At 43.9% G+C, this 59,457-nt stretch overlaps 1 protein-coding gene across 2 annotated transcripts; it reads left to right on the top strand.

The window, feature by feature from the left end:
- Positions 1 to 19,502: 19,502 nt before the first annotated feature.
- B4GALT4 (beta-1,4-galactosyltransferase 4) lies at positions 19,503 to 48,385 on the top strand. 2 transcript variants are annotated; one of them, XM_055431994.2, is made up of 7 exons: positions 19,503 to 19,655; positions 29,175 to 29,570; positions 32,909 to 33,141; positions 35,423 to 35,610; positions 41,373 to 41,495; positions 45,610 to 45,714; positions 47,467 to 48,385. In XM_055431994.2, the coding sequence occupies exons 2-7, from the start codon at positions 29,318 to 29,320 to the stop codon at positions 47,597 to 47,599; spliced, it is 1,035 nt and encodes a 344-aa protein (XP_055287969.2). In that variant the 5' UTR covers positions 19,503 to 19,655; positions 29,175 to 29,317; the 3' UTR covers positions 47,600 to 48,385. The 2 variants fall into 2 exon arrangements, with proteins under 2 accessions (XP_055287969.2, XP_055288028.2); XM_055432053.2 differs by lacking the exon at positions 19,503 to 19,655 and adding an exon at positions 19,667 to 19,880.
- Positions 48,386 to 59,457: the final 11,072 nt, after the last annotated feature.

Raw genomic sequence — 59,457 nt, 5'->3', positions numbered from 1 at the left:
TAGTTGCAGGTGTACGGCAAAGTGATTCAGTTATACATATATCTATTCTTTTTCAAATTATTTTCCCATTTAGGTTATTACAGAATACTGAGTAGAGTTCCCCATGCTATAGAGTAGATCCTTGTTGATTATTTCATATAGAGTAGTGGCCTTCGTTTCTAAGTCTGAATTTGACTCCATTTGGATGGAGGTGTCTGTTTAGAGTGTCCCAGAGGGACAGATGTCTGGGTGGGGAGGCGTTGCTGGAAGCGGCAGTCCCTGGAGGCCTGGCTGGATTTGCCCTGAGAACCTAGCAGTAGGTTCTGCGATCCCTCATAGCACCTGGGTTTAGGGTCGCTTTTCTGCTCCGCTCTGTTCCTTGGGAGTTCCGCAACAGACTGAACAGAGACTTTGGGAAGGAAAAACTAGACTCCTCGTGGAATTCGGGAGCCCTCAGGAGAGGCGGTGACTTGGCTATCTGGCTGATTTCATCTGTCTTGGGGTCTTGTTTGCTTTCACTGCCTCTCATTCTGCCTCTGCTTCCCGCTTTGCTCTGTTCCGCACCCCTTTGGGAACACTGCTTTCTTTCAGTAGAAGGAGCAGAGATGTGGTTCCAGCTCCATCCGTCTCCCCCAGGGTCTCTGACTACTGAAACAAGTGATTTTCTTAGGTGGGTGGGGATCTGTCTCCGCCCCGTGCATTGTGTTCCCGAGTTTCCTGTGCATTGCCTGTAAGCCTTTACCAATCTGCCAGGAGCCTTTTAACACAAAAGGGAGGAGATGGGGGAAGGGAGTACTGAGGAAAAACATCCCTATAAATAGCCCTGTTGAACAAAACTGTTTTCCCCATACACAGTTGTTGTCAGGCCCCCGACGCCCCATGGTCTCCCTCCACACTCTCCTCCCTGTCCATTCCAGCCTTCCTCAACACGCCCGGTGCTCCTACTCAGTCATCTCTGGATGAGCATGTTCCAGAGGCACAGGAGAGAAGCTTTGGATCCCCCACAGGCCCCTCACAGCTTTGCGTGCCTGGGCTGTGGGCTGGGGCTGGCCCAGACTGGACAAATTGCTTCACCTCTCTGAGCCTCAGTTCCTCCACCTGTTAAATCAAGGGGATAATCACCTTGTAGGGTTGTTGTGAGGATTAAATAAGGTAAGGAAATAGCCTTGAACTTGGCCTTTGTCTAGGCCGGTGCACAATACACAAAGGAGAGTGATTTTTTGAAAAAAATTGAGGTATAGTCGACAATATTGTGTTATTTCAGGTGTACATATTATTCACGTGGGTGCATACGTGTTAAGTCTCCGTTAGCAGGGTTGATCTCCCTTAAGATTCATTGGTTTGATCTCCTTGCTGTTCAAGGGACTTGCAGGAGTCTTCTCCAACACCACAGTTCAAAAGCATCAGTCCTTTGGTGCTCAGCCTTCTTTATGGTGCAACTCTAACATCCATACATGACCACAGGAAAAACCATCAGTTCAGTTCAGTTCAGTCGCTCAGTCGTGTACGACTCTTTGCGACCCCGTGAATCACAGCACGACAGGCCTTAAACAGACCTTAGTCAGCAGAGTAATGTCTTTGCTTTTGAATATGCTGTCTAGGTTGGTCATAGCTTTTCTTCCAAGGAGCAAACTTCTTTTAATTTCATGGCTGCAGTCACCATCTGCAGTGATTTTGGAGCTCAAGAAAATAAGGTCTGTTACTGTTTCCATTGTTTCCCCATCTATTTGCCATCAAGTGATGGGACCGGATGCCATGATCTTCATTTTTTGAATGCTGGGTTAAGCCAGCTTTTTCACTTTCCTCTTTCATCAAGAGGCTCTTTAGTTCCTCTTCACTTTCTGCCATAAGGGTGGTGTCATCTGGGTATTATTAATATTTCTCCCAGCAATCTTGATTCCAGCTTGTGCTTCATCCAGCTGGGCATTTCCCATCATGTACTCTGTATATAAGTTAAATAAAACAGGGTAACAATATACAGCCTCGATGTACTCCTTTCCCAATTTGGAACCAGTCTGTTGTTCCATGTCCAGTTCTAACTATTACTTCTTCATCTGCATACATGTTTTTCAGGACACAGGTAAGGTGGTCTGGTATTCCCATCTCTTGAAGAATTTTCAACAGTTTGTTATGATCCACACAGTCAGAAGTAGATGTTTTTCTGGAATTCTCTTGCTTTTTCTATGATCCAGCAGATGTTGACAATCTGATCTCTGGTTCCTCTGCCTTTTCTAAATCCAGCTTGAACATCTGGAAGTTCTTGGTTCACATACTGTTGAAGCCTAGCTTGGAGAATTTTGAGCACTACTTTGCTAGTGTGTGAAATGAGTGCCAACCAAGGTCCATCTAGTCAAGGCTATGGTTTTTCCAGTGGTCATGTATGGATATGAGAGTTGGACTGTGAAAAAAACTGATCGCCGAAGAATTGATGCCTTTGAACTGTGGTGCTGGAGAAGACTCTTGAGAGTCCTTTGGAATGCAAGGAGATCCAACCAGTCCATTCTAAAGGAGATCAATCCTGGGTGTTCATTGGAAGGACTGATGCTAAAGCTGAAACTCCAGTACTTTGGCCACCTCATGTAAAGAGTTGACTCACTGGAAAAGACTCTGATGCTGGGAGGGATTGGGGGCAGGAGGAGAAGGGGATGACAGAGAATGAGATGGCTGGATGGCATCACCGACTCAATGTACATGAGTTTGGGTGAACTCCGGTAGTTGGTGATGGACAGGGAGGCCTGGCGTGCTGTGATTCATGGGGTTGCAAAGAGTCGGACACAACTGAGCAACTGAACTGAACTGAACTGAAATGAGCGCAATTGTGAGGTAGTTTGAACAATCTTTGGCATTGCCTTTCTTTGGGATTGGAATGAAAACTGACCTTTTCCAGTCCAGTCCTTTTCCACTCCTGAGTTTTCCAAATTTCCTGTCCCCTTGTCCCATATAAAACACAATTATCCTGAGAAACCTGTATGAGGGTCAATAAGCCAGACAGAACTCTGTATGGAACAACTGATTGGCTCAGGATTGAGAAAGGAGTACAACAGGGCAGTCTGCTGTCCCCTGTTTGTTTAACCTATACGCTGAGCACATCATGAGAAAAGCCAGGCTGGATGAGTTACAAGCTGGAATCAAGATAGGCAGGAGAAACATCAACAGCCTCAGATATGTGGATGATACCACTCTAATGGCAGAAAGTGAAGAGGAACTAAAGAGCCTCTTGATGTGGGTGAAGAAGAGTGAAAGAGCCGGCTTAAAACTAAATATTAAAAAACTAAGATCATGGTATCCGGCCCCATTACTTCACAGCAAATGGAAAGGGAAAAGGTGGAAGTAGAGACAGATTTCCTCTTTTTGGGCTCTAAAATCACTGGGGATGGTGACTGCAGCCATGAAATCAGAAGATGTTTGTTTCTTGGTGGGAAAGCTATCACAAACCTAGACAGTATGTTGAAAAGCAGAGACATTACTCTGCCAACAAAGGTCCATATAGTTAAGACTATGGTCTTCCCAGTTGTCACGTACGGTTGTGAGAGCTGGACTGTAAAGAAGGTAGAACACCAAAGCATTGATGCCTTTGAACTGTGGTGCTAGAGAAGGCTCCTGCAAGTCTCTTGGACAGCAAGGAGATCAAACCAATCTTAAGGGAGATCAACCCTGAATATTCACTGGAAGGACTGATGCTGAAGCTGAAGCTCCAGTATTTTGGTCATCTGATGCAAACTGCCGACTAATTGGAAAAAATCCCTGGTGCTGGGAAAGATTGAGGGTAGAAGGGGAAGAGGGTGCAGAGGATGAGATGCCTGGATGACATCACTGATGCAATGGACATGAACTTGGGCAAACTTCAGGAGATGGTGAGGGACAGGGAGGCCTGGTGTGTTGCAGTCCGTGGGGTTGCAGAGTCGGACATGACTGGGCAACCGAACAACAACAAGTTTATTTATTTTCATATATTCATTTAATATCTTAGCATTGATTTGAGTTCCCACATGGTTTGAGATGATTTACTTTACATTTAAATATTTAGAACCTGGAAACATTTTCAGAAAAGGTAAGATAGCCTCTCGTTAAATAGCTTTCTAATACTGAAGATATATTGCCCTTAGAGGGGAATTGGGGAAGCGGTTTTGATTGTGCTCACAATTTTCTTACATTTTCAGTGTCCCCAGAGCTGTTTTTCCTCCTATCTTGAAAGCAAATATGCAGAAATTAGTTTGAGGACAGGAATTATCATTAGGTTACAGATACAAGTTACCTCAACATATAATTGTATCCCTCAATTTGTAAGCATTTTTAAGTTCGACAATATATTCCTATTGTTTTTCATTATACCTTTTGGAAATGTTTCCAATGTTGTGAAGGTTGGTGGTGGTGAGGAAATGGTACCAGTTTGTAATAAGAATTACATTTGAAAAATATTGTATATATTTCAGGGAACATTCTGCTTTTCTCAGTCCTCGATACACAATTATTTAATTCTCCATGTTGATCCTAAAAGAACCTAGTGAAATGCACACAAATCTCATTTAATCGTGTACTACTTTTCAAAGTAAGATTGTGTGTGTGTATCTGTCTATCTCCCAGTAAGTTAATTTCATGGCAAGTCCTTTCAGATTTTGTGGGACCTGATTATTTAAAGCAGCTGCAGGTTTCTGTTCTTAATTCTGTGTATTTTGAACTTTTAAAATTGAATATCTGTTTTGTGGTGTCTTAAAACCTTTCAGATTATCATGCACATACCTGGATTTATTCTTAAAATATCCTCCCTAAACCCCTACATTTCCCAGACAGTCCTGATTTCAAGCATTCTGCCCCTTTGTCAAGCACCATGTCAAAGAATGTGTACTGATCTTTGCTTTATAATCTATGGCCAGTGTTATAGGTTGAATTGTGTCCCCCCAGATTCGTATGTTGAAGTTCTAACTCCAGTATCTCAGAACTTGAACTTCCTTTGGAAGTAGAGTGGTTGTGATGCAATAAATTAAGATGTGATCAAATTGGAGTAGAATGGGCCCTTCATCCAAGATGAAGGATATCCTTAGACAAGGGGAAAATCTGAACACAGACATGCACACAGAGCTAATGCCACGTGAAGATAAAGGCAGAGATTGGAGTGATGCTTCTACATACCAAGGAACACCAAGTGTTGGCCAGAAATGACCAGGAACTCTGGCGGAGGCATGGAACAAATTCTTCCTCACAGCCCTTAGAAGAAACCAACCAGGCCAACACCTTGATCTTGACTTTTAGCCTCCAGGACTGTGAGATAATACATTTCTGGTGTTTAAGCCACCCAATTTGTAGTACTTTGTTACAGCTGCATTAGGAAACTAATATAGCCAATATAGAAGAGAGGCAGAGCTAGGCAGTCCTGCACTGGAAACTGTTACTGTAATGATCAGAGTGGTAAGAGTCTAAGTGAACTCAGAAATCTCTTGGTGAAAATATCTGTATAAATTTAGCTGGCACTAATGTTGTGTGTGTTTAGTTGCTAAGTCATGTCCGACTCTTTTGCGACCCCGTGGTCTTTAACCCGCAAGGTTCCTCTGTCCATGGAATTCTCCAGGCAAGAATACTGGAGTGGGTTGCCATTTCCTTCTCCAGGGGATCTTCCTGACCCAGGGATCAAGCCCACATCTCCTGCATTGCAGGCAGATTCTTTATCACTGAGTCCATACTTTTATACAATGAATGCTCACTTCAACCGAGGAGTTCCAATGGAGGTTAAGAAGAATAGTTACAAAAATAGACAAGATTACACCTGATCGTAGAGGATGGGTGGGATATGGGAGATGGGGAGGGAGGCTCCTCTTTGCATATGTTGTGAAGCATATTGAAGGGGTACCAGAGAAGCGCAGCTGTGTGAGGCCACCGTGACTGTGGGGTTACTGTGATGGTGCTATGGCCTTATAAGTGGGCTGCTCTGGCTCCTCGCTCTTCCATCCCTTCCAACCCCTCAACAAGGGGATGGAATTACCTTCCTGAAGGCTGGAAGTTTTAAGAGTCTGTGACGTCAATTTACACTCAACTTTTACTCATTATTCAGCCAGTCAAATATACTGAGTGCTCTCTCCATGCCAGATACTGGGTTTGATGCTGAGGACACAAAGTTGAAAAGACGCCACGCACGCCTTCACGGACCACTCACCTAGTGGCAAGAGAGCCAGGCACGCTGGCAACTGCAGTACCGTGAGATAGATGTTGCTATGGGAGCCCTGAAGTCACAGTGCCCCGACTCTCTTAAAGGAGGTGATTCTGGTGGAGGCTTGAGGAGTGACTATTGCTCCTGCAGATAGTAGGGGAGAGGAATTTTCAGGATCACAGGATAGCATTTCCAGAGACACAGACTTGTGTGGGACCAGGACTTGTGCAGTGAGTGGAAAGCATCACATGGTCGGGTGTGGGAGAGAGCTGGGCTAGTCCGGAATTGATTCTGCAGTGGGAAGTCGCTAAAGAACTTGGAGCAAGGCAGTATCAGCCAAGCCTGGCAGAGATGTGGGGGTCAAGACAGGGACAGAGGGGTGTGGCAAACTAGTGGGAGGGACATCAAAGCATTCTTCCTTGCCTACTCGGTCACCCTACAGCGAGATGGAGATGCATCCTGGTTAATACCTAGTTTCTGCAGTTAAACCCCATGGGGTCAGATCCTGGCCTCATCACTTGCTTTAGTCCCACAGTTAGTTCATCCTGAATCTAAATGTGAAACCAGATGATCTAGGAAGGGAATTTAATTTATCTGCATTAATAGAACATCTTGCATGAAAAATAAGTCACAGTAGATTCTAGAAACTGAGAATCTATAAGTTTAGCCTCTATCCCTGGGAATTGTTTGTAAGAACATCATCATAAAGTTAATTTGCATGCTCCTTAAATCGTATATTGTATTGAAGCCTTAGAGGAATTTGGCTTGAATTATTAAAACGCCCAGAAGGGATATCCTAGTAACCGTTAATATCTGAGATGTAGGTTTGCCATCTAGTGGGCATTAATACTTTGGCCACCTCATGCGACGAGTTGACTCACTGGAAAAGACTCTGATGCTGGGAGGGATTGAGGGCGGGAGGAGAAGGGAACGACAGAGAATGAGATGGCTGGATGGCATCACCGACTCTGTGGACGTGAGTTTGAGTGAACTCTGGGAGTTGATGATGGACAGGGAGGCCTGGAGTGCTGTGATTCATGGGGTCGCAAAGAGTCGGACACGACTGAGCGACTGAACTGAACTGATACATTAAAGATTGAAGGCAAAAGAAGGGGGAGGCAGAGGATGAGATGGATAGATAAGCACTTCTGACTCAACGGACATGCATTTGAGCAACCTCCAGGAGATAGTGGAGGACAGATGAGGCTGGCATGCTGTAGTCCATGGGGTGACAAAGAGCTGGACCTGCATACAGGTTTCTCAAGAGATGGGTCAGGTGGCATGGTATTCCCATCTCTTTCAGAATGTTTCACAGTCTATTGTGATCCACACAGTCAAAGGCTTTGGCGATGCTGTGAAAGTGCTGCACTCAATATGCCAGCAAATTTGAAAAACTTGGCAGTGGCCACAGGACTGGATAAGGTCAGTCTTCATTCCATTCCCAAAGAAAGGCAATGCCAAAGAATGCTCGAACTATCACACAATTGCACTCATCTCACACACTGGTAAAGTTATGCTCAAAATTCTCCAAGCCAGGCTTCAACAGTATGTGAACCATGAACTTCCAGATGTTCAAGCAGGTTTTAGAAAAGGCAGAGGAACCAGAGATCAAATTCCCAAATCCGCTGGATCATGGAAAAAGCAAGAGAGTTCCAGAAAAACATTTATTTCTGCTTTATTGACTATGCCAAAGCCTTTGACTGTGTGGATCACAATAAACTGTGGAAAATTCTTCAAGAGATGGAAATACCAGACCACCTGACCCACCTCTTGAGAAATGTATAGGTCAGGAAGCAACAGTTAGAACTGGACATGGAAAAACAGACTGTTTCCAAATAGGAAAAGGAGTATGTCAAGGCTGTATATTGTCACCCTGCTTATTTAACTTATATGCAGAGTACATCATGAGAAATGCTGGACTGGATGAAGCACAAGCTGGAATCAAAATTGCTTGGAGAAATATCGATAACCTCAGATATGCAGATGACACCATCCTTATGGCAAAAAGTGAAGAGGAACTAAAGAGCCTCTTGATGAAAGGGAAAGAGGAGAATGAAAAAGTTGGCTTAAAACTCAACATTCAGAAAACAAAGATCATGGCATCTGGTCCCATCACTTCATGGGAAATAGATGGGGAAACAGTGGAAACAGTGACTGACTTTATTTTATGGGGCTCCGAAATCACTGCAGATGGTGATTGCAGCCAGGAAATTAAAAGACACTTGCTCCTTGGAGGGAAAGTTAAGACCAACCTAGACAGCATATTAAAAAGGATATGTCACTTTGCCGACAAAGGTCCGTCTAGTCAAAGCTATGGTTTTTCCTGAGGTCGTGTATGGATGGGAGAGTTAGACTATAAAGAAAGCTTGAGTGCAGAAGAATTAATGCTTTTGAAGTGTGATGTTGGAGAAGAGTCTTGAGAATCCCTTGGACTGCAAGGAGTTCCAACCAGTCCATCCTAAAGGAAATTAGTCCTGAGTGTTCTTTGGAAAGACTGATGTTGAAGCTGAAAGTCCAATACTTTGGCCACCTGAATGTGAAGAGCTGACTTATTTGAAAAGATCCTGTTGCTGGGAAAGATTGAAGGCAGGAGGAGAAGGGGATGACAGAGGATGAGATGGTTGGATGGCATCACCAACTCAATGGACATGAGTTTAAGCAAGCCCTGGGAGTTGGTGATGGACAGGAAGGCCTGGTGTGCTGCAGTTAATGAGTTGCAAAGAGTTGGACATGACTGAGCAACTGAACTGAACTGACTGATGCATTATTTCTAATCTTTTGCAGAATTAGTATTATGTCTTCTAACTAGTAAATCTGGCCCTTGGCTTTTCTATGTGGGAAGGCTTTTAAGTACTCTTTCAATATTTTTAGGGGCTTCCCTGTTGGCTCAGATATTAAAGAATTCACCTGCAATGCAGGGAGACCTGGGTTCAATCCCTGGGTCACAAACGGTACCCCATGGAGAAGGGAAAGGCTACCCACTCCACTATTATTGCCTAGAGAATTCCATGGCCAGAGGAGCCTGACGAATTACAGTCATTAGGGTAGCAACGAGTTGGACACAACTAAGTGACTAACACTTTTTCTTTTTCACTTCCATTAACAGATACAGAGTTTTTTATGTCATCTATTTCTTCTGTGGCATTTGTCTATTTTACCTAAGTTGTGAAATTTATCGGCATAAAGTTATTTATAAAAATTTACTTTTATCCTTTTAATACCTATAGTATACATAGTGATGTCACATCTCTAATTCCTCATATTGAGAATTTTTGTGTCTTTTTTCTTTTTTCTGACTAGCCCAGCTAGAGTTTAATCTCTTTTGTTTATCTCAAATAACCAGCCTTTGCTTAGATTCTCTGTATTGTTTTCTTCTTTTTTAGTTCATTGATTTCTGCCTTGATCTTTTTTAATTTTTCTCTTGCTTACTTTGTACTTTATTTGCTCTTCCTTTTCTAGTTTTGTAAAGTAGAAACTGAGATTATTGATCTGAGACATTTCTTCACTTCTAATATAGACATTTAGTGCTTAAGTTTTCACTTATAGATCCTATATATTGTATTTTCATTTCCATTCAGTTTAAAATGCTTTTCAATTTCTTTTTTGATTTCTTCTTTGATGCCCCCCTTATTTAGAAGTGTGTTGTTTAGTTTTCAAATACTTGGGGATTTTCCAAGGATCTTTTCATTATTGCTTTCTAGTTTAATTCCTCTTTGGTCAGAGAACATATTTTGTGTGTCTTGAATCCTATTGAATTTTCTCTTCTGGTTTTAGGGCCCAGAATAGTGCTTTGTATACTTGAGAAAAATGCATATTATCCAATTGTTGGGTAGAGTGTTCTATAAATGTTGATCAGGTCAAGTAGTTAATAGTGTTGTTCAAATCATCTATATTCTTACTGATTTACTGAAGAACTGGTCTAGCAAATATTGAGAGAAGAGTGTTGCAATCTCTGGCTATAATTGTACAGTTCTATCATTTTCTACTTAATGTATTTTGAAGCACTATATTAGGTTCTTAAATGTTTAGGATTGTTATTTCCTCTTGATGAATTGACCCCCTTATCCTTTTTTTTTTCTTTTGACCACATCACAGCACAGCATGTGGGATCTTAGTTCCTGGCCAGGAATCAAACCTGTGCCCCCTGCGTTGGAAGTATGGAGTCTTAACCACTGGACCATCAGGGAAGTCCCAACTCCTTTATCCTTATAATGATAAAGTAACCTTATTTCCCCTGTTACCATTCTTTTCTCTGAAATTTATTTTGTCTGATTCAAAAGTAGCTGCTCTTGTTTTCTTTTGACTAGTGTTAACTTGGGGTATCTCTTTCTGTCTTTTAACTTATTTATTGGTTTATATTTAAAAATATGCATGCATACTAGGTCACTTCAGTCATGTCCAACTCTTGGCAATTCTATGGACTGTAGCCTGCCAGGCTCCTCTGTCCATGGGATTCTCCCAGCAAGTATACTGGAGTGGGTCGCCATGTCCTTCTTCAGGGGATCTTCCTGACTGGGATCAAACCCAGGTCTCTTACTTCCCTTGCATTGGCGGGCAGGTTCTTTACCACTAGCACCACCTAGGAAGCCCATATTTAAATATAAAGATATATAAAACTGCCTACAGTTTATATTTAAAGATAAAGTATATTTGTAGGCAGTCCTATGTTTGTAGACAGCTAACAGTAGTCTTTTTGTTTTAATCCAACTTGACCATTTCTACTTTTTACTCAAGGTGTTTACGCCATTTACACTTAATGTGATTATTAATGTTAGATTGTTAGTGTAGATTACTGCAGCTAGATTACTATTTACCCCATCCGTTATTTTTTTCCCTTTTCATGGTTTTTACCTTCTTTTGGACTAATTAAGTTTCTTTTTTATTTTGATTTTATCTCCTTTGTTGCTTTATTAGTTATAATTATTTTGTTATTTTAGTGGTCACTTAAGTATTTATAGGTTTTCCTGATAGATCAATTGGTAAAGAATCCACCTAAAATGCAGGAGACCCTGGTTCAAGTCCTGGGTTGGGAAGATCTACTGGAGAAAGGAAAGGCTACCCACTTCAGTATTCTTAGGCTTTCCTTGTGCTTCAGCTGGTAAAGAATCCACCTGCAATGAGGGAGACCTGGGTTTGATCCCTGGGTTGGGAAGATCCCCTGGGGAAGGGAACGGCTACCCACTCCAGTATTCTGGCCTGGAGAAGTCCATGGACTGAAGAGTCCATGGGGTGGCGAAGAGTCAGACATGACTGAGTGACTTTCACTTTCACTTTCACTAAGGGTTTGCAGTATGCATACTTATCTCTTAGAGTCTACCTTAAAGTAATATTATCCCACTTCACGTGTAATCTAAGAATCTTACAAAAGTATAGTTCATTCATCCCCTTCTGGTCTAGATGCTATTGTTGTCATGTATTTATTTTACTTTTAATCTCTACAAGTTCAGTTTAGATTTTTCTCTGTATCTTCCATCTCTCTAACTTTTTGAATATATGGAATACAATATAATAAGTGTCTTAATGTTCTTCTGTGTTAATTCTAACACCTGTGTCAGTTTTGAGTTTCTTTTGACTAATTATCCTGCCTTCCATCAGTTGTGTATCTTCATGTCTTTGTAAACCTGGAGATTTTTGTTTGGATGCCAAGCACTGTGAATTCTACCTTATTCAGCGCTGGGTATTTTTATAGCTCTAGATATCTTGAACTTGTTCTAGGAGAGACACATGACTTGGATAGAGTTTTGTCCTTTTGGTTTTGTTTTTACTATATAATAGGCAGGTCTGGAGCAGTGCTCATTGTAGAGCTACTTCTTTATTGCTGAGCAAAACTTCCCTGAGTACTCTACCCAATACCTTGTGAATTATGAGTTTTTCCAGTCTGGCTGGTGGAAATAGGCACTATTCTCAACCCAGTGTGAGTGATTAGAATTGTTCCTGCTAATCGTTACAAGATGGTTCTTTCCCTGGCTTAGGACAGTTTTCCTACATCAGCCCACTGATCATGAACACTTGAGGGGGATTCTTTGCAGACCTCCAGTATTCTGTTTCTGTGCTTCGTTTCTCTTTGGATTTCTGTCCTGTGAAATGAAGCTGCTTTGATTTTCTTGGACTCTACAGTCTATCTCCTCAACTCAGGGAGTCTCCTAGGCTCTCTCTTAGCTTTTCTTTCCCTCTTTGATGCTTGGAAACTCTCTCAGGGTAGTAAACTGGGGCAATTGTGGGGCTCATTTTGTTCATTTCCTGCCTCTCAGAGATGACTGTCCTTTGTTGCCTCTTAAAGAGTATCTTAAAAACTGTGGTTTATGTATTTTGTCTGTTTCTTTCTTTTTTTTTAATTGATGCTTCAGGTGGTATAGAAATCTGGTTCCTGTTACTTCTTGTTGACTAGAAGGGAAAGTCTAGTCCTTGATTTTTCCACTATGAGATTTAATCTTTTCTTTTTTATTTCAACTTAAAAAAAATTCAAGGCTTAGAAACGCTGTAAACATTATTCAAGGAACATCTGTGCACACTTTGTCTAGATTGATCAATTGTTAACATTTTGCCACACTTATGCCCCCCTCTTTTTCTCTGTCACTCTCTCACATACACAAGTTTTAACTGAGTCGTTTGAGAGAAACTGAACACATCATGATACGTCATCATTAAATAATTTTAAAGAATAAAATCACTGTCCTGGAGAAAAGAGAGTCCTCTTACATTGTTGGTGGGAGTGTAAGTTAGTGCAATCACCATGGAAAACAGTATGGAGGGTCCTCAAAAAACTAAAAATAGAGTTGCCATATGATCCAGCAACCCCATTCCTGGTCATACATCCAGTCAAGACTATTTAAAAAAGATATATGCGCCCCTATATTCATAGCAGTACTATTCATAAAGTACGCCAGGCCTCCCTGTCCATCACCAACTCCTGGAGTTCACTCAAACTCATGTCCATCGATTCGGTGATGCCATCCAGCCATCTCATTCTCTGTCGTCCCCGTCTCCTCCCACCCCCAATCCCTCCCAGCATCAGAGTCTTTTCCAGTGTGTCAACTCTTTGCATGAGGTGGCCAAAGTATTGGAGTTTCAGCTTTAGCATCAGTCCTTCCAATGAACACCCAGGATTGATCTCCTTTAGAATGGACTGGCTGGATTTCCTTGCAGTCCAAGGGACTCTCAAGAGTCTTCTCCAGCACCACAGTTCAAAAGCATCAATTCTTCAGCGATCAGCTTTCTTCACAGTCCAACTCTCACATCCATACATGACCACAGGAAAAACCATAGCCTTGACTAGACAGACCTTTGCAAGTAATGTCTCTGCTTTTTAATATGCTATCTAGGTTGGTCATAACTTTCCTTCCAAGGAGCAAGCGTCTTTTAATTTCATGGCTGCAATCAGCATCTGCAGTGATTTTGGAGCCCAAAAAATAAAGTCTGACACTGTTTCCCCTGTTTCCCCATCTATTTCCCATGAAGTGATGGGACCAGATGCCATGATCTTTGTTTTCTGAATGTTGAGCTTCAAGCCAACCTTTTCACTCTCCTCTTTCACTTTCAAGAGGCTTCTTAGTTCCTCTTCATCATGGGGTCGCAGAGTCGGACACGAGTGAGTGACTGAACTGAACTGAAGACATAGAAGCAACCTAAGTGTCCACTGACAGATGATTAGATAAGGGAGATATGGTATGTATGTACAATGGAATAATGCTTAGCCATATAAAAGAATGAAATAATACATTTGCAGCAATATGAATTGACCTAGAGATTATCATACTAAAGTGAAGTAAGTCAGAAAGAAACAGACAAATACCATATGATATCACTTAGATGTGGAATCTAAAATGTGGCACAAATGAACTTATCTATGAAACAGAAACAGACTCACAGACATAGAGAACCAATATGTGGTTGCCAAGGGAGAGGGAGGGATTGGGAGTTTGGGATTAGAAGATGCAAGCTATTATATACAGAATGGATAAATAATACGGTCCTACTGTTCATTGGAGGGAATGATGCTAAAGCTGAAACTGCAATACTTTGGCCACCTCATGCGACGGGTTGACTCACTGGAAAAGACTCTGATGCTGGGAAAGGTTGGGTGCGGGAGGAAAAGGGGACGACCGAGAATGGGATGGCTGGATGGCATCACCGACTCTGTGGACATGGGTTTGAGTGTACTCCGGGAGTTGGTGATGGACAGGGAGGCCTGGCGTGCTGTGATTCATGGGGTCGCGGAGAGTCGGACACGACTGAGCGACTGAACTGAACTGAACTGAACTGTGTAAGAGAAAAATATTCAATATCCTGTGATAAACCATAATAGAAAAGAGTATGAAAAAGGATATATATATGTATATAATTGATTTACAATGTATTAATTTCTGCTGTACAGCAAAGTGATTGCCAGAAATTAATATATTGTAAATCAACTATACTTCAATAAAACAAATTTAAAAAAGAATAAACTCATTCTCTTATGTAATCACAATAGCCTTTTCCTCCTCCTGGGGAATCTCCCTGACCCAGGGATCAAACCCACATCTCCACATGGCAGACGGATTCTTTACCAATTGTGCCACCTGGGAAGCCCGTAACCACAATATAAGGATCAAATGCAAGGAATTTAACATTGATAGAACATTATCATATAATATATAGTCTGCTTTGATTATCTATTAGTTTGTAACAAATGAACCCAAAACTTAGAGGCTGAAAATAACAATGTATTAACTATTATATCTTGTGATTCTGTGGGTCAGGAATTCAGATATGGCAGAGTGGGGAGGGCTCATTTTTGCTTTATAATGTTTAAGCCTCAGCTGGAGGTGACCCTGAGTGGTTGGTGGCTTCTTCACATGGCTAGTGTGGGCTTCCTCATAGCATGGTAGCATCAGGGTAGCCAGGCTACTTCCATGGTGGTTCAGGGTTCCACTAAAAAGTGATTCTAGTAGTCATGTATGGATGTGAGAGTTGGACTATAAAGAAAGCTGAGCGCTGAAGAATGGATACTTTTGAACTGTGGTATTGGAGAAGACTCTTAAGAGTCCCTTGGACTGTGAGGAGATCAAACCAGTCCATCCTAAAGGAAATCAGTCCTGAATATTTATTGGAAGGACTGATGTTGAAGCTGTAACTCCAATACATTGGCCACCTGATGCAAAGAACTGACTCATTGGAAAAGACCCTGATGCCGGGAAAGAATGAAGGCAGGAGGAGAAGGGGATGACAGAGGATGAGATGGTTGGATGGCATGGACAAACTCGATTGACACGCGTTTGAGTAAACTTGAGGAGTTGGTGATGGACAGGGAGGCCTGGCGTGCTGCAGTCCATGGGATCGCAGAGTCAGACATGACTGAGCGAATGATCTGACTGAGAGATCGCCAATAATACAATTAGTGTCATACATAAGGTGATGCTTGAGGACACAATATCATTTTTTAATTTGTTTCTTTTTGGTGGAAACAATTTTTTTTAAAATTTTAAATTGAAGGATAATTGCTTTACAGAATTTTGTGGTTTTCTATCATACATCAACAAGAGTCAGCCATAGGTATACCCATGTCCCCTCCCTCATGATCGTGGAAACCATTTTTTAACACCATTTAAAAATTCATTCATTCATTTTTGGTTGTACTGGCTCCTTATTGCGGTGCTTGGCCTCTTTGTTGCTGGGTGAAGACTTTCTCTGGTTTCTGTGAGCGGGGACTACTCTAGTAGTGGCTCTTGTTGTGGAGCTTGGGCTCTAGGGCACTTGGGCTTAAGTAGTTGTGGCTCATGGGCTTAGTTGCCACATGGCACGTGGGACCTTAGTTCCCAGACCAGGGACTGTACTCGTGTGTCCTGCATTGGCAGACGAATTCTTTACCACTGAGTCATAGGAAACAATCAGACAAACCCAAATTAAAGACTATTCTATAAGACAACTGGCCTGTAAACTTCAAATATGTCAAGGTCATGAAAGACAAGGACAGATGAGAAACTCTTTCAGATTAATGGAGAATGTATTAGTCAGCTTGAGTTGCTAATATAAATATTAATACCACAGACTGTGTGGATTAACCAACCGAAATGGATTTTCTCACAATTCTGGAAGTTGGGAGTCCAAGATGAAGGTGTTAACAGGTTGGTTTCTTCTGAAGCCTCTCTCCTTGACTTGCAGGCTGCCACCTTCCACCTGTGTTCTCACATGGTCATCTCCCACCTGTGCTGGCTCTGTCCTCATCTCTTCTTTATAAAGACATGGGTCATGTTGGATTATGACCTACCCTAAAAACCCCATGTTAACTTAAGTACCTCTTTAAAGGCCCAGTTTCCAAACAGAGTCACATTCTGAGGTACTGGAAGTCAGGGCTTCCACATCTGATTTCAGGAGATTCAATGCTGTCCATAACAGAGGCTAAGGAGATTTCTTTATATGTGGTCTTAGATTGGGAAAAAATTGTTTCAAGGTATATTATTGAGACAACTGGACATGAGTATGTACAGCATGACAAACAGCATTAAAAACAGCTTCAAATTCTTTGACGGTCCTCTTACTGAGGATTGGGGCTATATTGCCCATGCTTTTAAATCTGGACTGGCCTATAACTGCTCTGTCTCAGAGGAGAGAGCCAAAGTAGAAGCAGAAATTGCCTTTAAAAGGCTGGACTCAGAACTGACATAGCTTCACTTCCTTTTTTTCAATCTACCAAGCTTAATATACTCATTTCCAGTTGTCTCAGTAATATATCTTGTAACAAAAAAAAATTTTTTTCCAATCCGGGAATTTAGATGTCAAATCTAACATTCCTCATCTATCCGTGTCTTTCATGACATTTTTTTAAGTGTACAGGTCAGTTGTTTTGTAGCACATCCTTTAATTTGGGCTTGTCTGACTGCTTCTTCATGATTAAATTCCAGTGATGCATTTTTGGCAGGAATACAATAATGGTGATTTTATGTCCTCAGAGCATCACTCATGTGTGATGTTGTTTTGAACTATTGCTAAAATTAATTTGGAGTACTAGGTTAAGGTAGTGTCTGGCAGATTTCTCCAATGAGTACTATCTTCTCTTTGTAATTGGTAAGTAACCCTAGGGATATTGTTTTTTCCTTAAAAATTTAAAAAAGAACTTTCCTGTATCCTGTTTCAGACAATTCCAGTATCTGATGTCCTTGGGGGATCAGGCGGGTCTTAATCTTTTGGGTATTCTTGCTAACTGTTCTTACATGCGGCTTCCAGTGCTTAGGCTTTTTTTTAAATTTATGAACTTGAATTTGAGTCCTATAGGACTAAATTGAGGATGCATCCTCTAAAGTGTGCTTCCATGGCTCAGTGCACAAAGAACTCCTCAGTGCTCTTCTGAAGCCTTGGCTTGACAAGGAAGGCACAGGTTTGGCTCTTCTCATTTGGATCCCAAATCAGTGTCAGCAGAGACTTTCAATTGCTTCAGTCATGTCTGACTCTTTGCCACTCTTTGGATTGTAGCCCACCAGGCCCCTCTGTCCATGGGATTCTCCAGGCAAGATTCAGTTTGGTTCAGTTCAGTTCAATCACTCAGTCATGTCTGACTCTTTGCGACCCCACGGACTGCACCACGCCAGGCCTCCCTGTCCATCACCAACTCCCAGAGCTTGCTCGGATTCATGTCCATTGAGTCAGTGATGCCATCTAACTGTCTCATCTTCTGTCGTCCCCTTCTCCTCCTGCCTTCATTCTTTCCCAGAATCAGGGTCTTTTCCAATGAGTCAGTTCTTTGCATCAGGTGGCCAAAGTATTGGAGTTTCAGCTTAGCATCAGTCCTTCCAAAGAACACTCAGGACTGATCTCCTTTAGGATGGACTGGTTGGAACTCCTTGCAGTTCAAGGGACTCTCAAGAGTATTCTCCAACATCACACTTCAAAAGCATCAAATCTTCTGTGCTCAGCTTTCTTTATAGCCCAACTCTCACATCCATACATGACCTCAGGAAAAACCATAGCTTTGACTAGATGGACCTTTGTCGGCAAAGTGATGTCTACGCTTTTTAATATGCTGTCTAGGTTCGTCATAGCTTTTCTTCCAAGGAACAAGTGTCTTAATTTCATGGCTGCAGTCACCATCCGCAGTGATTTCGGAGCCCCCAAAAATAAAGTCATTATTTCCACTGTTTTCCCATCTATTTGCCATGAAGTGATGGGACCAGATGCAATGATCTTAGTTTTCTGAATGTTGAGTTTTAAGCCAACTTTTTCACTCTCCTCTTTTACTTTCATCAAGAGGCTCTTTAGTTCTTTTTCACTTTCTGCCATAAGGGTGGTGGTATCTGCATATCTGAGGTTATTGATATTTCTCCCGGCAATCTTGATTCCAGCTTGTGCTTCATCCAGCCCAGTGTTTCTCATGATGTACTCTGCACATAAGTTAAATAAGCAGGGTGACAATATACAGTCTTGACATACTCCTTTTGTTATTTGGAACCAGTTTGTTGTTCCGTGTCCAGTTCTAACTGTTGCTTCCCGACCTGCATACAGATTTCTCAAGAGGCAGGTCAGGTGGTCTGGTATTCCCATCTCCTGGAGTGGATTGCCATGCCTTCCTCCAGGGGATTTTCCCGACCCAGGCATTTCTTTTGTCTGTGGCATTGGCGGTTGAGTTCTTCACCACCAGTGCCACCTGGGAAGCCTGTTCCTTTTGGGGTGGGGTGGTTCTTGGAGACATCTACTTCGCCATCAATAGAAGGGTGACTTGGAGCATCTAGTCTGCCATCTTGCCTGCCTAAGCAGAACCCACTTTAATGATTTTCCACTCTAATCTTTAGTATAAATATGGTTCTGCTTGGCTTTTTGTAATGATATCTTTGAAGAAATTTGGTTTTCTCACAACTTGTTAATATTCTCAATAATCCTGTGAAATGAGGAAGTCAGTTGCCTTGGTACGTTGTGCAGCTGGGGTGGTGCTAGTGTTAAAGAACACGACTGCCAATGCAGGAGATTAAAGAAACACGGGTTCTACCCCTGGATCAGGAAGATCCCCTGGAGAAGGAAATGGCAACCCACTCCAGTATTCTTGCCTGGAGAATCCCATGAACAGGGGAGCCTAGGGGGCTACAGTCCATAGGGTCGCAAGGAGTCGGGCTTAACACAGGGTGATGTAAGGTAAATTTATTAACTTGTAAAACCTCAGTTTTCTCCTCCGGAAAATGGACGAGTTCCTATCGCCTTCCCAAAGCTTTGTGAATATTTACGAGGATGTAATTTGGGAGGTGCCCAGACCCTGGCGCTGTACTGGCACAGGACTTCATTAAGATCGCCCAAAGAACACGCGGTCCTTGTCCCTCCAGCTCCGCCTTCGGCCGCCGCGGGGAGCGGGGCGGGGAGGAGGCCGAGGGTGGGGGGTGGAGCGCTGGCGTCCGTCTGGCCCGCCCAGCGGAGGACCGCGCGGAGCCGCCGGGGCCGGCGTAGCGACTCCCGGCGCGGGCGGGGCGGGGCAGGCCGGCGGAGCCTCCTCCTGGCGGCGGGGGCGGTCCCCGCCGCCGCTGCTCCGCGTCTCGGCTTTCTGCGGGCGGTGCTCGTCGCCGCGGCGTCTGGGGTGAGTTGGTGGGGCCTCCGCCTCGCCGGTGCCCGGGACGCAAGGTTTCACGCGGAAGGCGCCGGGCGCCGGGCGGGCATCGCCGGGCGGCAGGGCGGGCCGGTCCCAGGGCTGCGGCTAGGCGCGCGCGGGCCGGGCCTTGCAGGGCCGTCCTGCTTCCTCCCCGGCGGCGGGGCCGGGCGGGGGGCCTGCGGAGGCCGAGCCCGGCGGGAGGCTCCAGCTCAGGTGAGGGCACCACTGCGGCGCTCCCTCCTGGATGGCCGGGCGAGGTGCTGCCGGGTAGGAATCCAGGGGTCCTCCCGGAGGCCCCGCGTCACGGTTCTGGGGTCGCCCCCAGCACCCCTGTCCGTGCGGGCAGCATCAGGTGAAGATGCCCCTTCCTCCTGGGAGCTCTCTGTCCCCAGGGTTTCTGCTGGGAAACCCACCCGCTGCTCTCAGCCTGCGGCCTGCAGGGAGGGGCCGGCCAGTGGTGAGGATCGACTGGATGGTAACGTGCATCAGCTCTCTACGCTTAGTCTGGCTCTGCGTCCATCCACTGTCTGTTGATCCAAAGCCCATGAGGATGGGGACTGAGGAAGGGCCCTTGGGTTGGTGGCCTCGGGAGAGCAGTTGTCAATAGCGTAGGCGTGTGCCGGGTTGCACGGTGTTCAAGAGTGGGTGAGCGATGGGGACGTGGGGGCGCCCGGGGCACAGCCGTTGGGTGATGAAAGGGAGCAGGAAGAACACAGTCCTTTGAAGGCTGGGGATGTTGTTTGTTTGTTTAATTTCTAAATTTCTGTTAAAAAAGAAAAATAACATTGAGGATGCGAGAAAGTCAAGGAATCTCAGAGATGACTAAGATTCAGGGTCCAGGCTGGGAAAGTGGGCTTATAAAAGGAGCGGAGGGCTGTGCTAGGCACCCGGGCTGAACAGGGGACCTGGAGTGCTGGATTATCACTCTGGGGAAGGAGATAATGCTTAATAGGACCATAGTTTTCCTTTTGGAATTTTATCTTCTAGAGTCAGATTGGCCTTTAAAACCTATGAAAGTGCAAAATTTTCATGTGTCTGTTTGTGTTTTAGGGGAGAAAAACTTTTCTTCTTGCCCTCTTCTAGGTTCTTTGATTAATTAAATTGGATTGACATACAACAAATTAACAGGAGAAAACCAAATTTAATTTCATGCCAGTGGGATCCCTTAAAAATATGAGGCTCAAAGAAGTAACCAAAGCAGGCAGCCTTTATATCTTTTAGACCAAGAAACACCACATATGTGAAGAATTGTTAAGACAAAGAAGTTTGGGTTTGGGGTAGTAAATTAATGAAAAAGTATTAAAGTTTGTTGTACTGAGCTCTCCACCTTGCATTCTTATCTCTGATAATAAGGATGCCTGATCCTGGTGCCCTCCTGGTTTAGAAAAGGCACCTTTCACAGGGGATTTATTTCTGCTTTTAGGGGAAGAAAAAAGGGTAAAGTATCCTTACACTGGCTGTTAAGTAACTTTAATTCAAAATAATCAGTATGTCAAAGTGGCCTATTTTGGTGTGGCATATTTTGCTTCCCTTCAGTGTGAATTTTTAATCTGATTAAAAACATCTGTTAAAGAGCAGTACTGAACTGTTTGACTACACAATGTTGCAGGGGGCAATAAAACTAACAGTATATTTTAGGTGCCACTTGATAGAGTAAGCTTTTGGTATCTAGTTTAAATTGAGCTGTTAATAATGTGTGTTTTTTCCAGAAATGCATGCAAGACTTGAGAACTGTTTCTTTGAAGATCTTTTAATTCAAAGCAAGTCAGTGGTGGTTTTCTTCTCTCTCTCTTTTTTTTAAAAGCCATCGATGAACAACGGTTTCTCAAACCCAAAATATTGATTACCTGGCCCCACCTTGGGCCTTGGAAATAAAGATCTTTTGGGGATGGAGGCTAGGAATAGGAATTTCAAAGAGAGACCATAAAGTTCTCTAGCATGGGAAATTATTGACCCCTTCTGAAATTTTTTAAGATTTGGGCTCACCGAGGCCTCTTTAGAACAGATTTCCCTACCAGTTATGTTAATAAATTGCTACTAAATTTAGATAAATTATAATCCCTGTCTATTGTGTCATCTCTAAATTTTAATATATTTTAAAAGAAAACTATATAGTCTTCAGAAAAAAAAAAACTTTGTTTCTGATTATAACCCTGTTTTTTAAAATATAGATTGTGAAGAAATATTTCTCTAATCTATTATTAAGAGACAGTCACCAGTAATTCTTTCTGGTGTTTTATATATAAAAGGCATGTACACCACACACACATAGCATAATGTGGATTGTATTCTACGTACATTTTTCTGTTCTGTTCTTTTTCTTTTTTCTCTTAGCTATCATAAGTATTTTCCTGTGTAGTTAAATTTTTAAGTGCCATTTTAAGGAAAGCATGTGTGCCATCATTTGTAGGTATTGTAATTAATTCAGTCAGCTTCCCTGGTGGCTCAGATGATAAAGAATCTGCCTGCAATGCTGGAGACTCAGGTTTGATCCCTGGGTTGATAAGATTCCCTGGAAAAGGAAATGGCAACCTACTTTAGTATCCTTGCCTGGAAAATCCCATGGACCGAGGAGTCTAATGGGCGATAGTCTGCAGAGTCGGACACTACCGAGCAAATCTCTCTCTGTCTGTTGTCCCTATTGTTAGCATTTTTATTCTTTTGAATTTTTGGTTGTTTTAAGTAATGTTGGTTTGAGTATCATGGTTTACCTGTCTGATTATTTCTTAGAATAATTTTCTAAATGATGGAGTTGAAAGCTATTCAAATGCACTTTAAACATCTTCTTTCCACATGTCTTCTTACTGCTTTGCCTCACCAGAAGGAAAATGGAATGTTTCTGAATATCTATTGCATTACAGGTCCAATCTCTTACCTCATTGGCCCTCAGACTTTAATACGCATAAGAATCACCTGGGGAGCTTGTTAAAAATTTATTTTCCTGAGTCCCAGGCCCAGGTGTTATAATCCATTAGCTCTGGAGCAGGGCCCAGGAATCTGCAATCTTAACATATTTCCCTCTGCATTTGATATAGGCACTCTTGAAATCACACTTTGAAAAATGTTTTTAAAAATAAATGGCAAAACAGACTCAGCTTTAGGTCACTTGCCCAGTGACATTCATGCATCTGGTAACCAGATTTGAATTAGCTTTTGTGGCTTCAAAACCCTTGTTTTTTCCATTACCTCAGACCTTCTTCAGCCGCTCATTGATGTGCTTCTAATAATGGCAGAAAGGGAACTTCAGCTGACCCCACTGTAGCAGTCTCTGGGATAACTGAGAATGACACGCAAATACACACTGAGCCTCCATTAAAATCCCCCATTGGAAATTCTTATGAATTCTTTCATGCTGCATAACATAGACTAAACCAAACAATTTCAGTCCTTTCTCGGTTGAATTTATTTCCTGTTTCCTGACTGTTTCATGCCAACCCTTGTAAAATAATTGACGCTGGACCATCAGGCCCCTCTTGCCCAGGAGGCAGGGACACTGCTCTGGTGTGCTCCGTGGGATCAGGGAGGAAGTGGCAGGCTAAACAGCATCTCCTCCTAGAGTCAGAAAAGAGAGATACTGCTTTTGAAAAGTCAGTGGTAGAAGAGCAAAAGGTGGTGGGCATGACTAAGAGAAATGTCATTTATTAGAGATAGGGCCTCTATCCTTAGAAAAGCATTGGTGTTAGTAAACCAAAGGGAGCTAGCATGGGGGTGAGCCTTTTTCAATTTTAAAAATCTTCCCTAAATAGAATTTTATGCCCAGTTAATTTTCCCCCTTCTTTTTTAATCTTTATTTTTTCTCCTTTTATACTATGTCATATTTATTTTCGTAGTAGTTGGGGAATATTGTGTGTCCTTATGTATTTCAACTAGTGTATCCTAGAAAGTCATTCATTATTTACCAAATTTAGCACCTATTATGTGTCAGGTCAGTGTGAGGCACTAGGAATACAAAGAAATAGTGATTCTCCTTGAGAATTAAGTTAACCTTACTGCTGTATGTTGACTTGGATTATACACAGCCTTTGACTTTTTAGCTTTAGTTGTAATTAATTTTCAGTTCAGTTCAGTCGCTCAGTCGTGTCCGATTCTCTGCGACCCCATGAATCACAGCACGCCAGGCCTCCCTGTCCATCACCAACTCCCGGAGTTCACTCAAACTCATGTCCATCGAGTCGGTGATGCCATACAGCCATCTCATTCTCTGTCGTCCACTTGTCCTCCTGCCCCCAATCCCTCCCAGCCTCAGTCTTTTCCAGTGAGTCAACTCTTCTCATGAGGTGGCCAAAGTACTGGAGTTTCAGCTTTAGCATCAGTCCTTCCAATGAACACCCAGGATTGATCTCCTTTAGAATGGACTGGTTGGATCTCCTTGCAGTCCAAGGGACTCTCAAGAGTCTTCTCCAACACCACAGATCAAAAGCATCAATTCTTCAGCAATCAGCTTTCTTCACAGTCCAACTCTCACATCCATACATGACCACGGGAAAAACCATAGCCTTGACTAGACGGACCTTTGTTGGCACAGTAATGTCTCTGCTTTTTAATATACTGTCTAGGTTGGTCATAACTTTCCTTCCAAGGAGTAAGCGTCTTTTGATTTCATGGCTGCAATCAGCATCTGCAGTGATTTTGGAGCCCCCCAAAATAAAGTCTGACACTGTTTCCACTGTTTTCCCATCTATTTCCCATGAAGTGATGGGACCAGATGCCATGATCTTTGTTTTCTGAATGTTGAGCTTCAAGCCAACCTTTTCACTATGGAGTGACACTTGATGTCTTCCCCTGGTCTCCCATGGTGCTATAAAAATGTGTGCATGTGGAGATTCTCTAAGAATGATAATGATACTTAGCATTTATGCCGATTTGCCCTTTGTTATAGCTTGTCTTCTGTGCTAGATTTTTTTTTTTTAATGGAAAATTTCAAGCCTTCAAAAAAGTAGGGTGAAAAAGAAAATGAAACTCTCAGGTACATGTCACCTTACTCAATACTTTTCAATATTTTTCCAGACTTATTTCATCTGTTTCCCCATTTTCAGGGTTGGGGTGGCATATTTGAAAACAAATTAAAGACATTAAAATCCAAGGAAAGGTTGGAAATAAACTGAATACAAGGACTATATCTGAATTCCTTTGGTGCCTAGCACTGTGCCTGAAAATAGCAGGTGCTCAGAAAAGACTGGTTAAATTGAGAGGAGAAAGACCAAAATTATGAGAACATCATCATTTTGAGCTAACTCTAGGGCAGACCTAAGAAGGAAAAGGGTGGTGAGACTTGCCCTAAAATAACTTCTTTCACATTACCTGAATTTGTTCTCTATAACTATGATCCTCCTGTCACTTTAAGATAGCCTTAATTGAAAGAGAAAACTCATTTTAGGGAGAGTTCAGGGACTGTCCTTTATTTAAATATTTTTACAGGTAACTCCAATCTGATGTCATTTTCCCAAACACCAACCAGGAATGACTTGCCCTAAAAAGGACTTTCTTTAAAAAAATAATTTTTTTTAAAAAATTGTAAAAGTAGTATATACTCATTGAAATAAAATAGGAAATACCAGAAATAGAAAATAAAATTATTCAATATGGATTTCAATATGTAATTCCAGAGATAACATTATCTTGATTCAGTTCAGTTCAGTCGCTCAGTCGTGTCCGACTCTTGAGACCCCATGAATCACAGCACGCCAGGCCTCCCTGTCCATCACCAACTCCCTGAGTTCACTCAAACTCATGTCCATCGAGACGGTGATGCCATCCAGCCATCTCATTCTCTGTTGTCCCCTTGTCCTCCCACCCCCAATCCCTCCCAGCATCAGAGTCTTTTCCAGTGAGTCAACTCTTCTCATGAGGTGGCCAAAGTATTGGAGTTTCAGCTTTAGCATCAGTCCTTCCAATGAACACCCAGGACTGATCTCCTTTAGAATGGACTGGTTGGATCTCCTTGCAGTCCAAGGGACTCTCAAGAGTTTTCTCTAACACCACAGTTCCAAAGCATCAATTCTTCAGCAATCAGCTTTCTTCACAGTCCAACTGTCACATCCATACATGACCACGGGAAAAACCATAGCCTTGACTAGACGGACCTTGGTTGGCAAAGTGATGTCTCTGCTTTTTAATATGCTATCTAGGTTGGTCATAACTTTCTTTCCAAGGAGTAAGCGTCTTTTAATTTCCTGTCTGCAATCAGCATCCACAGTGATTTTGGAGCCTAAAAAATAACACTGTTTCCCCATCTATTTCCCATGATGGACCAGATGCCATGATCTTCATTTTCTGAATGTTGAGCTTCAAGCCAACCTTTTCGCATTCTGATAAAATTTGAGTGTGACTCACATTGATAGTCAGAGTCAGTAACTATTTATTCTGTCTGTGAGAATGTGCTAGGTGTGACCGATGCATCATCTCATTAAATTCTTACAGCAGTGTTGTAAGATAAGTTAATTTTTTTATTATTGTTTTGTAACTGAGGAAATGGAAATGTGGTAAGAGTATTTGCCTTCGATCACTTAGCTGATAAGCAGGCTGAGCAGATCTCTATTGAAACACTGTTCCTGTATAAGCATAGCATCTCTTAGAAAAACAATGTTCCCTGACTAAGTTTTCCAGGATTGAGATTTTATCAAAAACGATTGCCAGTCCTAGCATTCAAGCCTCCTGCAGTTAAGTCTGTGAGAGAGTCTGGCTCCAGGAACCTGCAAACTTACTGTTACCTGGAGGGAAGGAAACAGACCTCCAGGAAACCATTTCAAAGACAGTCCCAAAGAAAGGGACAGGAGGAGAGAGGTAGAAGGCTGCATATTTCAAGGGCTTGTGCTGGGCACACCCAGCTACCAAGGGGAGGAAAGAGAGAGCAATATCCATGTGAAGGATGGGGCAGAAGCCCAGGCTTTGGAGCTGAACATGTGGGCTCATACCCCAGCTCCACCACTTACTATTAATAGTTGTAATACTGGCAACTTTTGTAATCTCTAAACCTTTGTTTTCTCCTCTATAAAATGAAGAGACTAATAATTCTAAACTCACAAAGTTGAGAAATAAGTAAGTTAATATAAGTGATTGAACTTCCAGTACATTGCACAGAGTAAATGCACAAGTGAATCACTCGTCTTTTTAACAATTGATCTTCTAATGAGTTATTACTGCCTTCAGCATTTACTTGTGATGCATTCACAAGACCCTAAGCACAGGCCATACTGTTTAATTGCTTCCTGGGTCAGATCTTCTCTTTTGCGATTTGACCCAGGAATGTAACCTCCATTTATAACATTGTGTCTAGAGAGGAATGCTTCCTAGGTTTCCCTCAAACTCATCTAGGCTAAAATTTTGGAATAGCTGGGAAAGATTGGGGGCGGGAGGAGAAGGGGACGACAGAGAGTGAGATGGCTGGATGGCATCACTAACTCTGTGGACATGAGTTTGCGTGAACTCCGGGAGTTGGTGATGGACAGGGAGGCCTGGCGTGCTGTGATTCATGGGATCGCAAAGAGTCGGACACGACTGAGCAACTGAACTGAACCCTTTAATAAGGAGAAGGAAATGGCAACCCACTCCAGTATTCTTGCCTGGAAAATCCCATGGATGGAAGAGCCTGGTAGGCTACAGTCCATGGGGTCACAAAGAGTTGGACACGACTGAGTGACTTCACTTCAATTCACTTCACCCTTTAATAAAGTATGAGGCTGTCTTGAGAGTTGCTGGGATTGTTTTATTTTTCACAGTAAATTACCACATCCCCACATCTCATTTAAAAAATAAAATTTGTTTTCATTACAAAAGGACAAAAGTATGTTATACTTTTCCAAAAATGAAAGAAGAAAAGGAAAAAAAAGCACCCCTGGCTAATCCCATATTCCTAATAGAATCATTGCTAGCTTTTGGTTCTATTTCTTTCTAGAGTTCTCTTATTTTTATCACTAGTGGTAATCATATGTACAGATAGACTTTATTTTCTGTTTTTCTTTTTATTACTTAAGATTTAATCATACATGTTTTTGTGTTATTTTGGCAGGGAATATAGTTTGGTCTCTATTCTCTCCATTTTATCGCGGGTATGTTTGCTGTGGAGATTATCAGCATCCTGGCTTTAGCATTTTCCACACTCTTACGATGACACATTTAGAATTTGAGAAGAGACGTGGTTTTGGTAATGCAGAGAAGATGTGGGGCCTTGCCAAGTAGCTTTCATCACCTTAGTTTAGTTACCGTGGTCCAGGAGGACCCTCAACTATGTGGCCTCAGAAACTGAATTTTTGTTGGTAGCTAAGAGCATAGCCATCTCTCATACTGTCCTAGTACATGCAACTGAAGTATGAAATGAGGATGGCAGTTTCACACTGACAGAACTGTAGCACAGCAGGGTGGTGATTCTGGCAGCCCGGTGGTCATCCTGTAGGTCATCCCTCGTCTGGAGCCATTAATGTAAATAATAGAACACATCAGTGACAGCCGCCACTTAGTGGGTGCTTCAGGTGGTACTAGTGGTGAAGAACTCGCCTGCCAGTGCAGGAGATGTAAGAGATGCAGGTCTGGTCCCTGAGTCGGGAAGATACCCTGGAGGAGGGCATGCCTACCCACTCCAGTGTTCTTGCCTGGAGAATCCAATGAACAGAGCCTCGTGGACTTCAGTCCATGGGGTTGCAAAGAGTTGGACACGACTGAAGCGACAGTGTGTAAGCATGCACTGTGCATCAGGAGGTGGGCTACCACTTTTTGTATTAATGTGTTAGGTCATCTAGTCCCTCAGTAACCTCTCCAGGAAGGTACAGTTTCTATCCCCATTTTACAGGTAAGGAGACCAAGGCCCAGTGAAGTGATGGGTATGAGGTTTCATACTTTCTGTCTAAACCCAAACCCCAGATCTGAAACACTGTGCTGTAGTCTGTTACTCTTGCAGATTCTTGCCTCCTGTGTTGGCATCCTTTTGTGTCCTCTGCCCTCTTCCCCACCTATTGGGGTGTGCCTTGGGCCTTATCGTGGCTATAACATTTATAACTGAAAAACCCTTGATTTTTCATCTCTGTTTCAAGAAACAAGTTTTTCCAGCTCTTCACAGAGAAGAGCTTTGTCTTGTCCCTTATTTTCTCTTTGAGTCAAAATACGCCCTGGAACAAGAGTTCACCTTCTCTTAAAGCGGTGCCAAGAAGAGACAGCCAAGGAAGAGAGAACCATCAGGGCTGAACTTGGGGCTGTGCCAGCTCAGAACCGAGGAGGCAGTGATCGGCTCTCCTCTGCCTTCTCCACCTTTGTGACGTCTGGAAATGGCTTTTCTTCTGGCGTGAATGACAGCTGGGGTGATAACCTAGAGAGAGAACTCCTGTGATGTATAGATGGCTGGAACCTTCTACCTCCAAAGTTTCTGGTTTTCCGATCGTTAAGTTCTCACTGGAGAACTCACATTACTGTTACAGCCAAGATCTGTTAGGGACAGGTTTTCAGTGTGTGCTGGTGAGTATTATTTCAGGTTAGGATTTCCCTCTGAAACAGCCTGTCTTTGTGATTGCCTTTCAGGGACTGTTGGAGCAGAACATCCAAACAAAAACAGGCATCGCACAGTCAGTTGTCACCAAGTTTGCAGATTGGAATAGCTGAACTTGAAGCTTCCTGCCTGCAGTGGAGGCCGGGAGATACCTATTGCTCACATAATCAAAGACATGAACTTCAACGTGACTTTCCACCTTTCCTACAAATTCCGATTGCTGTTACTTTTTACCTTATGCCTGACAGTGGTTGGGTGGGCCACCAGTAACTACTTTGTGGGTGCTATTCAAGAGATTCCTAAAGCAAAGGATCTCGTGGCTAGTTTGAGCAAGGGTGTCATTTTAGGGAAGAAAGGAACTGGGACGGATGAAGCATTTGTGGAAAAAGCAAGACTTGACAACTGCCCTTCTGTGTCTCCACACCTCAGTAAGTATTTGTTTTTCCTTTTCTACAAGTAGTGCATACACTTTTTATTTAAATACAACAAATGTACAGAAAAGTACAAACAGCAGAAGTGTACATTCAAGATTCACAAAATGAACATACCTGTGGAACCAGGACATAAATTAAGAAATGGACTCTTCCCCCAACCCCAGAAGCTCCCATGCTTCTTTTGGCCACTACCCTTACTCCAAGTTTGCAACACCAGCCATTAGATTTTTCCTGTTTTTGAAACTTTGCGTAATTGGAAACAGAGTATGTACTCTGAAGAGTACATATGCTGTGTACTCTTTTATGTCTGGCTTCTGTTGCTCACCATTTTTGTGAGCTGTATTCATATTGTGGACATATTTATTATATGAATAGCCCCAGTTTGATCATCCAGCCGCAGAAATCTCAGCAGGCATGTCAGTAGGCACGTGTGATGAGCTGGGGGTCAGTTGCCCTGGGCTGGTGGCTCTGCTCCGTGTGTTTCTCATCCTCCCAGATCAGCAGGCTAACCTGCACATATTCTCCTTGCATCCACAGAACACGGGTGGAGAAATGCCAGCACATCCAAGCCTCCACTCGTGTCACATCTGTTAGCATCCCCTTGGCCCTAAGTATGGAGTCAAGGGACAGGATAGTACTTTCTCAGTGTTGTCTTAGTTTATTTCTTAAATATGTTGTATGTGTTGATTCTCCTCTAATGCCTTGCCTTTCACTTTAAATGAGCAGTAAGTTGGTCTTAGGAAGCACATTAATTAGGAAAACCTCCACAGCAACATTCTGTCTAGCCCACAAAGGTTCTATCAGACCTCTCTAGAACATCGAAGACCTTGTAGTTCTCCAGATCATCCTCGGAGTGTCTTTCCAGAATGCCTTTCCTCAGCCCACGTGGGTCTGGCAGATTCGTGTTTAGTCATCAGATGTGTGGTTTAGATCACTTCTCTCGCAGAGAGTTTCCTGGGACTGTCCCAGAGTTAATCTCAGGCTCCCCGTGTGGCTGCCTTTGTTTCTCTTGTGTTGGTCAGTGACTTGTCTCATGTCTGACTTTCTTTCCCAGGAGACTGTGTGCAGGCAGGATGAAGGCAGGGTGGTCCTTTCTAGCTCTGTGAAGTTCAGAGCTCCCCCCTGGTTTTTCAGAGATGGCTCTCTGCATACACCCACTTAGCACTCCAGGGGCCAGTCCCGGGCTCTTCAGAGGCTCCTTGCACTTACTTATACACAACCAGTAGAGCCTTTTCTTGAGTGACTCGCAGACTCATACTGTGCTCATCCTGGCTTGCTGCTTCCCTTTGCTCAGTCAGGGAAAAGCCAAAACGTTTTTCCTGATTGTTTGAGGGAAATCATTCTGCTCACAAATTTCACACGTTGAGATGGGAAAATGAGTTACTGAAACACAGATCTGACTGCATCATGCCCCTTGTTCAAAATCCTCTCAACATACTTAAGCAGCAAATACACTCATGGAAACAGAAGGGCAGTGATGTAATAATGCGTATGGATCCAGAGGGTGATGCAGTAGTAGTGAATCAGGATAGACCATTAGTGACCCAGGGAGGGACAGAACTTGAGAAAATATCATGGGGGCGCTAAGGGAGCATGCTCGAGCAAGGGGAACCAGGTACTCAAGATTAGGTGCATTAAAAGTTGTGACCGTGAGAGTGTGAGCAGGGGACTGTTTTTCACCGAACCCGTTGCTTGGTGTTCTCTCAGGGGCCAGGAACTGAGACGTGGTCCAGTTAGCCCAGATGATGGGATTTATGAACAGGCTACGTAGGAAAACATCGCAGCGGCCGTCCATCTCATCATCTCCTAGCAGCTCTGGTAGCTTGCTTTTCCTTATAACTCCTTTTCTTACTGTTTGTTTTTAGGGCATTACTGCCTGCTGACCCTGTCTCATATGCAGACCCTTCTGCAAAGGGTCTTGGAGGTCAGTTATTTTCTCTAGGTGGCTGGAAGCAGTTGGTGCTATTGTCTTTTGGCCATGTCATAGACACCGGAGCCTGGTTTGAGCAGCCATGGCCAGCGCAGAGGATGGTCACGTGGAGCAAGGCACAGTGACATACGGAGGAAAAGCGGGCGACTGCTTTGCTCAGAAGAGGATAGTGCAGTTGGAAGCATCTTGAGATTTTATACTGACCAGGATATGAGGAGTTTTAAAATGTGTGGCTCTGTTCCCTAACCAGAGCTCTGCCTCCTCCCTTACCAGTCGGTATTTCCTGTTCATTCAGATCTGAGGGGAGGGTCAGTGGCTTCAGCTGTATCTTTCAAGCCTTGTGTGAGATTGGTTACCGTGAATGGTCTTGGGTTTCATCCAGTCAGGCTGTGTCCAGACTTGCTGAGCAAATGCCCCACTGGGGGTGTCTGCCGTGTGAAACAAGGGGAGGGTTCTTACGGTGTTTCACGTACCTGTTATTGTTGAGTTAGGGAGGGAGGCTAGTTTCTGTTTCCTTTCACTGTTTGACCTTCAGGGAGTTAGTATAGCTCTCAAGAGCTCAGGGAAGGACTTTAGGGAAAAAGGTCTTGTCCATGAGCTTGATTCCATGGAATGCTTTTAATTTTTAAAAAATTCTTTTTGGCTGTGCTGGGTCTTTGTTGCTGCATGCAGGTTTTCTCTAGTTGCAGCAAGCGGGGACCTACTCTCTAGTTGCAGTGTGAGGGCTTCTCATTGTGATGGCTTCTCCTGTTGCAGAACATGGGCTCTAGGTGCATGGGCTTCAGTAGTTGTAGCCTCCGGGCTTAGTTGCCTCTGTGGAATCTTCCCAATCTAGTTATCGAAGCCCTGCATTGGCAAGTGGACTCTTAACCACCAGACCACCAGGGAAGTCCTGGAATGCCCTTGACTTTTAGGAGACTTCACCCTCCTTTGGAATTATTTCTGATGACAACCAAAAAGTTGAATTTGTTTATTCATTCATGTATTCATTCATTCTGTGGGTGAGGCTTTCTGTTCCCCCCGCCCCCTTTGGAATTTTGAGAAGGAAAAGAGGTTAGAGCAAATTTGAAGTTATTTAGTCTGCCTCTGATCTCTGCTCTTCACCAGGGTCATAAGGACAGGGTATATTTCCTAGTACGGATGAATCTTAGAACCAGAACTGGTTACTCTGCCACAGGGCACTGCTTTTGTATGTCATTTGCTTTTTTTTTTGCAGCCAGTAACCTGAGTCATAGATTCTGTGGTTCTGTGGTTTATATTTCGTGACCAAAGGAGGCTTTACAATAGTGCTCATGGTGTGCCAGGCAATGTTCAAAGTGTGTGGCATGTACTAGCTCCTGCAAGCCTATCAACACGTGATAAGCTTGGCCCTGTTAGTTCCTGTGTCCTGTGTTTATTGTAGAAGGCCAGACCAAGCTCGTGTTCAAGCCAAATCTCACTCTGGAGGAAGTCCAGGCAAAGAACCCCAAGGTGCACAGAGGCCGGTATCGCCCTGAGGAGTGCAGGGCTTTGCAGCGGGTTGCCATCCTCATCCCTCACCGGCAAAGGGAGAAGCACCTGCTGTACCTGCTGGAACACCTTCACCCCTTCCTGCAGAGGCAGCAGCTGGACTACGGCATCTACGTCATCCACCAGGTGAGTCTGGGGGGTGGACAAGGCCTCTGCCCTCCAGACTCCCCTCTCCTTGTGGCTCTTTGCCTGTCTTGGGTAAAAGAGCATCTAACCATCATCAAAGGTGAGGTCTCTTAACTCATTTATCTGTGAAAGGAGTAAAGGGGTTTCTTGTCCCAGAGTTTGGAATAATGGGATAAGTGCTGGGAAATTTTACTGGTTCTTTAGTGAACCTCTGGAGGTAGCCCGTTTTCTTTTGTGAGCCCTTCCATGTTAGCCAGTGGCTGCCCTGAGAAATTCCCCTGCTTTGACCTTACGTTGCCTTCTGTGTGTGCTCTGCATTACACGATGAGATGTTGGAACCGTGCTTTACTGTTGAGCTTGGCTGTTTGATGGGGATCTGGACAGAGGAGTTGACTTCTATGTGCTAATCACCATGGAATTCTATAACTCTCTCTACCTTTCTGCCTTTAACTTTGCCACTATCTATTACATAAAACATTATGTTTAGTTTTCACCTTTTTGATTCAGTTTTGTGACTTCCAGAAGCATGAATTAGTAGGAACACAGTAAGTATAAGTGTAGGCTGCTTTTGAAGAGTTTTGCTCTAAATAGAGCAGGTGATTTAAGATGCCTCTATTTGGTTTTAACATATATTGAAAGAAAAATAAGGCATCAACTTAAATATCTTTTTTATGGCTATCTTTTCAAAATTATCCTGGGCCATCCAAATAATTCCCCCTCAAATCCTTACAAATGCTATGAAGGCAAGTGCTCAGTTGTGTCTGACTCTTTGTGACCCCATGGACTGTAGCCCACCAGGCTCCTCTGTCCCTGGAATTTTCCAGGTAAGAATACTGGAGTGGGTTGCCATTTCTTCCTCCATTGAATACAAGGAAAATAATTTACTACATGCCTAATATCAGTTATAACTGGTAACAATTGTCTTAGGAAAACTTTTGACAAATCAAAAGATGTTATTCTGCACTATATACATTGTAATAATCTGGGGCTCTTATAAATAGATGTACATATATATATATATAAAACATCTATGCCCATTTTGTGAGGATTTGAAAAAAATTAACTGTTATACTGGTTTGTTATTATTTTTGTTTTTAACACTGTTAATCATTCAGAGTTCTTACTCAAGACAGTAGCCCCCAGCATATTATATTTTTATGAGTAGAAAAATATGTCTGCTTTATGTTATTCTTTTCAGGGAAGTACTGTGGTGAGTTTTGAGAATTGCCTGTACTTTTGTTATGATAAACTGTTTACTGAACTGGAATCTATTCTTAAGGAATTTGATTCAAATGGCCATGAAAAAATTACTAGTGTAAATTTTTTTTTTTGATACTATAGCTTTCATTATGTTACTGGTTGATTTATGTTCTTTTCTTACCTGGAAATGAATCCCCTCTGTCAGGCCACTGCAAGGATTAGCATCTGCCATTAACTGTTAAAACAGGATTCTTTCACAATGAGTCCATGAGACTTTTAAGTAGCTTAAGAATATTAGCAGTAAACCTCTCTATTTATAGATCAAGATTTATTTTCCTTTTTTTTTTGTGGACCTCACTGTGTGGCATGTGGGATCTTAATTCTGTAACCAGGGATTGAACCCAACCTCCCTGCAGTGGAAGCTCAGAGTTTTAACCATCAGATCAGCAGAGAAGTCCCTCGGTTAAGATTTTTTGATCCTTTTTGGCCAGCTATATTTTGGGGAGCTTAGTGTAGATTTGTTACATGGGGTATGATTGGGATTAGCTGAGAGTTGAACAGTGAAGCAGTGATACTACTTGTCATGACTAGTATATAAGAAAGGTGTTTTAGTTTTACATGGAATAAATAAAGGTATGTTTAAAGATTTTTTGAGTTTCTTTATTAATAAAAACTTTAAAAAACTATGTTTTTTTGAAAAATTGTTATAAAACACACATAACATAAAATAGACCATCTTAACATTTTTATTGTACAGTTCAGTAGTGTTAAGTATATTCATATTATTGTGCAACTGATCTCAACTAATCTTTTTTCCTGCAAACTGAAACTCTAAACCCATTAAACAACAGTCTTTCATTTTAAGGTGCTTTTAGTTATGGAACATAAGTATGTATGAAGCATAAAGAAAAACACAAAGGGTCTGTTATTGTTAATTCAATCTACTGTGTCAGATTTTCATGTCGTGTGTATATTCTTGTGCGTTAGAGAATAATACCCACTCCTGCATGTGAAGTGAAGAGGGACACAGTGTGAAATCTTGTCTTAGGAGCTTTTCAAGTTGTAATTTCCATATCTACAGGCTGGAAGTAAGAAGTTTAATCGTGCCAAACTCCTGAATGTGGGCTACATAGAAGCTCTCAAGGATGAAATTTGGGACTGTTTCATATTCCACGATGTGGACCTGGTGCCTGAGAACGATTTGAACCTTTACAGGTGTGAGGATCAGCCCAGGCATCTGGTGGTTGGCAGGAACAGCACGGGGTACAGGTAAGGTGGCTCTGCTTGAGGCTGGCTGGGGTCAGGACGCCTGGCCTGTTGTCATCAAGGCTGTGGAGACATCGTGTCTGGGGGTGTCTGCAGAAAATGAGAAATGGGAAGAATGGTCCATGACAGCTCCTTCAAAGTTTAAAACAGGAATTAGAGAAATTAGATTTTTTTTCTTATTAGGAAAAAGTCTTACAAACGCTTTGGCAGAAAATCACAAAGATAAAGGGGGAGAAAACAGGAGAGGGAAAATAATCTAAACATTACACATGGTGGCCAGACTTGCCTGCAGGGCCTGCCTGGTAGAACTTTGCTAAGCGCTCCCACACTGAGTAGGGCTACAGTAACTCATCTATCTGTCCCTGACTTCTATCTCTAGGAGGCAAAGAGAGGGAGGCTTCAGGTCAACTTTAAGGCCTCTTCTGTGAGTCTGTGATGTCTCTTTCCAGACTGTGGCATCTTTCTAGAGTCCAGGGGGAGCCTGGGAGGGGCATGTCCATCGAGTGGTCTGCCCGCGAGCCGGGACACCCAGGACTAGTCCCTTTGTCTTAAACCCACTGTGGGAAGAGCAAGGCACCATCATTTCTGCTTCCATTCCCCACCGCACCCCTTCCCTCAGGAGAGACATAGGTGCTTTTCAGCCTTAGTTTATTAGTAAGTTCCTCTTTGAAAACAACTGAGAGGAAATAGTGAGCAGGAAGCTTTTCCAAAAGTGAAACTACATATTCACTTATATGTGTGCCCACTTACCTGTCAGCCTTCCCCAAGCCCTTCCTGTCATACATGCTCATGTATGGGACGCTTACTATGCTGGGGCCAGGAGGCCAGTCTGAAGAAGGGAGGGTGCCTGCCCTCCCAGTGCTTCCTGGTGTGTGTGGGGAGATGGGCCTCTGGAGTGGAGCTGTGTCAGCTCTGCACTTCTCTTGTGCAAATTCAACTAGAAGCGCTTGTTGATGAGGGGGAGAGTATGGGAGCGGTGAGGCAGAGGAAGAGAGAGCTATAACATAATAAGGGAAATTCCATCAGGATCTGCTCCAGGAAGTGAGCACAATCCCTTGACACCTCCCTTTGTCTTGGTTTCCATGTTGTTCGTAGTATGTAGGTTTCTCACTTTGGACTGTCTTAAGAGTTTTCCAGGAGTAACACTGACTGCAGGGAATTTTTGCCTCAGGTAAGACTGTACAGGCAGAGGATGAGATGGTTGGATGGCATCACTGACTCGATGGACATGAGTTTGAGTAAGCTCTGGGAGTTGGTGATGGACCGGGAAGCCTGGCGTGCTGTAGTCCGTGGAGTCGCAAAGAGTGGGACACGACTGAGCGACTGAACTGAACTGATAGACTGTCAATCCAGTCCCTGTGTGAAGTGTGGGATGTAAACAAATACCTAGAATAAACTATAGTGGGTGAGGGCACACGGTCTTTAAGAAACACCTAAGGAAGGGTTTAAAGCTGTTGTTCAGGAAACCTGGCACCTTTGTCTTGTGGTATCAGTGGGAGCTTCCCAGCAGAGTTCCAGGACATGGAAGCAAGAGAGAATGTGGCCCAGGTTTGGAGGAAAGGCGGTGGCTTACCAGTGCTGGAGAATGAACGTCTGGGATGGTAGAAGGGGGAGAGCCTGGAGATGAGAGCAGGCAGGGGCCAGGTCAGGCAGGCCTTATTCAGTCTGGTAAGGTGTTTGGAGTTCCTGTGGGAGGTGTCAGAGTGCTGCTGAGACACGGCTAGAACCGGAGAATAGCAGGAGAAAGCTCAGTCCAGCTGGCCTTTGGGGTGCAGGACGGAGCCAGGCGGGAGGGGAGAAGATGAGGGCGGAGGCCCTCTCCTGCCTCCCGGCTCCGGGGACAGTGGGGCAAGAGGGCAGGGGAGGGTCTGGAAGAGAAGCCCAGGAATTTGTCTTTTGGGAAACTTGATCATTTTCTGGAGGTTTCGGTGTCTGGTCTCTGAGCCGCCTCTGCGTTGAAGAAAACAGCATGTCATATCCGGTACCTTGGTGTTTTCAGAAGCATGGCAGTTATCTGCTCACTTACTGGTAGTAAGGTGTCACTCTCTACAATACAGAATACTGTACTTCAGACCCTTGACATGGATGATGACTTCCCGTTGCCCCGTCTTTCTAAACACTGTGGTGAAGAATTAATAGTCACACAGAATTGTTCTTTTGTTTGTTTTTGGAGTGTGGATACACAGGATTGTTTCAAGGACAGCCCTTTTGTTGGGACTCTAGATTTTATCTCTGCTTTAAGCTGGACCATAAGAAAATGAGCTCTTGGGCATTCCTGCTGGGAACCGATCTGGAGTATTACTTTGGTATGATGATCTTGGGTTTTATCAGATACCACACAGTCTAAAAACAGCCCCTCATGAATCTTGCTGTTTTAACTCGCTATGGTAATTGGCCAAATGTTTCTTTTATAACTAGATGTCTGGCAGTCTTCGTCTTCCTTGAATAACTGACAGTTTTCCTAATGTAAATCATGTGGTTGAATGTGTCTCCTCTTTTGATCTGGATGCAAGAAGCTGGGAGCCAAGTCTATAACCTTCTTGTAGAAGCGGAAAGAGTCTTATTTGCAGATCAGAGTTCTAATGTATTTTCTATTCTAATTTTCTGATTTAAGTTTTCCTCTGGTTCTGGTTTGTCATTTATATTTTTCGGTTTTGCTGTATGTATCATGTAAACAGCCTCATCTCCTGTGGTCCAGGGAGGCTTCCTTAGGTAATACAGGAATTATCTTCATCCCTCTTCTTGCTTTTCCTCCTTTGGGCAGAATCTCTCTAGTTGCTGGCAGGTGGTCAGTTGCAGGCAACTAAGTGTCTGCCCCCTGCTGGAAATTGTGTGTCCCTGCACCACAGAGCTTTCAGTTCAGTTCAGTTCAGTTCAGTTGCTCAGTCGTGTCCGACTCTCTGCAACCCCATGAACCACAGCACGCCAGGCCTCCCTGTCCATCACCAACTCCCGGAGTTCACTCAAACTCATGTCCATCGACTTAAATCAGCACAATATTGTCACAACTGCCCATTGAGTACAAAGAGAAGTGCAAGAAATGTTTTTATTTTACACACATGCAGAGGGAAGAAGTTTAAGTAACTTGTCTCAACTATCTCAGTATCTGTGAAAATAGAAATAAATCTTGTTTCTCTCCGTGATTGTGTCAGTGATAAAGATCTCTTCTAGCCCATGGAACATTTTGTTGCTAAGAATTCCTTTGATACCTTCCTGCTTTCTACAAGGACTCGACTGTTATTTTATGACTACATTTTCCCCACCCTTGGGCCTTTAAAAATAAGTAAAACTGTCTCGCCAATCAAATATTTATGCTTTTCTAGGTAAGAAGAAAAACCAGGAGCAGTGAACAGTAAACATGTAGATACTTGGCACCTCAGAGGCAGCTGAGAAACTGATCATTCTTGAACCTTTCTTTCCAGCTGGTCTCGTGCACCGCCTCCTGCAGCTGAACAGGTCTCTAGGTTCTCCTCAGACTGCCTGTGCTTTTCTCCTTCTCTGCTTTTCCTAATGGAGTTCGGGTCACCAGGTGTTAGTCACTCAGTTGTGTCTGACTCTTTGCGATCCTGTGAACTGTAGCCCACCAGGCTCTTCTGTCCGTGGAATTCTTCAGGCAGGAATATGGGAGTGGGTATCCATTCCCTTCTTCAGGGGCTTTTCCCCACCCAGGGATGGAACCTGGTCCCCCACATTGCAGGCAGTTTCTGTACCATCTGAGCCACCTGATTACCAGGTGTTCCCCCCATCTTTCTGCCGCTCTGAGTCCTTCCAGGCCCACTTGCCCTGATGTTGTTGTCTCCTTCCTCAGAACCCCGAGAATAGTCACCTCTCTTGTTGGACTGTCAGCCGTGTGTGAGGCTGGGCCCACTTTTTCCAGTGTGTAGCCAGCTGCTTTGCACCCGGTGGATAATAGTTACTTAATAGATGACTCCAAGTCCTCAGTGCTGTTCCCTCCTGGTGACCCCTTGTTGGTGCTCTGCAGGTTATGCCTGAGCAGCGATTCTACTCAGGGTCCTGATGAAGCTGCTGGTCTTTAGGTAGTTTAGGAATCCCTTCCAAGCCAAACAGTGTCCAGTCACCATGGCAACAAGTCACTGTAGTCGATGTCTTGGTCAATAACACCTGTCTTCTGAGCACTTTGTTCTTTTTGTTTGTTTTAGGTTGGGGGTATATAAGTAAATCTGTTTCCATTGTGGGTTAAACAGGGTCCACCCCATCTGTACTCGGAGCATAGAAACAAACAGCTGAGCTACAAATTAACTTTTGGGACTTCATCTGTTGGGTGGCAAGTGTCAACATCAGGGGTCCCTTACCGCTGGGATCTAATGCCTGATGATCTGAGGTGGAGCTGATGTAATAATAATTAGTAGTAAAGTGCACAGTAAATGTAGTGCACTTGAATCATCCCCAAACCATCCTCCTCTCACCCCTGGCACTGTCCATGGAAAAATTGTCTTCCACGAAACTGGTCCCTGGTGCCAAAAAGATTGGGGACTGCTGGTCTGCATGGTGACTGATCTTTCCTTTTGGTTTTCCTTCTTATCTGGAAAAGCGGAAATATTTCATTGGTCCTGGAATACTTTGAACTGACATTAATTAAAGTAAGAAATCCTCCATATATTCACATTCTCTTACTCAGTAACATCCAACTTGTTAAGCTGCCTTCATTTGCATTTCTAAATGGTTACCGTGTTCTAAGGGATGTCTTTATTTCTCAGATTTGCCAGTCTGTCTGCCAATAATCCATTAGTCCTAAATGAGTGGGACGTGCTCTCTGGCCAGTACCTCTGTTCTTTCCCTTTTCCTTGTTGGTATCCCCAAAGCTCCGCCCTCTTTACTCTTCTCTCTTCACTTACTGCGTTGTCTTCAGGCAACTTTTGCTACTCTTGTGCCCTCAGGTACCACCTCTTGACAGCTTATTTCCGAAGCTATCTCTGTGACTACTCTTCTGTATTGAACTTGGACCCTGTATCCTTTTTCCTACTGGCAGAAGTCCCACGAGTACCTCAAATTCAGCTTATCCAAACCGTAATTTGTCTCCTTCTCAAAACCTAATCATTGGTTTGTGTACCCTGCTTTTGTGCTAGGCATTATCTACCTAGTTGCCCATGCTGAAGCCCTCAGGGTTATTAAGGTATGTCGGGTCTCCAGGAGATAGGCTCTAAGATGGAGATTTGCATAAAAGAGGAGGTTTGCATACAAAGTGTGTTCAGGACCTGTCTCTTGCCCTCCACCCCACTCCCTAAAAAAAAAGTAAAAGTGAAAAGTCATTTTGTTGTTTTTCAGGCATGTTGTAGTTGTTGAGTCACTCCGTCATGTCTGACTCTTTGCAACCCATGGACTGTAGCACGCCAGGCTTCCCTGTCCTTCACAAAATTTAATGCCTAACCTGGACCCAGCCTTAGATTTCTTCTTAACCCACAACTATTTGGCACACAACTATTTACTGGATTTACACGTGAGATGAAGTCTGTCATCCAGGTCTGATGTTCCAGTGTACATGTACAGGTACCTGTGTAGACCTCTGCACACAACCATGAACAACCCAAAGGTGTGTGGCACCTTGCTTAGAGAGCCCGTCTAGACAGAGGTTGGAAGGCCAGGAGTGTGGGGAGGTGGCTCTGGAGCAGGAGTGGACGGGTTGGAGAGCACAGTCTTGAGTGTCCCTGGAATATGCCTGCCCTGCGGTCCGAGAGTCTGGAGCAGCTGTAGCGAACAAAAGGACTTTGTGCTGACCTTCTTCCCTTCTGTCTCCTCTCTTTCAGGTTACGTTACAGTGGATATTTTGGGGGTGTTACTGCCCTAACTCGAGAGCAATTTTTCAAGGTGAATGGATTCTCTAACAACTACTGGGGATGGGGAGGCGAAGACGATGACCTCAGACTCAGGTGAACAACAGAGACAGGTCCCCTTCGCGGAGTCTGCTAGCCGTAGTTGTGTGTGGTTCCTGTGGACGCCAGGCCAGCAGGTCATGAGGCTTGAACTTGTCCTAGAAGGGTGGCAGAGGGTGGGGAGGGGGCTGAACAAGGTGGCCCAAATAGCTCTTTGCCACTGGCAGTTCAGAAATGACAGAGGATGGTCCAGTTCTGGCTTATGGATGTCTGGGGTCCAGGAGTGTTGATGGAGGTGTCTGTGGACTTGTCAGCAGGTCTTAGCTTCTGAGATAGGGTCTTACCAGTGAATGGGAAGTCCCAGACTATAGAGTGTCTGTAAAGCTACAATCCGAGGGAAGTGGCCAGAGGTCTGTTCTAAGCCTCTGCCTTCTCTCAGACCCCAGGTGACACTGGCAGTTCCCAGTGTTGTGCACAGCAGGGAGTGCCAGTCGCATACCCTGGAGCAAACCAGGATCCCTCTCCCATGCTCTGTGGGAGCAGCTTAACCCAGAGCTGCTGGCATGACCTCAGATTCTCTCGGACTCTTTCCCACTCTGGAGGATTCACAAGGAATATGCCTGGTCTCCTCTCTCAGCCCCTTTTCCTGAACTTGGGTTTCGTGGCCAGATAGTTATGGGTATCCCTAATTCCCAGAATTAAATAATTTTTTTCAAGAGCCTCAGTTCAGTTCAGTTCAGTCGCTCAGTCGTGTCCGACTCTCCGCAACCCCATGAATCACAGCACGCCAGGCCTCCCTGTCCATCACCAACTCCCGGAGTTCACTCAAACTCATGTCCACAGAGTCGGTGATGCCATCCAGCCATCTCATTCTCCGTCATCCCCTTCTCCTCCCGCCCCCAACCTTTCCCAGCATCAGAGTCTTTTCCAGTGAGTCAACTCGTCGCATGAGGTGGCCAGAGTATTGCAGTTTCAGCTTTAGCATCAGTCCCTCCAATGAACATCCAGGATTGATCTCCTCTAGGATGGACTGGTTGGATCTCCTTGCAGTATAAGGGACTCTCAAGAGTCTTCTCCAACACCACAGTTCAAAAGCATCGATTCTTCGGCGATCAGCCTTCTTCACAGTCCAACTCTCACATCCATACATGACCACGGGAAAAACCATTGCCTTGACTAGACGGACCTTGGTTGGCAAAGTAATGTCTCTGCTTTTTAATATACTATCAAGGTTGGTCATAACTTTCCTTCCAAGGAGCAAGCGTCTTTTAATTTCATGGCTGCAATCAGCATCTGCAGTGATTTTGGAGCCCAAAAATATAAAGTCTGACACTGTTTCCACTGTTTTTCCATCTATTTCCCATGAAGTGATGGGACCGGTTGCCATGATCTTTGTTTTCTGAATGTTGAGCTTCAAGCCAACCTTTTCACTCTCTTCTTTCACTTCATCAAGAGGCTTTTGAGTTCCTCTTCACTTTCTGCCATAAGGGTAGTGTCATCTGCACATCTGAGGTTATTGATATTTCTCCCGGCAATCTTGATTCCAGCTTGTGCTTCTTCCAGCCCAGCATTCCTCATCATGTACTCTGCATAGAAGTTAAATAAGCAAGGTGACAATATACAACCTTGACGTACACCTTTTCCTATTTGGAACCAGTCTGTTGTTCCATGTCCAGTTCTAACTGTTGCTTCCTGACCTGCATACAGGTTTCTCAAGAGGCAGGTCAGGTGGTCTGGGATTCCCATCTCTTTCAGAATGTTCCACAGTTTATTGTGATCCACACAGTCAAAGGCTTTGGCATAGTCAATGAAACAGAAATAGATGTTTTTCTGGAACTCCCTTGCTTTCTCCATGATCCAGCGGATGTTGGCAATTTGATCTCTGGTGCCTCTGCCTTTTCTAAAACCTGCTTGAACATCTGGGAGTTCACGGTTTACATACTGCTGAAGCCTGGCTTGGAGAATTTTGAGCATGACTTTACTAGCGTGTGAGATGAGTGCAATTGTGCGGTAGTTTGAGCATTCTTTGGCATTGCCTTTCTTTGGGATTGGAATGAAGATTGACCTCTTCCAGTCCTGTGGCCACTGCTGAGTTTTCCAAATTTGCTGGCATATTGAGTGCAGCACTTTAGAGCTCCACTGGAATTCCATCACCTCCACTAGCTTTGTTCGTAGTGATGCTTTCTAAGGCCCACTTGACTTCACATTCCAAGATGTCTGGCTCTAGGTCAGTGATCACGTTATCGTGACTATCTTGGTCATGAAGATCTTTTTTGTACAGTTCTTCTGTGTATTCCTGCCACCTCTTATTAATATCTTCTGCTTCTGTTAGGTCCATACCATTTCTGTCCTTTATCAAGCCCATCTTTGCATGAAATGTTCCCTTGGAAACTCTAATTTTCTTGAAGAGGTCTCTTGTTTTTCCTATTCTGTTGTTTTCCTCTATTTCTTTGCATTGATCACTGAGGAAGTCTTTCTTATCTCTCCTTGCTATTCTTTGGAACTCTGCATTCAGATGCTTATATCTTTCCTTTTCTCCTTTGCTTTTCGCCTCTCTTCTTTTCCCAGCTATTTGTAAGGCCTCCTCAGACAGCCATTTTGCTCTTCTGCATTTCTTTTCCATGGGGATGGTCCTGGTCCCTGTCTCCTGTACAATGTCACGAACCTCCGTCCAGAGTTCATCAGGCACTCTATCTATCAGATCTAGTCCCTTAAATCTATTCCTCACTTCCACTGTATAATCATAAGGGGTTTGATTTAGGTCATATCTGAATGGTCTAGTGGTTTTCCCTACTTTCTTCAATTTAAGTCTGAATTTGGCAATAAGGATTTCATGATCTGAGCCACAGTCAGCTCCTGGTCTTGTTTTCGCTAACTGTATACAGCTTCTCCATCTTTGGCTGCAAAGATGATTTCGGTGTTGACCATCTGGTGATGTCCATGTGTAGAGTCTTCTCTTGTGTTGTTGGAAGGGGGCCAGTATATTCAGACTTGTATTAACAAGGTCTTTCTGTTAGGAGACGCCCCCTCCCCTGCCATCCTCCTATTGTTGCCTCTTAGAAAACCTCTCAGCTGGGGTTCTGAGTTAATAGATGTGTGGCTTCCAGCAATTTTCCTTTTGCTTTTCCATTGCTTCGGCATGAGGAAGCCATGGCTCCAGGTTGGTCTTGTTCCCAAGTCTAGGCTGAGAGTCTCTGCAGTGCTTTTGGCAGGAGGGAACGGATCTCTCTGGCCAAAGGCTGCCTAGCAATGGCTATAGTGATGGGCAGCGTACTTCACGGCCCAGCCCATCAGCAGCCTGTGTGGCCGTGGCTTATGAAGTGGACAGAAGTTGCCTGCTAGATTGCAGGGCAGGAATAGCAAGGGCTCAGTCAATGTATCCAGCATATTCCCCAGCTCCTTTTTACTTCCCAGATGGGATGGTTAGTAGAATTTGACATTGGTGATGCATCTTCACTCTGTTTTTCCTGTTGCTTTTTGGCTTCAATGTAAAAGGGAGTCCCCAAGTTTGCTTTCAACATCATAGTCTCCAGAGTGGTTCTTGACTAATGCTATGAATAAACCAACTGATTGGAGCATAAAATTTTGTGGAGATTTCTTTACTACTTATTTTCTCACCTGTGCAACAGGCACCACCCTCTTTATGCTTATAGAGTACATTGCATTTTACAAAGGATCTTCCACATGCACTGTCTTATTTGAGCCTGTCAGATCAACAGTGGGTCCCATTGCTATTTTACATTGAGGAAACCCAGCCCTGGAATAATGAACTGACTTCCCCAAGGTTATAAATAATAAAGTCTAGATTTGAATCGAGGTTTGTGACCTTTAGCAGTTGTACTTTCCCTAAAGAAGAAAACACTAAGTAAATTAGGGCTCCTGAGAGACTTGGCCTTTTAAAGATGTATTTTCTCAGCCATTTTTGGAAAACAACAAACTGTGTATTGATACATCTTTGCACCTCATTAGTAAATGTTAAGTGTGATTCTTTTATGGATTTATTGCCTGAGATTCAACATAAGAAAATTCTTTTTTTTTAAATACCAAAGTAATCACAATATATGTATGGGCACATATATATAAATTTTTGCAAGTGATTTTTTTTCTTAAGTGCCTAGTGGCGGATAAGTGGAATAGAATTTTTCTTTAAACACCTCTGTTATTTTTCCAGGGTTGAACTTCATAGAATGAAAATAACCCGGCCACTGCCTGAAGTGGGTAAATATACTATGATCTTCCACAAGAGAGACAAAGGCAATGAGGTGAATATAGGACGGTAAGTTCTGGAGTCACGTGCCTGACAGGCTACCTGTTTAGTCTCTTCAGTCCATAGTCCTGTGCCAGATTTGATCAGATAAACCGTTTTATTTTGTTCAGGGCTTTTTCTTAAGGTAATTTTTCAAACAGACCCAAAAGCAAAGGGAATGAATAGTCTATTGAATTCTCACATAGACGTAGCCCATGCCCGGTTTCAACAGTTATCAGTTCATAGCCTCTCTTTTTTCTCTCCCTTTCTTTTCCCCACCCACTGGATTCTTTAGAAGCAAATCAGATATCACAGCATTTCATGTGTAAATAATTCAATATGTATCCTTAAAATGAAAGAAGTATTAAGAAAAAGAATTGCAGTGCCATTATCATGTGCGTGCATGCTCAGTTGTGTCTGACTCTTTGCGACCCCTGGAGAAGGCAATGGCACCCCACTCCAGTACTCTTGCCTGGAAAATCCCGTGGACAGAGGAGCCTGGTAGGCTGCAGTACATGGGGTCACTAAGAGTTGGACACAACTGAGCCACTTCACTTTCATGCACTGGAGAAGGAAATGGCAACCCACTCCAGTGTTCTTGCCTGGAGAATCCCAGGGACGGCGGAGCCTGGTGGGCTGCAGTCTATGGGGTCGCACAGAGTCAGACATGACTGCAGTGACTTAGCAGCAGCAACAGCTTTGCGACCCCATGGACTGCAGCCCGCCAGGCTCCTTTGTCCTTGGGATTTTCCTGGCAAGAACACTCGACTGAGTTGCCATTTCCTACTCCAGGAGATCTTCCCGACCCAGGGATTGAACCCATGTCTCCTGCTTTGGTAGGCAGATTCTTTACCACTGTGCCACCTAGGAAACCACTATTATCATACCTAAAATAAAATTGGCAGTACTTATTTACTGTTATCAGATGTCCAATTAATGTTCAGATTTCCCTGATTATCTCATAAATGTTTAAAAATTTTTTTAAACAGTTGGTTTATTCAGGTCAGTATTCTAGGCAAAGTTGGCACATTACATTTAAATGATCTCTGAGAAATTACTTTTAATTTGTAGGTTCCCCCTTCCTTTTTTTCCCCATTGTAAGTTATTTGAATAAGCCAGGTCATTTGTCTGATGGAATTTTCACATCATGGGATAAAGGGAAAAAATTGGCATTGGTTTATCATTTCAAAATGATGAGTGTATGCTACCTACATCCTTCTGAATATGGTTAATATTCTTTTTGATGCTTGGATTGTCTTTGGCAAACGTTATCTTTTCCTAGCTGTTCCTGAATCCTTTGACATAGCTCTAGTTGTTTTGAGAGCTTCTTTCCCTTCTGGTGTGATGAGCTGTTTTAGGTTCATCTTGTGTTTCTGCCCATAGAATTAACTCTTTCACCAAGAAATCCTGGCAGATAAACCAGTTCCTTTGGGTGCTATGACTGAGGATTCATAGATTCTCTGAAGCTTATCCAAGGGCCTGTCAGCAGTGGATGACATATATCATTGTACATTCTCCTGTCCTGTAGAGCAGGGGCTCACCACTTGCGGGATTGTTCTCATCATTGATTCTCAAGGTCTTCCATGGGGTCTTCCATGGGAACACACGGCTGTCATTGGTGTCTGTAACCTTAGATGAGAAAAATTAACTTCTTTTACAGTAGGAAGCCCAGCAGGTGCAATAATTTAGAAAGATGCCTTTGCCAAACTTTATGGCAAGGCAAAAAGGAATGGAAGTGGATGTTAAATTCTTATCATTCATGTTTGTTCTTTTTATCTTTAGGATGAATCTCTTACATCAGGTGTCACGTGTCTGGAGAACAGATGGGTTGAGCAGCTGTGGTTATAAGTTACTCTCTGTGAATTACAATCCTTTGTATGTCAACATCACAGTGGATTTCTGGTCTGATCCGTGACCCTGGCTCTTCTGGCGGCATTTGGAGGGACTGAGTATTTGATTGCAGTAATCTGGAGACTTCCCCTAGTAGTAGCACACGTTAAGAACTTGTTGTGGCCGATCTTTGAGCTGATTTTCCCTCTTTGGTATTTTCTTAGCAGAGTTCCTAGTGATGTGGAATGTAAAACAATTGTAGAAGACAGCTTTCTTAGTTGTTTTGATCATGAAGGTTAACTATGGTACTGTAGATAACTTTAAGGACTGAGTATGAAAGGACCACTCAAAAGATACCATGAAGGCTACTTGAGAACTCTGATTGGAGAAGATTTATTTCTGTTTGAAGTGATACATATTTTCTGGAATGAAAAAGGCCATAGGAAATAAGATGCTGAATGTTCCAGAGAATCAGAATTCTTCTCGTCCCAGGGGGAAAGGGTTGAAGACAAGTTTCTGTTACTCATTTATCCTGCGTGGTTGTCTGTGAAGAGGCGGGTCCCCCATGAGAGGAAGGCTGAAGAAGAGGAGAGAACGGTGAAGAATCAGGATGCCGTGAACTTGGGGCTGAAGAGCTGGCAGAAGGACCATGTCAGCCAGAGAGCGGCTGTGGCTGTGGCCCTGCGCCAGGTGTCCCCTGCCCAGGTACCCCTTCCAGTCCCAGCTCAGCAGAGAACACATTTTATCTACTAGTTTTTAGGGCATTTTTGTAAAATCATTTTGTACGTGTAGGGTATGATGTAGCAGTTTACAAATTGCATATTAACTAATAATACATTGGAAATACCTCTGTAGTAAAATATGAAGAAGCTTTGGTTGTTCATTCTTGTTTTTTTTTTTAAACTTCTTTTGTTACCAAACCAAACTGGGGTGTGCTTTCTCACATGCTGTACAGCCAGTCTACTGAAAGCAGTCTGTGGTGAAGCACTTATTGTGGGCACCAAGCAAGGGAATCCAGGCAGCTAGTGCTTAAGAGTTTCAAACACATTAAAAAAAAATTATTTATTTTAATTGGAGGCTACTTACTTTACAATATTGTAGTGGTTTTACCATACATTGACATGAATCAGCCATGAGTGTACATGTGTTCCCCATCCTGAACCCCCCTCCCTCCTCCCTCCCCATCCCATCCCTCTGGGTCATCCCAGTGCATCAGCCCCGAGCATCCTGTATCATGCATCAAACCTGGACTGGTGATCTATTTCACATATGGTGATATACATGTTTCAATGCTATTCTCTCAAATCATCCCACCCTCACCTTCTCCCACAGAGTCCAAAAGCCTGTTCTTTACATCTGTGTTTCTTTTGCTGTCTCGCATACAGGGTTATCATTAACCATCTTTCTAAATTCCATATATATGCGTTAATATACTGTATTGGTGTTTTTCTTTCTGACTCACTTCACTCTGTATAATAGGCTCCAGTTTCATCCACCTCATTAGAACTGATTCAAATGTATTCTTTTTAATGGCTAAGTAATACTCCATTGTGTATATGTACCACAGCTTTCTTATCCATTTGTCAGCCGATGGACATCTAGGTTGCTTCCATGTCCTGGCTACTGTAAACAGTGCTGCGATGAACATTGGGGTACACGTGTCTCTTTCAATTCTGGTTTCCTCGGTGTGTATGCCCAGCAGTGGGATTGCTGGGTCATATGGCAGTTCTATTTCCAGTTTTTTGAGGAATCTCCACACTGTTCTCCATAGTGACTGTACTAGTTTGCATTCCCACCAACAGTGTAAGAGGGTTCCCTTTTCTCCACACCCTCTCCAGCATTTCTTGCTTGTAGACATTTGGATAGCAGCCATTCTGACTGACGCGAAATGATACCCCATTGTGGTTTTGATTTGCATTTCTCTGATAATGAGTGATGTTGAGCATCTTTTCATGTGTTTGTTAGCCATCTGCATGTCTTCTTTGGAGAAATGTCTGTTTAGTTCTTTGGCCCATTTTTTTATTGGGTTGTTTATTTTTCTGGAATTGAGCTGCTTGTATATTTTTGAGATTAATTCTTAGTCAGTTTCTTCTTTTGCTATTATTTTCTCCCATTCTGAAGGCTGTCTTTTCACCTTGCTCAAACACTTTTAGGGAAAAGTTTTTAAAGACAGGATGAGAGAGGGGTTGCAGTGTGTGATCAGCTCATGGACATCCTTCTGATTGGTTGTTGGTAAGGTAATCAGGTGTCAGCATCATAAACCTGGTTCCAACACATCTGGTGTCTAGGTGTTTGTGGGCAGCATAGAGTTAACTTCTTCCACCTGGTGGGTTTCAGTATCTGCAAAACAGCTCAAAGGACATGGCTCAGAATATTATCTATATAGTGCTTGAGGAGGAACTAAAACTCCTTGACTTCTTTTAATAGCTAAACTCTTATAATTTTATCTTTTTTTTCCCTCCCATTCTGTCTGCAATTCTTCACTTCTCTGATTAAATTTTCTCTTTGGAACTCAGGGGAAACCTGCTGCTGCTAAGTCGCTTCAGTCGTGTCCGACTCTGTGCGACCCCATAGACGGCAGCCCACCAGGCTCCTCGTCCCTGGGATTCTCCAGGCAAGAACACTGGAGTGGGTTGCCGTTTCCTTCTCCAATCAGGCGAGACCTTGGAGGCTCTCATTTCTGTACACATAAGAGGCAGGTCGAGGCCATGGAGGTGGGTTTCTTCTGGGAAGGCCCCATAGTGTCCTCCTTGGTTCCCGTTCGAGGCCTTCAGATGTGTTCATGTCAGTCATCCTGCTGCTCACCGTCCTCCCTCCTGTCTTCATCCTCTGGTCACTGAGCTGTTACGTGTACACCCTCCTTGTGAGCAGCCCCAGGCCTGTGCAGGTGCCTCTGCGCCTCGGTTCCTGGGCCGTGTCGCGTTTTGTCTTCATCCTCCTGTGTTTGCTTGCGATCAGTGATGGGCACAGAAGGGCTGCCTCAGGGGCACACCTGGTTGGTGAGAGGATGGGAAGGGCTAGAGCCAGAGTCCACGGCTCCTGAGGCCTTTGATTTTGGAAGGAAGGTGGGGCCGGGGCACTGATTTGGTGCTGCTGAGCTTCCTGGGAGAGGAGTCACGGTGTGGGCGGAACATCTAAGGAAGGTAATTGGAGATGGATGCTGGCTCAGAACACAAATAAGAATATTTTGTTCACCTAGGATAATGGGCACAAATAGTGTAGATGTTGGTGTTCTTAAGCACGTATTATGCACCTGTGCCCGAGGGTTTCTCAATCCATCATCATATTATGACACTTAGTTATTAAACTTCTACATGAATGTGTACCAGCCAGTTAGTGTAAATAATATCCTTCCCAAGTAAGGAGAAGGAGGGAGTAGGAGGACTGGGGGCTTCCAGTAAAGGCAGCAGTCACCACCCAAGTGGGCTTCCCTGGTGGCTCAGTGGTAAAGAATCCACCTGCCAATGAGGGAGATGCAAACTCAATCCCTGGGTCAGGAGGATACCCTGGAAGAGGAAATGGCAACCCACTCCAGTGTTCTTGCCTGGGGAAATCCCATCAACAGAGGAGCCTGGCAGGCTACAGTCCATGGGGTCACAAAAAGCCGGATATAACTTAGCGACTAAACAACAAACCCCACCACCCAAGTGGAGAAGAAGAGTTTGAAAGGAAAGTGCAATCTATGGACCTGACAGGTTTACCTCGGGCCGGCCTGGCTTACCTTTAACCCAGTAGGGGAAAATAAAAGCTGTGTTTTTTCTTTATTTAGAAAAGGAATATTGTAATGGCTATATTCCCCCCATACCCTCTTGTCTCTTCTGAAGAATCTTCCATTCCATACTGATTTTTAAAAATTGAAGTATAGTTGATTTACGATATTGTGTTAGTTTCAGGTGTACAGTAGGTTTGTTTTTTTTTGCAGATTATATTCATTATGGGTTATTACAAGATATAGGTATCTTGTGCGATTCAGTAAATCTTTGTGGCTTATCCGTTTTATTTATAGTAGTTTGTATATGTTAATGATCCCGATTTTCTCAGTTATAATCTTGTGCAGGCTGAACCTTTGTAATTGCCAGCAGCCTATGTTAGGGCCCTTCAGTTTGGAGGCTGTGAGTCCCTGGTCATGGCTGAGAAAGGTAAAGGAAGAGAATGGTGTATGCAAGGAATCTGAGGATCCCGACTGAGAACAATTTCTCATTCCATGGAAACAAAATACAATAGGTACTACAAGGAAACACCCTATGTATTTTCAGCTATTTACAAGGCATCTGCCACTCCAGTACTCTTGCCTGGAAAATCCCATGGATGGAGGAGCCTGGTAGGCTGCAGTCCGTGGGGTCGCTAAGAGTTGGACACGACTGAGCAACTTCACTTTCACTTTCACACATTGGAGAAGGAAATGGCAACCCACTCCAGTGTTCTTGCCTGGAGAATCCCAGGGACGGGGGAGCCTGGTGGGCTTCCGTCTGTGGGGTCATGCAGAGTCGGACACGACTGAAGTGACTTAGCAGCAGCAGCAGCAGCGGCAACAAGGCATCTGCATTTTTTTTAAAGGTTGGAAACCACCATCCCATGCCTATTGATGTTCTTCAGGTAATTCTTTCAATCAGGATAACATGCAAGTCATTTGAAGGACTTGCTATAAAAGTTCTTGTGGTGGAAGATAGTTTTTTAAGGCCTTTCTTTTCCCACTCTGCCTCTGTACCTGCACCGCGGGTTGAAGTCTCTGACACAGGAGGCGTGTGGCTGCCCGCTTGCTCTGCCGGGAAGTTTGGCCTCAGAGGAACCCAGCTTTCCCAGTTGCCTGCCCTTTGTTGTCATTTGCCACAAAGAGGTCAAGCTTTTTGAGTTTTGTAGATAAGACTGCTCCACTTGCCGAGGATTATATGGGTGCAGTCTGTTTGGACACCACAAATACTTAACATGAAGAATGTACTGCTATACAAGTTTTTATTGGTTTTTTCTCACTTATACTACCACTCCTTTTTATAGTGCTTTATGGTTTATAACATTTTTACAGAAACTTTATTGATGCTCTTGAGTCAAGAAAAGTAGGGTAGAAGAGGATGTGGAGGTCTCTGTACACAATATTGGCTCCGTCTGGGCCTCTCTTACTCTTTTTTTCTTTTTTGTTTAGCCGTGCCGCATGGCTTGTGAGATCTTTGTTCTCTGACCAGGGATTGAACCCAGGCCCCAGCAGTGAAAGCGCTGGGTCCTAACCACTGAGCCTCCAGGGAGTTCTCTGGCCTTCTCTCATTCTTTCAGGAAGGTTTCTATCTCTACATCCTTGTCCTAGCTCCTAGACAAGTTTGGTTTCTTCTGGACTCGAAAGTATATTCCATTCTCATCTAGTCTCTGAACTTTTCCCCCTGATTCCCTCCCTGGTTTTTCTGCCCTTTTCCCCCTCACTTCCATTCAAGCCCCTAGGGGGCTGGCTTTTTCCAGGGGCCCCAACTGCTCTGTGAGCGGACTCTTGGGAGAGAGGAGAGACATTTTCTGCTTGACTAATTAAACGTCCACTTTCCTCAAGTCCTATGTGTATATAGTCTCTCTCAAAAGCCATTAAGATGTCTCACAAAATGGAGCATATTCAGGAACATTTCATAAGTTCTTTGCTCATCACATTCCAAAATTTTTTTTCAACTTTTTTCAAGATACTATTCCTTAGTATCTTAAATGTTTAGGCTATTGCTGGGGTCCTTTGTGGACCGGGGACCTGCTGGTCCGGAGACAACGATAAGAGTGAAAGAGAGAAAGAGGCTGATGCTCCTGAGTTTACGCAGAAAACCAATAAAGTCCTTGGCACAGGACTTGCGTCTCCCGTGAAGGCACTGGGCGCCCTCTCGAGGGGGAGTGAAGGCTCAGGGCACCTTCACGAGAGAGTCTTAGAAGCCCGGGCAGGAGAGTGGGCAAGACGGGTCTCTATGCTCTAAGGAATCAGCCGAGGAGAGAGAAAAAGAGAGAGAGAGAAAGAAGGAAAGAAAGAAAGACACGGGGACCCAAGATCTGATGGAGCAAAGGTACTTTAATGATTTCTCTGTGAGTATATTAAAGCCTGTGGTATCAGAAATTTCTTTCAACAATGATAAAGATCAGAAAACCAAACGAACAGTAACTTACCAAGGGAACCAGGGGTTAATAATGGTCACAAGGTCAGGAGACAGTCCATATCTCAAGGAAAAGGGGGAAGAGACTAAGCAGTTTTGTCATAAAGAGAATGTTTACTAGAGGAGATCCAAGCCTGTCTCACACAATGACCCCAGTTCCTGGGAGAAGCTTGCTTACTCCACTTGAAAAGAAACAAAGGACTTGTGAAAAACAGCACGTAGGAATCCTCCTGTTAAACATTCCCTGACAGGCTATTGCCGCCTTCATTAGCTTTAAATACAGTTTGAAGACCATCTTATACCTGAGAGGGCCAGACCAGTCTCTCAAAGATATTCACAGAGGAGGGGGCCTATTGGCCCCCAGGGAGTGTACCTGTACAGGTAAGCCTCCCTTGCTCCACTGACAGCTGCTGAAGTAGAAAACTCAAATAAGATTGAATCTTATGTACGTATGTGGGGAGTGTGATATGTGTGTGTTTGTGAGATTTAGGGCCGTGGGCCAAGAGGTTGGTGAAGGGTGGGACACAATAATTGAATGCTGACTCTGTATTTCAATTTTCCTCACTTTCCAATAGTCTTATAGGTGGATATATAGTACTGTAAAGAAAATGCAGATTCAAATAACTTCCCAAAGTTGGTAAGAGGAGGAGATAAAATTTGAACCCAAGTTTCTTGACTCCACTGTCTTGTTCCGCGCCCTCCCCCACCCACCCAGAACACTCAGGAGATTATGAGATATCTCTGTGAAGGCAGAAAGGGCAGAGATCTCCTTTGTATTAATGAGACTCTGGAATAATAATACACAATAATACAGGACTCTGGAAATAATATACAAAACTTGAGATGTACCCATTAAAATGCCTTATCTTGATGTCCTAGTACATTCTTTCACTATTGTGTAGGAGTTTTGCTGAGAAACTCTTACTCACAGCTATTGTTTGAGGTCCAGTGAATTTAGACCAGTATATTTGGTCATTAAGCTTATCTCAGTGAATTGAAGTAACATGATATTAGTTGGCATGTGGGATTATGGGCCAAACAGAGATCTTCAGACCAGATTTATGGTATAACTTCCTGCTGGTATTTCTTACAGGCTGTTAGCTGTTCAAACACATAACTTCTCGCTGAATCCTCCCCATCCCCCGTGAGACCTGTGTTTCTGAAGCAGGTTCTAAGAGGCTGACTTGCCAGAGTCATAAAGTGCTGGGGTTGGGAGTCAGGTTTTTGACTCCAGGGCTTGTGTTCTTCACCACTTCATGGTAACAAAACAACAAATACACAGAGAGAGGAAATAAGGATAGGCAGAGTTATTTGGAGACTGTCTCTCTAAAGAAGCCCAGGGACACATCTGCAGGTAAGTAAGTGGGATTCTGACTCGTTGCAAAAGCTCTCGAGAACACACTGTGGGGAACCTCGAGGTGTCTCAGGAAAAGGGAGTCAGACCAAGTCTTATCAGAGCATTTGGGTTTGGGGTGGGTCACCTGGGGAGGGTTTAAGGCAGCTGGACGTGCTCTGTAATGGACGCTCTCAGAAAGCAGGGGCAGTTCTGTGATTGTGTATTAACACATTTTACCCACGGGGAAGGACTAGTGGAAGAATAGAGCTGTAATTATAAACACGTAGCAGTCACTTATTTTAGCCAAAAAAGGGTGTGTTTGGCATTTTGTGAGTGGCACAGTGATCTTATCTTTGTGCTTGGACAGAATTATGAAGTGGCCTTGATTTGTCTCATTTCATGAGACATTATCTGAAGCTGATACTCTGTGAATTGTTTAGGTCCAGCAGGAGAATAGCAAGGCGTGGTTGTGAGCGCCAGGCTGGCTTCTGGAAGTCAGGGGCTATCTGTTTTCGAGAGGAACTCAGGGTGGATACCACTAGAAAGTAGGGCGTGGCAGCAACTTTCTGTCTAACCCCAGAAGTTGGCAATTTGTCTTATTTAAAGAAGGTGTTTGTGTCTATTTTTTGAGTTGTTTGGGGTCTCGGGGGAGGGTGGTTTGAGAAAGGGTCTGGTAGCTATACATTTCTCAGCAATGCACCTTTTTACAAGACATTTTGGATCTACTCAGTAGATGTGACCATTCGAGCCTTGTGATAAAAATGTCACATGTGAAAGCAGACTCAGTAGCTCACAACTAGTCTCCTCTGTGTTTCTTCTTTCTTTTAAGTTTTTAATAATTTTTAATTTTTTGGCCACACTGTGTGGCATGTAGGATCTTAGTTCCCTCAGCCGGGGATCAAACCCGGGCCCCCTGCAGTGAAAGAGTGGAGTCCTAACCACCGGACTGCCAGGGAATTCCCTCTGCATTTCCTCTTTGACTGAGTCTCACATTCAGGGGCTGATAAGGATCTGGGTGAGGTGAAGCAGAGAAGAGAAACTGGGCGCAGGAGAGAAGAGACTATTCACTCTATAGCAACGAGAAAGCAGCTTGGCTTCCAGTTCCTCAGCCGCAGCCTGGCTTATCAGTCAGTCTGGTGGGGGTAGGAATTGGAGAAGACTCTGATGCTGGGAGGGACTGGGGGCGGGAGGAGAAGGGGACGACAGAGAATGAGAGGCTGGATGGCGTCACGGACTCGATGGACATGAGTTTGAGTGAACTCCGGGAGTTGGTGATGGACAGAGAGGCCTGGCGTGCTGTGATTCATGGGGTCGCAAAGAGTCGGTCACGACTGAGCGACTGAACTGAACTGAAGAGGAGTTTCAACTTTCAAACCCACATGACTGTTGCTATTTCTTCTTTCCTTTATGGGTAGCCAGAAACTACCTGGTCTGCTGTGTAGATTAGGAGCAGTCCCTGTTTATTCCAGCTGATGTGGGAAAAGCTTACAGGGCTAAAATAAATGAACTTCCTAATGTTCAGGGTGAACAGCCTGCCAGAAGCCTGAGTAACAGTCTGGGGAGGAGACGGCCAACGAAGGAGCGTGACCTGTCCAATATTGCAATTGGGTAAGACCTACCCCAAGGTCAGTGTGACACATTTTCAGTGTCAGGTTGGTGGTAATTGTTCTTCACCCACCGGATAAGCAGGCCTGTTGAAGCGGGAGGTTTCTCGAGATGGTGTTGTCTGTATGTGTCTCCAGCCAGCAATCCAGAGCCCAGCTCTCCTGCTGTCGTCCCTCTCCCTGGACTGGTGGGGTGGGTGGGGGCCTTAATGAGGCTGGGTGTGGGTCCCCCCGAACAGTGTGGCTTGGGTCTTGCTGTGAGCCCCACTTCCATCCCAGAAGGAAGAGGGACAGGGCTTGGCTTCCAGGGCAGATGGAGAGGGTGGACGTAGGAACTGGGTAGAGGAGCTGCTCTGAGGTTAAACTACAGAACCCAGTAGCAGGAAGTGCAGAGTCCTGAACGGCTGGACTCTCTGTGGGGAAGCCCTCAGGCCCGGGTCTGTCTCAGCTGAAAGATGTGTCCTCCCCAACTGCCAGTGGCTGAACACATTGAGTACCTGGGCTCAGGGTCTTACTTGGTAGGAGGCTATCTGGAGAGGGGGTGGTTGGGTAGTGACCAACTGAAACCCATTCTTTTTCTAGTTACTTCTTGGTGGAGAAGGCAGGGGGTAAAATTTAACGAGCAGCCAGTGGGTCATCTTTTTCCACAATAGCTCTTTCCAGCTTGCATTCTTGCACTGAGTTCTACCAACAAAGATCCATTTCAGTTATTCAGGAAAAATCTACAGAGAAGATTAAGAGAGTGTGGACTAGCTGTCACTCACACTTTAGTATGAATTAGTTTACAAAAATGCTTTCCCTTAACTTAGCTGAGATCAAGTCACAAGGAGAATGGAATTTTGTAGGGAGAGAGAATTTTGAAGCTCTGAAGCCTTCAAGAGGGAAGGCAGGAGTGGGTCTGAGACAGGATTTGCTCAGGCTTGAGGGCACTGGGAAATCCAATTAGCGGCAAAAGACACCGGAACACGTGAGAGAGGATGGAAAGGGAGATGGGAGAGGCGTTTCAAAGCTTTGCCCAGAGTAAAGTTTCTTTCTCTCCTTTTCTTCAAAAAGACCATAGAGAAACTTCTCAGCCATGTGCAGGTGTCATTTATTTTGACACGCCAAGCTCTATCCTGGAGAGGCAAGTGAGGCTGGGGAGGGGCAAGCTGGTGGTGTGTCTAACAGGAGCCTTTGACCCCTGTCCGGGGAATAGGGTCCTCCTCCAGCTTTACCACCCAGGTGCAGGCCAAAGTGCTGCCCTCCCTGCTTTGTCCCTCCCTGCCCTGGGGCTCAGTCTGATGCAAAAGAAAGGTCAAGGCCTGGGACCCGCTACTGCATGGGAGTACCTGAAATGCCAGGTACATTTTCTTCATGGAGGGTCTGGCTGAGCAGTTGGAGTCAGAGATGCAGGGGGAAAGGATTTGAGGAGCAGCAGCCCCATTCCCACTTCTGGGTGAAGTATAGTGGGAGCAAAATGTTAACAGAAACTTGGAAGTTCCAACCATTTAAAGGTACAGTTGGATTACCCAGTATCCACGGGAAGCTACACCTTACTGCATTTTCCATCTCCTAAAGTGAAGAGGAACTAAAAAGCCCCTTGATGAAAGTGAAAGAGGAGAGTGAAAAGGTTGGCTTGAAGCTCAACATTCAGAAAACAAAGATCATGGCATCTGGTCCCATCACTTCATGGGAAATAGATGGGGAACCAGTGGAAACAGTGTCAGACTTTATTTTTTGGGGCTCCAAAATCACTGCAGATGCTGATTGCAGCCATGAAATTAAAAGACGCTTACTCCTTGGAAGGAAAGTTATGACCAACCTAGATAGCATATTAAAAAGCAGAGACATTACTTTGCCAACCAAGGTCCGTCTAGTCAAGGCTATGGTTTTCCCCGTGGTCATGTATGGATGTGAGAGTTGGACTATGAAGAAAGCTGATCGTCGAAGAATTGATGCTTTTGAACTGTGGTGCTGGAGAAGACTCTTGAGAGTCCCTTGGACTGCAAGGAGATCCAACCAGTCCATTCTAAAGGAGATCAATCCTGGGTGTTCATTGGAGGGACTGATGCTGAAGCTGAAACTCCAATACTTTGGCGACCTCATGGGACAAGCTGACTCACTGGAAAAGAGTCTGATGCTGGGAGGGATTGGGGGTGGGAGGAGATGGGGACGACAGAGGATGAGATGGCTGGATGGCATCACCGACTCTGTGGACATGAGTTTGAGTGAACTCCGGGAGTTGGTGATGGACAGGGAGGCCTGGCGTGCTGATTCATGGGGTCACAAAGAGTCGGACATGACTGAGCGACTGAACTGAACTGAAACTTTAATTCCCGTGAGTTTACTCTTCTGTTGGAAAACCCATTTTGCTAGACTCATACGTGACCAATTATGACAGTGCTAAAAAGAAAAGGAAGTGAACATATTTAAAACCCTCTTTATTTATATAAAGACAAATGTTGGTATAAGAAATTCCTTCAGGATCACAAAAGGAAACAGATCAGAAAAAAAATATTTTGCAGTGCAGAAATCACCCTAAATCACCTAAATAACAGCCGGCTTGCTTCTTCCCTGTTGGAAAGTGGTTTTAGGTTGAAGGTGGTAAATGTGTAACAGGTCTCTCCTTTGTCCCAAAAGTTCACATACTTTTAATTAGTGGGAGAATTGAAGTTACCAGCGTGAATCACTCTGCAGTGTCTGAGAGGAAATTTCAACCACCGTTCGCTCAAGATCAGGCCTTGTCTTGGATAATAAAGGGTTCCCAAGCTAGCTTTAAGAGAATCACTGGAGTTTGTAGGTGGGAGCCACCATTGAACAAAGGCAAAAGATATGTTTCAGCAATCTTCTTAGTTCTCTCACTGGGACAATACTGATGCAATGAAAGCCTTTGAAGGATACTTTTAGAAAGCAG

The sequence above is a fragment of the Moschus berezovskii genome, chromosome 1, assembly GCF_049115385.1.
Source record: "Moschus berezovskii isolate FMDL1 chromosome 1, NW_MosBer_1.0, whole genome shotgun sequence".
NCBI lineage: Eukaryota > Metazoa > Chordata > Mammalia > Artiodactyla > Moschidae > Moschus > Moschus berezovskii.
The sequence above is the reverse complement of the archived record's forward strand: the minus strand, read 5'-3'. Positions and strand labels throughout refer to the sequence as shown.

Bases quoted from the DNA above. Each gene is read 5' to 3' on its own strand.
- B4GALT4 (XM_055431994.2), top strand. From the start codon at position 29,318: ATGAACTTCAACGTGACTTTCCACCTTTCCTACAAATTCCGATTGCTG. The intron at 29,571-32,908 runs GTAAGTATTTGT...TGTTTATTGTAG, and splicing joins TTCTGTGTCTCCACACCTCA to AAGGCCAGACCAAGCTCGTG. The intron at 45,715-47,466 runs GTAAGTTCTGGA...TTTTATCTTTAG, and splicing joins AATGAGGTGAATATAGGACG to GATGAATCTCTTACATCAGG.